The sequence below is a fragment of the Pongo pygmaeus genome, chromosome 14 (genome assembly GCF_028885625.2).
Source record: "Pongo pygmaeus isolate AG05252 chromosome 14, NHGRI_mPonPyg2-v2.0_pri, whole genome shotgun sequence".
Classification (NCBI taxonomy): Eukaryota; Metazoa; Chordata; class Mammalia; order Primates; family Hominidae; genus Pongo; species Pongo pygmaeus.
In genome coordinates this window covers 33,536,643-33,604,051 of record NC_072387.2, presented here as the reverse complement: position 1 = coordinate 33,604,051, position 67,409 = coordinate 33,536,643, and the positions used below count along the sequence as shown (strand labels likewise).

General features: G+C 45.0%; 1 protein-coding gene and 2 long non-coding RNA genes across 4 annotated transcripts; 2 read left to right on the top strand and 1 right to left on the bottom strand.

Moving 5' to 3' along the window:
• Positions 1–37,182: 37,182 nt before the first annotated feature.
• On the bottom strand, positions 37,183–46,563 carry LOC129011963 (uncharacterized). The gene is made up of 3 exons (XR_008493480.2): positions 46,362–46,563; positions 41,170–41,345; positions 37,183–38,616 (listed from the first exon to the last, which is right to left on the bottom strand). It is a non-coding gene; the product is annotated as an uncharacterized LOC129011963 (long non-coding RNA).
• Positions 46,564–47,883: 1,320 nt separating this feature from the next.
• LOC129011785 (uncharacterized) lies at positions 47,884–55,087 on the top strand. Its single transcript, XR_008493438.2, has 4 exons — positions 47,884–48,108; positions 51,063–51,236; positions 53,824–53,996; positions 54,589–55,087. It is a non-coding gene; the product is annotated as an uncharacterized LOC129011785 (long non-coding RNA).
• Positions 55,088–55,653: 566 nt separating this feature from the next.
• On the top strand, positions 55,654–66,246 carry AMER2 (APC membrane recruitment protein 2). 2 transcript variants are annotated; one of them, XM_054446854.2, is made up of 2 exons: positions 55,654–55,910; positions 56,194–66,246. In XM_054446854.2, exon 2 carries the CDS (start codon positions 56,294–56,296, stop codon positions 58,322–58,324), a length of 2,031 nt encoding a protein of 676 aa, XP_054302829.1. In that variant the 5' UTR covers positions 55,654–55,910; positions 56,194–56,293; the 3' UTR covers positions 58,325–66,246. The 2 variants fall into 2 exon arrangements, with proteins under 2 accessions (XP_054302829.1, XP_063506778.1); XM_063650708.1 differs by having other exon boundaries at positions 55,654–57,068; positions 57,447–66,246.
• Positions 66,247–67,409: the final 1,163 nt, after the last annotated feature.

The window sequence follows — 67,409 nt, the reverse complement described above, 5'->3', positions numbered from 1 at the left end:
AGACTTTTAAACAGCAAACGTCAAGCGTATGCTTCACAAGGACAGGGACCTTCATGTGTGGGATGTAACTCAACACCCGAGGGCATAGTGGATGCTCAATGAAGAGCTGTTGAACAAATGAAGGGATACAGAAAGTCAAGAAGGGAAAGGTTTGGAAAATGGCAGATGTGTCGTGCAAAATACAACACGTGGTGAAAGACAATAAGCACCCAAAGAACCTTGGACTTTGTTCTTATTTATTTATCTGTTTTTATCATCTCCTATTTATTTATGGTCAAAGGCTGACCTATAGAATGTTCAGTTGTTCTCCACAGTGTTTTACTAGTGTGCTTGGAAAATAGGAATGAGCTATTTAGAGGATTCTCTTACAGTCCTATTCCAGAGTTTACCTGCAGCCAGTGAAAACATCCTCGCTTGGTGGTGTAGCGTCACATCTACAATCAAATCAGTATTTCACTCTTAGAATAGGGACTGCTTGTGTCTATATCTTCACAGGTGTAAGATTTATGTTTAACATTGGCATGAAAATAAGTGAAAGTCAGGTAGTCAAATATCCTTTTGTAAATAGGAATAGGGTAAAACCCTTTAATATAGGATTGTAATACTTGGCATTCAATTTATAATTTTTGTAGCATTCAATATATGGACTCAATTTATAATTTAATGCATAATTTAGTTTTATAATTTTATAAGATTATATACTTATAATTAAATTTACAATTTATAATTTTGCTTGCATCTTTGTAAGTTCCATTTACAACTCCTTGCCTGCCACAGAGACTTAACGTTGTAGGGAACACGTGTGGAGAATCTCTTACTCTTTTAAAATCGAAAGTCATGGCTCATGCCTGTAATCCCAGCACTTTGAGCCAAGGCGGGCAGATTGCTTGAGCTCAGGAGTTTGAGACCAGCCTGGGCAACACAGTGAAACCCCGTTTCTACAAAAATACAAAAATTAGTCAGGTGTGGTGGTGTGTGCCTGTAATCCCAGCTACTCAGGAGGCTGAAGCACAAGAATTGCTTGAGAACGGGAGGTGGAGGTTGTAGTGAGCCAAGATCACGCCACTGCACTCCAGCCTGGGTGACAGAGTGAGACTCCATCTCAAAAAAATAAAAATAAATAAAAAAATAAAAATAAAAATAAAGTGAAAGTCAGTAATTAGAAAGCCCAAAGATTAGGCTGGAAGTGTTGTCTGGGGTGTAAGCCTGAAAGGGAAGCCTCTTAAGTTCTGTGGGATTCACTTTTTGAGGTAAACTGCAGTTGTTTTGACAGGGGAAGTCTGCATTTAGCCATTTCAAATATTTATATACTTCTTCCAATTCACTCATAGACTAGGAGCACATTCAAAGATAAGCATTTAAACCACAGCGGAAAATAGAGGCCTCTGACGGAGCACATTTAAAACGTGTCCTCATCTGGGGAAGGAGACATATTATTCAGTCAAAGCAGAAGTGAGTGCAAGAAATAACCTCCACTAGATTTTTGCAATTACAGGGATCTATTAAAGTGGCGAAAAAAAACATTTATTGAAGATCTACATCAGTGAAATCCAAACATTTTAAGTCCAATTTTCCTCATGAAAGAAAGACCACATAGAGGAGGGCTTAGGACTTTGAGGAGCACAAGGTTCCTGCCGGGCCACCAGCCACTCAGCCCTTGTTGCCCTCTCAGGGTCTCCAGGAGCAATCCTGTAATTCCCTCCACAGACTCTGGGGACCTGGTACATCTTTCCAGCTGCCTGGAGGTTCTACCCCTAGCATTGGCTCTAGAGTACAGTTGATCTGGCTTTTACTCTTGCGTCCTCTGAAACAAATACTCATGTTATGGGGACTTGCTGCTACAGAAATTTTTCAATGTTTGGAAATTTGCGTATGTTCAAGAAATCTCAAAAAAGTGCCAAACTTAGTACTGATCCCCTTCTGTGGATGCCCACACACCTTCTCTCCTCCAGCCTCCAACATCTCCTCGCGCCGCTTCCTTCCCTGTTCACAGAGAACACAGACACCATCAGAAAGAGTGGCCCCTGATTCCACTCCCCATGGTCTCCACAGCCAATGGCCAGTTTTCATTGCTCCCTTTCTCTGGTTCATTTAAGACATTTGATGTGTTTGGTCATCCCTCTTTCATGGAACATTTTATGCTGTTAACTTCCAGATGCCACAGGCTCCTCCATCATAGTACGTGGCTGTGGCCCTGGCTACCTGCATCCCAGGAGGGCTCTGCACAGCCACCAGCTCTTCCTGTCCTTGGATTCTAATTTAGGGTCTAGGACCCATGTCTTAGCACAAAAGGAGCTGGGAAAGTATCGGGGCTATTCATTTAAAATACGGTAGGTAGGTTCTGCTTTATATGGTGGGGAGTTCCTCAAACTTAAGAGGGTTAAAAAAGATGACAGCTGCCCACGCGGGACCTTGACCCAGTGAAATTTGGGTCATTGGTGCAAGGCCATTAGTGCCCAAACTGGCAATGTCTGGTGAAACTAAGGTTTTGCTACCTATCAGATTTATAGGATATATTGAAATCAACAAATGTGTGTGTGTGTGTGTGTGTGTTTTCTTTTTTTAGACAGAGTCTCACTCTGTCACCTAGGCTGGAGTGCAGTGGCACGATCTCGGCTCACTGCAACCTCCAATTCCTGGGTTCAAACAGTTCTCCTGCCTCAGCTTCCTGAATAGCTGGGATTACAGGCATGCGCCACGATGCCCAGCTAATTTTTTGTGTGTGGAGACGAGGTTTCACCATGTTGGCCAGGCTGGTCTCGAACTCCTGACCCGCCTCGGCCTCCCAAAGTGCTGGGATTACAGGTGCCACACTCGGCCTGTTTTTGTTTTTAAAGAAAGCAACAAATAGATGAACTAAGCTTAAGAAGCAGAAATGAGTAAAAACAACAAAAAGAAGAAAAAAAGCAAAGATAAAACGCTGTTAATGAATTATTAAAAACAGAACATCAAAAAAGTCAAGAAACCTGAGAGCAGTTTCTTAAACAAAAAGTAATCAAGTAGGCAGACTTTCAGAATATCTTAAGGCTGAAAAAGACAAACGAAACAAAAGAGAAAAATAATGTGGCAACACCTTCAACTCTCTCCTGGGCATCCACAGAACCCCCAACTAGTCTCCCAGCTGCTAACTACTCTTCTTCCCAGCCTGAATGTTGCTGTTCCCCCAAATTCATATCTTGGAAACTAATACCTGTTATGGTAGTATCAAGAGATGAGGCCTTTGGGAAGTAATTAAGTCATGAGGGCTCTACCCAAATGCGTGGGATTAGGGTACTTATAAAAGAGGCTTGTTTAGGGAAAAAGTTCTCTGACCTCATTTTTCCTCTACTCTCCCATCACCACAACAGTCAACACAGAAGACTTCTGTAACCAAATGCGTAGGTTTTTTTCCCCAGACACCAAAGAGCAAACACCAGCTTGGTGTCCTCCAATTCAATTCCAACGCTACCCGGAAACAGTGTCAGATCCCGCAGGTTGGGGGCTCAGTCCCCAAGATTCCCCTCATATCCCCTGACACCAGCTGCAAGTCTGGACCTCCAGAAGTTCTGACCGGACATCTTCAAGTTAGGGTTCCTACAACCCCCTGTTTGGGTTTGATTAATTTGCTGCAGCAGCTCACACAACTCAGGGAAACACTTACTTGTTGGTTTATTATAAAGGATAGTACACAGGATACAGATGAAGAGATGCATAGGGTGAGGTATGGGGGAAGGGGTGCTCAGCTTCCATGAACCTCCACATTTTCAGTCATCTGGAAGCACCTGAGCCCAGACCTACTGGGTTTTTATGAAAGCATTCCTTTCCCTGAGGACATGAGATGTGACCCATTCAGGGGAAGGTCTTCAAACCCACAATCAGAAAGGCAGGAAAAGACTGGTGTTCCCTCTTGGGTCAGGTGACAGGAGGGCATAAGACCAGAGGCTGTCCTGAGGCCCAACACGCCCAGTATTATAACAAAAGACTGTAACAAGGTGATAATCATTTGGCTGTGTCCCCACTCAAATCTCACCTTCAATTGTAATAATCCCCACGTGTCGAGGGTGGGGCCAGGTGGAGATAATTGAATCACGGGAGCGGGTGTCTTTCCCCTGCTGATCTCGTGATAGTGAATAGGTCTTACGGATCTGATGGTTTTATAAATGGGAGTTCTCCTGCACACGTTCTCTTGCCTGCCGCCACGTAAGATGTGACTTTGCTCCTCATTTGCCTTTCTCCATGATTGTGAGGCCTCCCCATCCATGTAGAACTGTGAATCCATTAAACCTCTTTCCTTTATAAATTATGCACTCTCAGGTATGTCTTCATTAGCAGCAGGAGAACAGACTAATACACAAGGGCTCTGGGAGTTAGGAGTGAGGAACCATGGAGGAACGCCTACACATATACCTTACGCATATACATCTCATAACACCACGGGGCTCAGGGGAGCTCCCTTGCCCCTTCCCATGTGAGGACCAGAAGGCACCATCTAGAAGGAATGAGCCCTCACCAGACCCTGAATCTTCTGGTGCCTTGATTTTGATTTCTCAGCCTCCAGAACTGTAAACAATAAATTTCTATTGTTTACCAATGACCCAATCTAAGGTACTTTTTAGCAGTGAAAATAAAACCGACTAAGACACTGCCCCAACTCCATGTAACAGCCCAACTGACCATATAGCATACACTGGATCATGTCACTGTCCACATAAAGTCCTCCAGTGTATGGCCATTGCCCTTAGAGTACATGTAACCTCCTGATGATGGCCTGGAGGCCTCTGATTTCACCTGTGCCTACCTCTCTGGCATCCTTTATCATTGCCTGCCCACCTTTTCTTTCTGCCCTTGTTTCTGTTCCCTACCAAGCTTGTTCTGGCTTCAGAGCCTTGTACTTGCTACTCTCCCAGCCAAGGCTTGCTGGCCCCTGGCCTTGGAAAGCCTCTCTCCCTTGAAATCGCAGCTCCTCCTCTTCCTGGAGACCCTGTCTCTGACCAGCTCATCCCAGGCAGCCACACCTGCCCACCTCCACTGTCTATAATCCATTTGTTGACTTTGTCTGTGGTTTCCAGGATTTTTCCAGTCGTGTTCACAACTGTGTTACTAGCAGCAAAATCAGTGCCAGTCACAGTGATTAAATCCTTAAAATGTGATGTGGCAGACACCTTACTATGAATTAAATCTATAAAGTCAAATGCGAGTAATCAATATTTGTTGAATGAAGGAAGGGCTCAATAAGTATGCAGTTTTAAAAGATTATATCTCACAGTAAATGCTTTTAAATGCTTATAAATAGAAAAATCTTTATTAACTGGACAAAACAGGAACTTGAATAGACCCATAAAAAATAAACTTAAAAATTTCAATAAAGATTTATTTCGACAAAATTCCAAAACAGAAAACTGTAGACCAGAGTCACCTTGTAACATAGATGCGAAGTCTTACATAAAACAGTAGCAAATTACCACAGGCATGTGCCACCATGCCCAGCTAATTAATTGTTTAAAGTTTCCTGTAGAGATGGGGTCTTGCTATGTTGCCCAGGCTGGTCTCGAATTCTTGGGCTCGAAGGTCTGATCTTCCCACCTTGGCTTCCCAAAGTGTTGAGATTACAGGCATGAGCCACCATACTTGGCTGAATTATTGTTTACATATTATAAAATTCACTTATTTTAAGTGTACAGTTCAGTGTTTTTTAGCAAATCCACAAGCTGTGCAACCATCACCAAAATCTACCCCCAGAGCCTTTCCATCCATCACCCCAGAGAGATCCCTCATGCTCTTTTGCAGTCATTCCTTCCTACCAGCCCCAGCTCCAGGTAATCACCAATCTGTTTTCTCTATATATAAATTTTTATTTTCTAGACATTTCATATAAGGAGGGTAATGCGATGTGTGTCCTTTTGCATCTGGCTTATTCAGCATATTTTTGAGATTCCTCCTTGTTGTACATCTATCAGTAGTTCATTTCTTTCCACTGCTGAATAATATTCCATTGTCTGAATGGACCACATTTTAGCCATTCACCAGGGCAAGTGCATTTGGATCATTTCTAGTTTTGGGTTATGAATAATGCTGCTGTGAACATTCACATACAAGTATTTATGTGGATATATGGTTTATTTCTCTTGGGTAGATAGAAAATAATTTATTGATCAAACTGAATTTTTGTCTCAAGAACCAAATGTTGTTTTGCAGATACCTTTGTAATTTTCTTTTTATGTGGTGTTGTATTCAAACCTTGAGTTATATAGCTAAAGATTAACGTATTGATGAATATGTGAATATGAGCTGTGCAGCTACAAGGCTGTTAAAATTTACTTGGCATCTGGTATAATTTACTGTCATTCACTAGTAACTACCTCTATGCTTTCTGTCTGGAATAAAAATGACATATACGTTATAATTACTATTCTGCTAATACCACCAAAAGTCCTGGCAATTGTCATTTCAAACTGTCTGCTGTGAGGTGATAAAGCCATCTAATTCTTTAAAACTTGTTCCTTGTGGCCAGGTGTGGTGGCTCACACCTGCAATCCCAGCACCTTGGGAGGCCGAGATGGGAGGATCGCTTAAAGCTGGAATTTGAGACCAGCCCAGACAACATAGTGAGACCCCATCTCTACAAAGAAAAAAAACAAGCCAGGCATGGTGGCTCACACTTGTGGTTTTAGCTACTCGGGAGGCAGTGGCAGGAGGATCCAGGACTTGAGGCTACAGTGAGCTATGATCATGCCACTGCACTCCAGCCTGAGTAACAGAGTGAGATCCTATCTCAAATAAATTAAAATAAAATAAAAAACTATTCCTTGAATATATCATTTTATACTATCCCTTTTTGCCCTTTTATGTTTGAAAGACATTTCACATTTGAAAACTGGGATTGAGGCTTAAAGGGACCAAGAAAAAGAAGTCATTTACTTTAAAACCTTTTCAAATCCAGAACAACATGTAGAATAGTTCATTAATTTCACAGAGATGCTGAAAGATTAGGAAATTTCCCTTGCCTTGATTTGCTCTGTTTTCTGGCTTCCTGTACTGCAGAGAAATCTAGAGTGTAATTCTACATTTAGACATTTTTGACAGTATAGGTAGGAAAGTGTGTGATGATGAGGAATGATGAGGATGCACTTTTGGGATAAAATATGTGACTTTATGAAACGATAGCTAAAGTAATAAATGTGAAACTCAGAAACATTTCCTATAAAATTGAAAAGAAAACCCAAGAATGTCTGCCATCACTATTAGTACTTATCATTTCCGGGATTTTCTGAGCAATGCAATTAGATATCAAACGGAAATAAGAGGTCTAATTATTTAAAAGTAGAAAAAAGTCACATATTGTTGTCTACCTAAAAAGCACCAGATAATCTACTGGGAAAGCATTTTGTTTGATACAGTATCAGCAAAGTGGCTGAATGCAAGTTTTTTTTTTGGGGGGGGGTGGGGGGACGGAATTTCACTCTTGTTGCCCATGCTGGAGTGCAGCGATGCAATCTTGTCACACTGCAACCTCTGCCTCCCGGGTTCAAGAGATTCTCCTGCCTCCGCCTCCGGAGTAGCTGGGATTATAGGCGTACCACCACATTTGACTAATTTTTAGTAGAGACGGGGTTTCACCATGTTGGTCAGGCTGGTCTTTAACTTCTGACCTCAGGTGATTCACCTGCCTTGGCTTCCCAAAGTGCTGAGGTTACAGGCGTGAGCCACTGTGTCCGGCCTGAATGCAAGATAAATACCTAAAAATTGTTAGCTTGCTTCTGTCCCAGCAACCTGCTGCATTCTTTCCTTGGTCTAAAACAGTCTGTCATAATTCAGAAGTGTAATCACAGCCTCCTTCATTAAGAAAAAATTGTGGTTTTGTCTTCTTCCTTCCTCTGGAAGTTTTCTCACACAATACACAGAAAAGTTGGGAGGGCTGAGGAAGCAACTCCACTTAAAATTCATCTTAAAGGTAAAAGAGTCACTTAGATAAGGTAGGGGTGTGTGTGTGTGTGTGTGTGTAGAGGGATAACAAACATACAACACAGAGTCTTTGTGCTGTTTAAAGGGTGACTTGAGAAAAGAATTACCTACAGAGTCAATATCAATTGGTACAAGTTGAATAATTTAAGACCTTTAAGTGTTCCTTTTAGAAAAAGAAATCAACAATTTATTGATTACTGGAAGGAAATGCATACATGAGGCAGTGGAATTGGAATGGAAGAAGAAAGTGGAGTGAGGTGGCGCCCTCTCTCTGAGCAGAGTTATCAGGGAGACTGAGTTTAATAGTCCTTACCTTTACAGTAGTGGACCTTGCATATCAGAGGCCTCCGCTTCCCAGGAAAGAGCAACACGCACATAGGATGCAAGATTCTGTTGCTTCACTCACACTTTCCACTCCTCCCAGTTAAAAAGAGATGGCTTCTGTCAGTGGGGTCAGCTTCTGGCCCAGTAGCTTTAGACAACAGATAGCCTGAGGGCTGCTACTGGCTTCAGGCCATGATACACCTTTTCCAGTCTTGGCAAAATGAGTGAAGGGTTGACAGTATAGTGAGTAGGTGTGTGTGGGGACCAGGTTGCTAACTATCTTCTCTTGGGGCAGATGACTCCTGTTTCTGGGGGCACATCATCTCTACATTTTTTTTCTATTATACTATCCTTTCTTTGTTTTTGTTTGTTGATTGCTTAATGAATTCATTTGGCGTAGTGGAATGCTACTGCCTAACTCTACCTCCCCTTTTGCTCTGGCCAACACATCTTATTTGTTTGTTTGTTTTTTGTTTTTTTGTGAGACAGGGTCTTGTTCTGTTGCCTGGGCTGGAGTGCAGTGGCACGATTATAGCTCACTACAGCCTTGACTTCCCGGACCCAACTGATCCTCCTGCCTCAGCTTCCTGGGTAGCTAGGACTATAGGTGTACGCCATCAAGTCTGGCTAATTTTTTGATTTGCTTGTAGAGACGAGGTCTCACTGTGTTGCTCAGGCTGGTCTCCTGGGCTCAAGTGATCCTCCTGCCTCTGCCTCTGAAAGTGCTGGGATTACAGATATGAGCCACTGTGCCCAGCCTATTTTATTTTTTATTTTAATTTCTTTGCTTAAGTGTATTCATTTATTCTTTTGTTCAACATATAGTAACCATCTACAGTGGAATTTAGTGAAGCTTATGCCAAAGCAAAGAAAGCAACTTTGTCCCCCTAAAACATGCTTTGAGCTTCATCAGTTCCTTAAATCTCAATATGGGTAAGTTGTAGATTCTTTCCTGAGAGGATGGAATGAGGAGAGAGAATGAAAGATTTTAGAATTCTAAGGAGAGTGGGAAGGGTGTGGAAAGATGAACGTGAGGCCCCCAAATTCAACCTTGTCAATGTCCCAGCTTTTCAGGCATCTGAATGGATGGCTGTTGACCTTAGTAATTTCATTAATGTCAACAGAAAAAGTTGTTCTTAAATCACATGCACACTTTACAGATGATTGAAGGAGGTGTCAAACATAAAGAGCTGCTGGGTCTCAGTCCCAGAGACAATCTGGGAATCATTCTTTCAGATGTTTAAACTTGGCATGAGTTGGGCAAACTTACAAAAGCCTGATGAAACCACAGCTGGTCTTTCCTAGGCCAGTTCCCCTTTACTGCCTCTCTCTAGCCCTGGGCTGTACGTGACTTAAGGGCAGGGGCCAAGTCTTGCTTACTATGAATCCTGGTACCCAGCGCAGTGCCTGGCACATTGCTAGTGGTGAAGAAATATTCATTAGTGTATGAATTTAAAAATGCTACCTGATGGCCTAGGGTTCCAGGAGCTCCTTTTCAAATTAAAACCTGATTCCATCTTATTGTGGGATCCCCTGAAAACAGCTGCTTGTAGGGGAAATCCTTTCAAGAGACCGAAACTTCAGGGAGTTGTTTCTTTCGATCCCAATTTTCTACCATGTCATTAAAATGAATGAGGGCCATGGCAGAGCCACTAAACTTGCCCCCAGTTCCAGGCAGATCTCTTAAATTCCCCAGCACACACTTTCCTTGAATGGTTGCACCTTCCAATGCCTTCTCAGTGCACTTGGAATAAAATCGAACCCCCTCACCACATATGTAACCTTCTGTCTGCCGGCCTCCCTCTCAAGCACTTCACTAGAATGTGATGAAGGGAGCCTTTGTCCTCGGCGTGAGTCCTTTCTTAGGAAGACAAAATCAAATGCACTCTCAAAACCATGCTATTACCACTTCTCGTGTATGAATGCTGGCTCATTGAAAAAGACAGCGATGGGAACTGACACAGTGAGATGCAGGAAATAAGGGGCATTTTCACAGCACCCTTAGCCTGGGAAAAGAGCTACATTTATTACGGAGTCAGCCTTGAAGAGCGGGGCCTCATTGTGCTCATCTGGGTTTCCCACTGAGCTGCCACTCAAACGGCAGCTTGATTGGAAGCTGACAGACCGTTGCCACGGCCAAGTGAGTGTCCAAGTAGCATCTCCACTGAGAAACAGCTGTGGGAAAATGCTGCTGCTGCCCTGGTGTCACTGGCATCCGTACCAGCACTTTCGGAGTTAACACTCTAAAACTTTAAATCCCTGCGGGCTCCCCTCACCTAGGAGAAGTTGCTTCTGGTGGTTGGTTAAGTGTCATCAGTCAGCTAGGATGCACAGAGATGACTGCATTGCTTCATCACCCTTTCATGAACATAGTCATCACGCAGGAGGAGGACATTCTGACTCAAACGTCTTTGCTGTCATTGCAAATGCAATTTATAGTTCAGAGATGTATCCAATTGGGATGACGCAGAAGAAAGGAGAGCAAAATTTGAAATTCCAAATTTAAATTGAATCACAGTCTAGTTTATCTTTAATAATTAATGACTCCATCTACCATCACTGATAATTTCAAAATTCTAAATCCCAAATCTGAGGTAATTACAATTCAGTAAAGTCATTATCTCTTTTGATTCCATTTGTGTCATTTTAACTGCTGTTTTAAGTAAGGCTCCAGGTGTTGTGAGGCTTAGACCTTTTTCCCCAGGTTTTCTATTCCTTAGTCTCATATTAATGACTTAAGATTGTTTTGACTTAGACTTATCTGACTTTTTAGATGAGCTCTTTAGTTTTAGAATAGTCTTAGATTTACAAAAGAGTTGCAAAGGTAGCTCAGAGAATTCCATATATAGTCACCCCTCAGTATCCACACGGGACTGGTTCCAGGACACCCAACCAATACGAAATCTGTGGATGCTCAAGTCTCTGATACAAAATGGTGTAGAACTTGCATATGACCTACACACATCCTTCTGTGTACTTTATTTTATTTTATTATTATTATTATTTTGAGACAGAGGTTTTTTTGCTCTGTTGCCCAGGCTGGAGTCCAGTGGCGTCATTTCGGCTCACTGCAACCTCTGCTTCCTGGGTTCAAGCACTTCTCCTGCCTCAGCTTCCCGAGTAGCTGGGATTACAGGTGCGTGCCACCACGCCCAGCTAATTTTTGTATTTTTGGTAGAAAAGAGGTTTCACCATGTTGGTCAGGCTTGTCTCAAACTCTTGACCTCAGGTGATCCAGTCGCCTTGGCCTCCCAAAGGGCTAGGATTACAGGCATGAGCCATCCTTCCATATACTTTAAATCGTCTCTGGATTACTTATAAAATCTTATACAATGTAAGTGTATAACAATAGTTGTTTTACTGTATTTTTAAAATTTTGTACTATTTTATATTGTTATATCATTACTTTTTGATTTTTTCAGAGTGTTTTGATTGGCAGCTGGTTAAACTCGTGGATGCAGAACCCACGGATATAGAGGGCTGACTGTACTCCACACCGTTTTCCCTGCTGTTACTATGGCACATTTGTCACAACTAAAGAACTGATATTCGTCCATTCTTTTTTTTTTTTTTGTGACGGAGTCTCGCTCTGTCACCCAGGCTGGAGTGCAGTGGCACGATCTCTGCTCACTGCAAGCTCCACCTCCCAGGTTCACGCTATTCTCCTACCTCAGCCTCCTGAGTAGCTGGGACTACAGGCGCCTGCCACCACACCCAGCTAATTTTTTGTATTTGTAGTAGAGATGGGGTTTCACCATGTTGACCAGGATGGTCTCAATCTCCCGACCTCGTGATCCGCCCGCCTCGGCCTCCCAAAGTGCTGGGATTACAGGTGTGAGCCACCGTGCCCAGCCTGATATTCATCCATTCTTATTGACTAAACTGTATGCTTTATTCAGATTTCATCAGTTTTTCCTTACCATTTTTTTCTGTTCCAGGATCCCATCCAGGCATCATGTTTCCTTAACTTCCTTCGGTCTGTGACAATTTCTCAGGTTTTCCTTGCTTTTCATCACCTTGACGGTTTTGGGGAGTCTTGGTCAGGTATTTTGTAGACCATCCCTCTATTGGGATGTGTCTAATGGTTTTCCCACGATTGGACCGGGGCTATGTGTTCTCGGCAGGAAGACCACAGAGGTTAAGTGCCGTTCTCATCACATCATATCAAGGTCACATAGTATCAAAATGACATATCACTGTTGTTGTTAACCTTGATCACCTGGCTGAATAGTGTTTGACAGGTTTTTCTATTGTTGAGTTACTTATTCCCTCCTTCCATCCTCTAGTCTTTGGAAGCAAAAGTAAGTGCAGCCCACATTTAAGGGGGTGGGGAGTTAAAGTCTACTTTCTTGATGGGGGAGTATCCGTATACATTATTTGGAATTCTTTTATATGGGATAGTTGTCTCATCTCCTCCACTTATTCGTTCATTCATTTTATCTGTCAGTGTTACCAGATGGAAGGTCTTGACTGTGAGTCATCCAGGTTCTTGGCGTGTTGAACAAAGAATTGAACAAAAAGCACAAACAAAGCAACAAAAGAACGGAGTAGTGAAAGCACAGATTTATTGAAGGGAAAGTTTACTCCATAGAGTGGGAGTGAGCTTGAGAAAGCAGCTCAAGAGCTCCCCCACCAATTGCAATGTTTAGGGTTTTCATTAGGCTAAAAGAATTTGGTAACACTCCTCGGTGCCCTTTAGAGGCCTCCAATCAGTTACACCCTATGGAGGATTGGCCCGCAACCAATCAGAGGCTGAAGTGGAAACGACCCACGGTCAATCAGAAGCTGAAGTGGAAATTTCTGTCTTGTTATCCCAGGAGTGAGAATGTGGCCTGGATGCTGACCAATCTTGCCTAGAACTGGCTGTGCCTGCTGTTCTTTTGCTTTTGAATTCCCTATTCTCCTGCCTCATAAGAACTCATGGATTTTTATTTTATAGTTTGGACTATAAATGAATATGATGTTATTTACTTTGTTGCTCAAATTGTTTGAGCTTTGACCACTGGAACTATTTCAGGTTGGAAACTCATCTACTATTAAAAATATAAAGTGACTGTGAAGTTTGGAATGTCAGAGAGAAGCCAGTGGCCCCAGGGTTATTTCCTCGGGTTATCTTGTTTAAATTTTATTTTAATTTTATTTTAATTTTTATTTATTTATTTATTTTGAGAAGGAGTCTCACTCTGTCACCCAGGCTGGAGTGCAGTGGTATGATCTTAGCTCACTGCAACCTCCACCTCTTGGGTTCAAGCGATTCTCTTGTCTCAACCTCCCGAGTAGCTGGGACTACAGGTGCATGCCACCACGCCTGGCTAATTTTTGTATTTTTAGTAGAGTTGGGGTTTCACCATATTGGCCAGGCTGGTGTTGAACTCCTGAACTCACCCGCCTTGGCCTCCCAAAGTGCTGGGATTACAGGTGTGAGCCACCGTGACCAGCTGGGTGTCCTGTTTTGAGAGCAGCGAAACCCGGAGCAGGTGACAGTAGAAGGGTAGCTTGTCTCTAAGATGCCACCATCAATTCCTCCCCTCCCTGGACATGCAAGCCACCTCCCCTTTGGGAGTGGAATCTGTTCCTCCCTCCCCCTGACTCTGAGCCATCCTCAGAGACTTGGTTGCCTACTAGCATGTGGCAGAAATGACATGTGGGATTTCCAGCTCTGCAGCTTCTCCAGGCCCTGCTAGGACACTCACTCAGGAATGTCAGCTGCCACCCCATGCAAGATGTCTCAGGAATGCCTGCACTCACCATGCTGGAGAGGCCACAGTGTGAAGCCCTGGAGGATGAGCTGCCAGGAAGAGGAGCGGCCAGGAAGGCCCGAGGTGCCAGACATGGGAGTGAAGATGCCATTGTGGAAGTGGCTGCTCAGCCCCAGCTCCCAGCTGACTCCTCATGGGTCCCAGACAGACTTCTCCCATGCCCCTCCCACACCGTGAGCAAAACCAAATGGTGGTTTCTAGCAACTAAGTTTTGGGGTAGTATTGGAACTGTTAAAGAGGAATTATTCTGAACTTGTTAAAAATGGCAAGGAAGATTTTATTCAAGACTATTGGAACAGGGGTGTCTTAGTCTGTTTTGTGTTGCTATAAAGCAGGGGTGCCCAATCTTTTGGCTTTCCCTCGGCCACACTGGAAGAAGAAAAATTGTCTTGGGTCACACATAAAATTTACTAACACTAACGATAGCTGATGAGTTAAAAAAAAAAAATCTGTGCATAAATCTCATTATGTTTTAAGAAAGTTGACAAATTTGTGTTGGGTCACATTCAAAGCTGCCCTGGGCCTCATGCAGCCTGCAGGCTGCAGGCTGGACAAACTTGCTATAAAGGAATACCTGAGACTGAGTAATTTATTTTTAAAAAAAAAAGGTGGTTTTTTTTTTGGCCCATGGTCCTGCTGGCTGGAAGACTGGGCATCTGTTGAGTGCCTTCGGTGGCTTCCACTCATGGTGGAAGATGAAGGGCACAGGTGTGTACAGAGATCACATGGCAAGGGAGGGGGTGAGGGAGGGAGGTGCCAGGCTTTTTTTAAACAACAGCTCTCGTGGGAGCTAATAGAAGGAGAACTCGCTCATCACCTTGAGGACGGCACCAAGACGTTCATGAGGGATCTGTCCCCATGATCCCGACTCCTCTCATTAGGCCCCACCTCCAACATTGGGAATCAAATTGCGACATGAAGTTTGGGGGACAAACATCCAAACTATAGCAAGGAGTCAAGACTACTGCAATAGAGGAGGGAGATTGAACTCGGCTCCAAACACAACAGGGACAAGTGGGGATTTATAGCCAACAGCGGGGTAGATGGAAAATTACTAAGAGGAACATGGTAGGATTCTTTGCTAAAACTAGGCTCAGAGGCCAAGGACGGGGACCCAGGGTGAGGGCTAGATGAAAGAGGGCTCAGAGGAGCTGATTGAAGTTTGGTCAAGGAAGGAGTCCTTGTCATTATGCAGCAATAGATGACCAGAGGCTAGGAGGGAGGTGGCCAGCAAGTGTGGCAGAGGAGGCATGAGCTTTCCTTGACTGCTGCTGTCCCTGATGCAGGAATTGCTGCAGGAGCTGGCCCCTGGCTCTCTGACCCTGTGAGGACTTGAGTGAAGGTTACGAGTCTTCACGCTGCCTGCTGAGAGTACTAGGAGCGGGGATCTGAGATCTTCACTTTAGTGTGTCCTTTTGACAGTAAATCCATTGCTCACCTCCATGAGTGAAAGGAGTCAGGGCCAGGGCTACCCCACACCCGTTGCTTGTCTCCCTGTGGCACTGCCATAGATGCTACCTGTTCTAATGTCAGCCTCCCCACGGTGGTTGCTGAGAAACAGATGCATTTTCTTCGAAGGCATCTTTGTAGTTACCCATAGTCCCAATGTGATCCCTTATGGTGTGGTGTGAGGCCACTGCATGGTAGCTTCTTTGCCAGGGCTGGTCCCTCGGTGGTGGTGTGCAGGGAACCTAGCATGCACTCATAACCTAGGGAGAACCCACGGATGGTGGAAACCTAGTTCGGGGACATAACAAGGCCTCCGTGGAGGGTGCTGGCACGTTCTCTCCCTTCCCAAATCCAGACAGGCCCCATCGTTCCTCAGCAAATCTGGGATTGGCCCCAATCAATCAGCCACTCTGCAGTCACCACCAGGGGCTCTCCGGAAGACACCAGGAGAGATGAGTCCCCCAACTCCACAGGCTGTCATCAGCCACCATCAACCTCTGTCTCGGAGAAGAGCAGGAAGAGGGGAGAAGTTTCCGAAAGACCCAGCATTTTACCTTACAAGACTGAGCGTATGCTAGAGGTGACACCGACATGATTCTGTCAGGCTGAATTCACTGAGTCCAGGTAAATTTTGCCTTCACCTCTCTCCCTGCAGTATGAACCATTCTTGAGAAGCAGCAGCTCAGGTGTGGCGAAAGCGGAGGCCTGTCTCTCTGCTTATTTGGGGAAAGGGGTAAGTGTGGGACCCACCCTGCTACAACACCGTCCATTCTCCAAATATAGTTTTTACTCCATGCCACAGCTACTGGGGGAGTCTAAACACCGCTTTCTAAGTCTGCACACACCCAGCATTTCTTCACATGTCAGCAGCGTAGATGGGCTTTTAAACTTCCTAGTTATAAATGTCTCTTTAATCATCACTCCCACAAAGGGACTCACTGCTGGTTTCAGGATAATCACAGAGTCATGTGATAAATGAAGCCCAGAGCTTGAGACCTACTTGATGTGGCACGAGGTCCGCAGCCTGCCTAATGAGCTCGATGAGATATTTATGACCCTCATGTTTCAATTTCAACCAAAAGCCTGGAATATTTCCTAAATATTATTTTTAATCGAGATTTGCAGAATCTGTATTCCAGAAATATTTTATCAGTCATACATTTTCTTTCTAAAATTGCTCTCAGGAAGTCAGAGCTCTGTGACTGTGATCACACGGTGCCCGTGCGTTCGGAAAGCCTACGAGCGGCCCTGGGTGGGCTCTATTGGGAGCGGCTGTGGTCAGGAACACTGGCTTCCACTCTGCATTCATCAGCATCAGTGCTGTGCATGGAAGAGAGGGAGTCTGAAATGTAATTTAAAAATGACATGAGGCTGGGCGCTGTGGCTCAGGCCTGTAATCCCAGCATGTTGGGAGACTAAGGCAGGAGGATTGCTTGAGCCCAGGAGTTCAAGGCTACAGTGAGCTATAATCATGCCATTGCACTCCAGCTTGAAAGACAGGGTCAGATCCTGTCTCAAAAAAAAAAAAAAAAAAGAAAAGAAAGGAAATGACATGAAACCTTTGGATAGGTCTAATTTTCCCTCCTGCCCTAGGGTCACACAGTAAGGCAACGACAGTGTCATACGGGGGAGAAAACAGATGTTGCCTCTAAAGAGGGAGTAATAACATCTCACCTTTGGGTAGAGTTTTGCAGTTTACAGAGCTCCTCGCAATCCTTCTCATTTAACCCTTGCAATACCCCAGGGAGGGGGCATGCTTGCTGTCCAGTTACAAAGGGGGAAGGAGAGTCTGAGAGGTTCCAAGGACTTGGACCAAGGTCCTGGGGCCACTACACAAGAGCCAGGGCTGCCTGTGCTTCTGTTACCACAGAGAGACTGCTGGACCAAAACCCCCAAAGCCCAAAGACTTAATGTGTGGAATCCTTCAAAATGTATAAGGAATGGGATCATTTATCATCCCATTCTATTTTCACCATAAGCCTTTAGATTATGTGTAGCAGGATGTGTTTTTCTCATTTCACAGTTAAGGAATCTGAAGATGAAAAAGATGACGGGATATTCCCAAAGTCGCACAGCCCTTGAGCCAGTGCAAAAATGTGGACCCCGCTGCCTTGTCTGGTGCCCATTTCTGGAGAGAGAAAAGCACCACTGGGTCTTGGGGGAGACTGGCCGGTGGCAGCTTCTGGCATCTCACCTGTCTCTGCATGGGTTAAGGTAATCCTGGTGCAGGGACACACAGCTGTGGCTGTCTTCTCTTCTTCCAGACCCAGTCCTTCTCTTCTCCTTCCAGACCCAGACCTGAGGGACAGCATGGGCTGGAAGGACAGGCCCATGGGTGAAAATCCTGCCTTTGTCCCAGGACCTGACATTGTCAGGGTGACTTCCCACAGTTGTCTTTTAGCATTGCTCCCCTAAACCTCAGTCTCATTCTCTGCACAATGAGAATCGTACAGCAGCAAATAAACAAGTGCATGCGACACTCACACCTGCATATCCATTGTCCATTTCTTGTGAGGATGCACTTGGATGGTTTGTTGAACAATGACAGTCAACTTGTATCAAAGGCTTTTTTTTCTTTTCTTTTCTTTTTTTTTTTTCTGGGACAGAGTCTCGCGCTGTCACCCAGGCTGGAGTGCAGTGGTGTGATCGTGGCTCACTACAACCTCTGCCTCCCGGGTTCAAGGGATTCTCCTGCCTCAGCTTCCCCAGTAGCTGGGATTATAGGCACCCGCCACCACACACAGCTAATTTTTTGTATTTTTTTTTTTTTTTTTTTTTAACTAGAGACAGGGTTTCACCCTGTTGGCCAGGCTGGTCTCGAACTCCTGACCTCAAGTGATCCGCCCGCCTCAGCCTCCCAGAGTGCTGGGATTACAGGTGTGAATCTCCGCACCCGGCCTTCAGAGGCTTTTTCATGGGCCACTCAGCATGCATCCTGACCCTTGATCCTTGTCACTGCCCGAGGTGGGTAGTATCGTAGTCCTCACTTTACAGAGGAAAGGAAGTCCCCACCTGAGGCCACCTGTTGGACAGCAGAACGTGGATCAAACCAGAGTTTCACCCAGTCATGCCCTGCTTCTCCCAGTGCTGGCACAGGGCGAGGGCTCCTTGAGTACTAAGCACTGGTGTTAGACCTTACCTTCTCCGGGAAACCAGGAGTTTTGGAAAATGCCCCTTACCAGTCCATGTGAGGGGTGGCCTCTTAATGAAACCTAGAAAAACCCAGTGACAACTGGCCTGATTTTTAGTTTCTGTCAGAAAGCCTACATCATTATGCTCAGAATGAGGGAATCGGTGATTTTATAGAAATGGCTTATTTAAGAGGCTTAACACAGTGCTATCTGGGCCAGGGCATTTTTCCCGTGGGAAGCTTTTGAGAGCATTTATCTTTAATGAAACAGACTAATATTAAAATGTAGTTAATACCGTAAAACCAATATAATTTCACGAGAAAAGTTCCTAAAATGACTGTTTCCTTGCAGAGCATGGGATGTAATGAAATGAATCGTCTGTTGGAGGCTATTCATTAATTCCTCCCTGCCTCTCCCTGTGATACCTGTAAGTCCATGGTTAGGAAGAACGGGCCTTCTTAGAGTAAGGAGCGTCTCCCCCTGTCTTCGCCTCCCATCCCTTCTCCTCTTCCCTCCTTCCTTGCCCCGCCACCCCGCCACCTTCTTCCTTCCCTTCCTTCCAATATTCATTGCTTATCTGCGCTGTGACAGGAAATGTTACTGGGGGCCAATTAATGAAAAAAAGTAAAGCTTTTAAAGAATTAAAGTTAGTGTTATTCAAAGATCTTAGGCTGAGGCCAGGCGTGGTGGCTCAAGCCAGTAATCCCAACACTTTGGGAGGCCAAAGCAGGTGGATCCTTTGAGGCCAGGAGATTGAAATCATCCTGGGTAATGTGGTGAAAACTCAACTCTACAAAAAATACAAAAATTGGGCATGGTGGTGCACGCCTGTAGTCCCAGCTACTCAGGAGGCCGAGGTGGGAGGATTGCTTGAGCCCAGGAGTTCAAGGGTGCAGTGAGCTGTGATTGTGCCACTGTACTCCAGCCTGGGTGACAGAGTGAAACCCTATCTCAAAACCATCCCCTCAAAATCCCAAAACCAAAAAACAAAGGTCTTAAGCCAAGCATGGTGGCTTACATCTGTAATCCCAGCACTTTGGGAGGCTGAGGCAGGAGGATCACTTGAGCCCAGGAGTTCAAGACTAGCCTGGGCAACATAGCAAGACCCCACCTCTACAAAATATTTAAAAAAATAAAACATACACAAAAAATCTTACTGACTGGAGCCTAGAGCCCAGAAGCAGCCCTTTAGAGAGGTTCTGTCAGACTGCTCCACCACAATATTTCAGCCTACAGCTTATATACAGGTCCCAGCTCACTTTTTGCATGTGCAAAAATCACATCAAACTTGCACAGATGTTACACTGACACAGAATCACATCAAGGTTTGGGTGTAAGAGCGCATCTGGTTATAGATTACAGAGGAATAATCCCTAACCCCATCAGACATTTTGTGTAGGAAAAGGCAAGGACTCTAGGGTCATTTATCTTTTAAGGAATATAGTGACTCTGGCAAGAGACATAGGGAGCCACGTGCTCTATCCTGTTTTGTCTTCAAAGCATCTTTTTGGAGAGCTGCTGTATGTCGTCACAGAGTCAGGGGCTTTGTGAAATTCTGCTGGAATGAGCAAGCTTGGCTTGGCTTTTGCTACTTTGCCTCTCATAGGGATGATGATGAGCAAGATGGATGAGGTTCTGCCTCATGGAGCTCATGGTCTGAAGGGAGAGGTTTACATCAGTGAGCATCTGTTTCCAATGGAGAGAATGCTGTGAAGGACAGATGAGGTGGGAGCAGAGCTGGAGTAGGCTGAGCCTGAGGCAGCAAGCGAGCGGGTGGCACTTGGGAGCCAGGTGGCCAGAGCCCAGTGGATGAAGGGGACAGTGGTGGGAGGTGGGTTAGGACAGAGTGAAAAGAGCCACGTTGCCGGGGGTAGGTAGACCGGGTTAAGGAGTTCAGACTTGATCACCGTAAGAAAAAGGAGAAATTCCTGGAAGGTTTTAAGCAGGAGAGTGACTTCGTTTATTCTAAAAGTGGAAATAGAAGAGAAGATGCTGATGTGGTCTCTGTGGAGCTCCTGCTATCCACACCAGCTCTGGAAGCTTGGCCCATCCTGTAGGACCTCCATGCTCCCTGCGGTTCTGGCCCCAGGTGCTGAGACATCTATCCTGCACGGGTCCTGCACAAGGGGTCTCACTTAGAGGGCAGTGCAGGTAAGTGAGCTGGGACAACCATGTGCAGAAGGACAGAGGCCATGCAGTGTGAATTGCTCACTCAATAAATACTTACTGAGTCCCTCCTGGGGGCCAAGCACTGTGCCAGGCGTAGCAGGTGGTGATGTAGCCACAGCTTCAACCAGGCAAATGTAAGAGCTGATTTATTAATTGATTGATTGATTCATTAATTGAGATGGAGTCTCACTCTGTCACCTAGGCTGGAGTGCAGTGGCGCCATCTTGGCTCACTGCAACCTCTGATTCCCTGGTTCAAGTGATTCTCCTGCCTCAGCCTCCTGAGTAGCTGGGATTACAGGCATGCGCCACCACACCAGGCTAATCTTGTATTTTTAGTAAAGACGGGGTTTCACCATGTTAGTGAGGCTGGTCTCAAACTCCTGACCTCAGGTGATCCACCCGCCTTGACCTCCCAAAGTGCGTGAGCCACCGCAGCCGGCCTGTAAGAGATTTTTTTTAAATTTTTTAAAAATTTTTATTAAAAAAAAATTTTTTTTCTGGTGTAAGGATATATATATATATATATATAGTTAGCCAGCAGGACTCAGTTGAGATGATCCAAATTTTGTTGACCATCCAAAGCATGGTCCTCAGGAGCCGGTGGAACATATGTCTTCTTCTCTCCATCGGGCCGAATCAGGGTGTTGACCTTGGCCACATCAATGTCATAGAACTTCTTCACAGCCTGTTTGATCTGGTGCTTGTTGGCTTTAACATCCACAATGAACACCAGTGTATTGTTGTCTTCTGTCTTCATGGTGGACCCAGTGATCAGCAGAAACTTGGTGATGGCATAGTAGTCAAGCTTGTTTCTCCTGGGGACGCTCTTCCAAGGATATTTTGGCTGCCTCCAGAGTTGCAGTGTCTTGGACCAGTGTGTGGTTCTTCTTCTCCTTCTCCTTCTTCTGGCTGTGGATGCCTTTCTGCACTGCCTTCTTGGCCTTCAGAGCCTTTGCTTTGGCTTTAGGAGGGGCCGGAGCTTCCTTCTTCACCCTCAGCACCATCTTGTGAAAAGGGTCCAAAGAGCTTTTCTAAAAGCAGCAGTTGGAAGATCTGTTTTGTGGGTGATGGGTGGTTTTTTTTCTCCATTTGCTATCCAGATAATTGGACAACCCCCGAGTGAGACGTGCCTCCGGCTGGAGACTGTGGAGTACTCATGGGCATCAGGTAGCATGGCCAGGGAGGAGAAGGGGGCTCTTGTTCCTGCAGATCAATGACTCTTTCCATCTGACAGAAAGAAGTGTCCTCGGTGTCAATACATAACATACATGAGCAAACAGGACTGGGCCAATCTCCTAGTCACTCCTCGAGACACTGAGCCTCACAGGTGTTGTGCGCTCCTGGAAGAAGTGAAGCAAAGCTATGCAGTCTCGGATCAGGTGAACTCAGCCAGAGGAGTGAGAATTGTGTTAGTATGAAGAGTCAAAAAAAATCCACAGTCTTTATCCAAAAACTTTACTTTTTTGCTTTATTATATTTTATTCAGATTATTAGGTTAATTTCTTTGAAGGCCCATGGCTTGTTAGTTGAAAGTCAAGGCTCTCTTTCTTACCAGGTGCTTCCCCTCCTGAGCCCGTGTTTATTCATGTGTGGGTTCAAGCCGGCAGTGATGGTTCTCACTTGTACTAAGTAAGAGCAGGGTCGTTGAGGGTGATGTGGAATGAAGCATCTCCCAAACTACTCAGTGGCTGCCACTGTCTTTGAGCAGTTCCCATGCGGTGTGTGAGTCTAGGCAGTGATGACATGAAAACAGTCAAGGTGAGCATAAAATCATTATTCGAGTGTGAAGTCAAACTACTGCAGTAAGAAAAATCATTCTTGACTCCTTTTTAAAAGTGCTCTTAGCACACATTTCTCACAGCAGGTTGGAAGGATTCTGAGAGAGTGCACGAATTTCCACGTGATGCCACTTTTTAAAAAGAAAACCATGCAAGTGAAGTGCAAAGGCATCCAGCCTTTGATTTTGGCCTTGAATCAGGCAGCCAATGAGCTGCTGTACCATCCCCTCTGCCCAACTCCTCTGTTGTTCTAAATGTAAGCCGCAGGTGCTTCCGTGCTCTCTCATCTAGAACAGACCTGGTGTCTGACACAGAAGTCTCATTCTTTTCCTTTCCTTGGATGACCTCTGAAACTCTGGCATGCAAAAGCACACATGTCTAGATGGCTCTTTCAGATACATCATTTACAGCGCTGTTAATAGTCACACTTGGACACATACACCTTTATTGTTTCTCAATTTTTTCTTTTTTTTTTTTTTTTGTGAAGACAGAGTTTCACTTTTGTTGTCCAGGCTGGAGTGCAGTGGTGCAATCTCAGCTCACTGCAACCTCCACCTCCTAGGTTCAAGAGATTCTCCTTCCTTATCCTCCTGAGGATTACAGCTGCCTGCCACCACATCCAGCTAATTTTTGTATTTTTAGTAGAGACAGGGTCTCACCATGTTGGCCAGGCTGATCTCGAACTCCTGACCACCTGCCTCAGTCTCCCAAAGTGCTGGAATTATAGGTGTGAGCCATCGCGCCTGGCCTATCTTTTCAATCTTAAAAGCCACGCATCTAGCTGCTGTTGCCCAGCATGCAGGCAGCATCCCCGATGCTGGTGCCGCACTTGCGGCTACTGCCTTAGACCCCCAGGTGGACAGAGACTCGGATGATGGAAGCACCAGGGTGGAGGGGGCTCTGCATCAGGGGTGCTGGCAGGAGACTTTTCACGTTGCCTCCGAGGACAGCCACCACCATGGAGAGGACCAAGTGGCACTGAGGGACATGTGCTGTGCACATATGGATGGACCTTCATTGCTTTCCTGTCCCCCCCAGAGACGGATGGGCTTGTGGTCGTTTCTCTTTTCTTCTTCCTTAAGCCAGTGAACGTCTTTTAAATCTTTCTCCCTCCATAGTTCCTTTGTCTTTGGTTTCAGTTTTTCTACACTCTTTTCTGAGGTGTAAAATATTCTAGATAGAATCATAACGCTTTAATACCATCTTCTTCACCTCCGGAGCCTCATCACCTGGCACCTGGTGTGCATGTTAAAAACATGCGTGGTGAGTGAATAAACGACTGAATTTGTTTTTTGTCCACACACACACACTATCCATGCATACCAAAGCCGCAGCAATTACGACATTCATGAGTAGAAAGCTGGAATATATTTCACCATGGGAAAAATGTTCTTATTGATTCAGGATCAAAATGGAGAAGCAAGTACAGGATAATGATCTTAATGAGCTCTTTTAGAGCCAAAGAAAGGTACTTATCTGGTTACTTTAAGTAAGGAGGGTTTATTAAAGGGACATGTGAGGAAATAAAGAAATGAGGAATGTGTCACCTGGCAGGGGTCAGGAGGATAGAGGGGAAGCTTCCTCATTCTGAGTGCACGGCAGCTCTAGGGACGGGGCTGTGTTGTTCCTGGGGCAGCAGGAGCACTGACGTCCCTTCTGTGTCTCAACGCTGCTCCCCTCCCTGGTGCTGGCACTCCCTCTCCACCCGGGCATGACATTTCTCCAGGGATCCTGTGGCTGCAGCTTCTTTGCCTCAATGCTTTCCCAACCTGCGGGGCCTCCAGGGCTCTGCTCCTGCCTTCCCTTCCACTTTACTGCTCCTATTTTCTAACTCTCTGTATTTCACATTCAAACTCCCCAAGAGGAGGATCTGATTCATGTATGACAGTGGTGAAAGTTAAATTCACCCCCGAGCCCAGAGCACGGATATTCAAACTAATGAAAACAAGCCACACTATAACCTGCTTCAGTGATCGTCAGAAACTAACTAGTTTAGAGACGCTCCTTCGTTGGGGCTCTCCCACCACAGGCCTCTTAACGTGGACATCAGCTCCCCCTAACTAACTTCCTTTCAGGAGAAAACAAAGAGAAGTCCAGCCTCTAAGACTGAACCTGCAAACCCAGAGGCAAGGACCCTTTTCCCCTCCCCATTCTGCCGTCCCTCGCCACCCTCTCTACCTCCACTCACCATTTTCTCTCCCTTCCTTCTGGATTCAACTCTCATCTCGTTGCCCTCTAAGTCTGCTCCTCAGGGCGTCCTGGCAGCCGCATCTGCAGGTGCTGTAGACTCCTACACCCCTTGCTCGCACTGTTCTGGCGGATTTTCACCTTACCTCCCCACTGCTCCCTGTACGTACGCTAAAGGCTGTTTGTGTTTTGTTGTTGTGTCACAGCCACGTTTGTCCTTAGCTGAGTGCCACAACCCCCTACGCTTTCCCCTGCCCCGACTCCATCCATTCCCGCTTCCCTGGCTCAGCAGACCCAGGCTTCCATCTGGGGAAGCTGAGGCACAAGCAAAGCCAGGCTAGCAGTGTTGCCCAGTGAGGAGGGGCACTGCTGGAGCCCTGCCCTGCAGCCCCAGAGCTCATGTCCTGGAGTAGCACCGGGCCTGTTTCCCACTCTTCATTCAGCTTGTTCAGCACGTCAGGGCACAGGAGGCACAAGAACAAACCTCCTCACATTGGAGAACTCAGCTTCGTTCCTGTCACCTCAATCATGTGCGTGACTGATTTCAACTCAGGACTGGTGAAGGCAGTCTTAGAACTTGCCTTGGGCAGGGCTACGAGGTGGAAGTAGGTGGTGTTTGTCTCTGGTGCCTGTGGTGACAGTGTGGTGGCTCACCAACAGCCAGTCCCCCCCTTTCCCTTCCTAACAAATTCCCGATTTTGTTCTGGAATAGGTTGACTGAGGGAAGATGGAAGCAGTTCCACAGGAAAAATCATAATGAGTCTAAACCCACCATGAGAATCCCAGTCCCCTTAGAGAGGAATTGGGTTGGAGCAGTGGGGAGTGGGGATATGGGGCCCCATTCTGGCCAATGAGATGTAAAGTCTGTTGGAGAATTTGGCAAAACGTTTTCCATTCTGTTGAAAATAGAGTTCCATGAAGAGGATTTACCCTTTCCTTCCTGCCTTGGCATATTGTCATGTGAGGATGTGATGCTTGGAACTGTGGCAGCCACCTTGTGACCAAGAGGGAAAAATACAGAGACAGCAGAGAAGCTGACACAAAGCCTCGATACCATCAAATCACTGGATCAATATGGAACTGTCTTCTTCTATACTTAGTATATGTAATAACAACCCCCCTTGCTTTAGCCACTCTTAGTCACATGTTCTGTTACTTGCTGCTAAAAGCTCCCTGACTGATGTAGCAGACACCAACACACCTCTGGACCTCCTGGGACAGGCCCACAGTGGTGGATTTAGCCTGGGGAAGCCTGCTGCACACAAGACTGAGAGGAAGGGTGGATAAGAGGGTGGATGGATTCCTCTACTGACAACCTTAGCCAAGAAATGGCACCAGTCCCCAGAAGGTGACAGAATCTGCTGTTGTCCCCACTTATGACCCCAGATGCCACCCCAGCCAAGTGTCCCTATTTGTATCTCTCAGGAGATGATCTGGAAAGGAAACAAATGAGGAGACTCAGAAGTCAATCCCGTTGCTGAGCCATTGGGCTAGGATGAGGTGTGGTCCCCATGGAAGAGGGAACCCACCCAAAGCCATCGTAAATGGCCGTCATCTGAGAAGGCCAGGCTGGAAATCCAAATGCATGGGGCTGTGGGGTGGGGAGGGGGAGATAACCAGCGGCCAGCCAGAGGAGCTGATGCCCATGCTAAGAGACCTGTGGGCGGGAGAGCCCCAACAAAGGAGAGTCTCCACAAAATAAAGTAAAATCCACCCAACCCTGAAGGAAAAGGAGCTATGACCTCTCCCAGGCCCAGAAAACACCAACCTTTGATCACAAAGGCACCTGTTGGGTGAGGAAGTTCCTGTCCTTATTTTTCCTTTGGAACACTGGGCAAGGAAGAGATGGAAAACTTACGGAGAAACGGGAACCCCTCTTTTCCCTCTACACCTTCCAGCCCAAAGAAGAAGCAAGCTGGGAGAAGCTTTAACATTATAAAAAGTTTTTAAAATTATTATGAAAATTTTCACATATATACAAAAAGACTACAGGAATGAACCCCCATTCACTCATCCCCTGCTCTCAACGATTATCAGTATTCCGCCTTTTATGTTTTATCTATTCTGCCCTGACACTGTTTTTCCTAGAGCATTTTAAAGCAAATCCCAGACATTGCATCACTTTACTGGTATGTACTTCAGTATATGTCTCTAACATATAAGGATATTTAAAAAATACAAAAAAACCCACAATAACATTATCACACCCAACCGAACTAATACTATTCCTGTAATATCTAATATCTAATAGGCAGTCCATGTTCAATTTCCCCGCTTGACTCAAATGAATTTTTCAGCAGGTTTCTTCAAATCAGGGTCTAAACAGGACCCTTGCCTTTCATTCATGGGATAGGCCTGTTAGCACATCGCTTTTCTCCTGATGGATTTTAGCAGCCACTAATGATTGCCGTGAAGCTCCGCTATTTCTTTCGGGGGTTGCAAAATTGTGATTTTCTAACAATGTAATTACTTTGCTATCAATTAGGTGGGTTCTTCTATTAAGCAGAATTTTCCCCTATTGACTGTTTGGTTACTGTGAAATGCAGTCTGTATATGAAAAACAGAATAGGGCCAGGCGTGGTGGTTCATACATGGAATCCCAGCACTTTGGGAGGCTGAGGCAGGCAGATCACTTGAGGTCAGGAGTTCCAGACCAGCCTGGCCAATATGTTGAAACCCCATCTTTACTAAAAATACAAAAATCAGCCAGGTGTGGTGTCAGGCGCCTGTAGTTCCAGCTGCTCGGGAGCCTGAGGCAGGAGAATCACTTGAACCCGGGAGGTAGAGGTTGCAGTGAGCCGAGATGGTGCCACTGCACTCCAGCCTGGGCAACAGAGCGAGACTGTCTCAAAAACAAACAAACAAACAAACAAAACAGCAGAATAATGCTGGATTCTTCTCTGTTATAGACCCATTTTCAGAGTAATGTGTAGGTGTCCTAGCAGCCTCCAAAGGGAGCTGATAAGTTTGGTATTTTTGTTTGTTTGAGTGATTTAGTGTTACCATAAGCCCATGAGTTTTTCCTATATTTGATTGCCATCATCTTTCTTTTTATGATGGTCAGATTTTCCTCTTTGGTGAGCTGGTGCACCTTCAGGTTGGGTCCTGTGTTGTTTTGAAGATGTGGTCTGATTATGTCCTTGCCTTCAGGATCAAGAAATCTTAGGCTCATCTTGTACATTTTCTGCTCCAACTCTGACACCAATCATTTCTCCAAGGAGCCGTGGTTCCTTTTAGTGGAAATTGGTACTTACAGACCAAATCTGTCTGGAGAAACATTTCCCTTTAAATTAAGTTGGAGATTCAACTATTACATGAAATTGGACATTTTTAATTACAGAAATGAGACTGTACTAAAGTGGATGGAAAGACTCCTATTTTCTGAGGCTGATGAGAGTCTTGGGACCTGCCCTAACTCACGTCTAGCTCTGGGCAAGTGAATTACCATTTCTAGCCTCAGGTTTTCTCATTCATAAATGGGAATAGCAACACCTACCTCAGTGGACTATGATGAGAACGAAGTAAGAGAGTCATGTGTAAGGATCTTCGTCTAATACATATTCACCCAGCGGTGGTAGTCGTGATAGTTGTCATCTCTGAAGCCCAGAGCAGAGACCCACCCTGCCAGAACACCAGGGAATGCCTGGGTACCAGAAATTACCCAGAGGATGGAGGGTTCAAAAAGGATGGCCAGATGGGGACTGGCACAAGCCATCTCACAGCTGAACAAGGGTTCACTGTGCAAATGTGCGGATGTGTAGATACACATGCATGGGCACAAACACCGCTCTGAAGCAGCATACCCCACACTGCAGGCTGGGGGTCATACTGAGAGCACGTCAGGCATTCTGATGATGTGTGGGCTATTATTAATAGTAATTGCAGTAATCACATATGAACCCAGCATAGGAACTGCTACTATTGCCCTGAAAATGTGTGAGTTAGCAGCCAACTCTTTGGAATACTGAACACATGATTGCACCCGGCAATGAAAGAAAAGGGAGAAACGGCACGTGTCTGGCCTCACTCAGAGGTTTGGTGGTGATTTTACCCACTTCTTCATGTGGTGCTGCTGAACATAGCTAGTCAAGTGACCTAGAACTGAGGAGATGCAGGGCTTCAGATGACAACATGAAGCCAAATTCCCAGCCTTTCCTAGGAGAGCACATCAGGTATGCAAAGTAGTTATGAGCGCCAGGAATATTTCCAGGTAGAGAATGAAATAGAAAGGAGCATGGCCATGAGGGAAGGCGTGTGTCTGTGAGGGAGAACTGTTTTTGGTTCCCGCCTACTGAGATTTGGGGTTGTTGGTTATGAATCACTACTGCAGCAGAAGCTCACTGATACATGGTAGTCTTTCAGAACGCCTGGCACTTCCTGGTGAATAAATATTATTAATAAAAAAAAGAGCCTAGATGCCAAACAAACTGTGCTCTCTCTACTCACACAATTTTTCTCTGCTGAACAGATCCTCTGAGCACACTGGATGGGAGGCAGAGGGTGCATGTTCAGGGCAGGAGCCCTGGGATGCTGAAGTCTCAGCAGGGTCCAGGCCCTCTGTCCCTCCAGCTCCCTCAGCCCCTCACTCAGGATGTGCATTGGACCTTTCTCTACATCGGTGCTGTTTCTTGCCAGGTCTGTTTTTACTCCTGCCTCTGGTGGAGCTTAGGGAGGACCACTTGGGGCCATGTCTCCAACTTCATCTCCATGAGCCTCCTGCCCACCCAGTTCTCCCACCTGGAGGGCACTGCAAGGCCCGCATTAATTAGGGTTCTCCAGAGAAACAGAGCCACACATATCTGAAACACCCTACACTGACAGGATGGGTGTAAATAGAGAGAGGGATATATTTTAAGAAATTGGGCTGGGTGCAGTGGCTCATGCTTGTAATTCTAGCATTTCAAGAGGCTGAGGCAGGTGGATTGCTTGAGCACAGGAGTTTGAGACCAGCCTGGGAAACATGACGAAACCCTGTCTGTTTGAAAAAAATACAAAAATTCCCTGGGTGTGGTGGCACATGTCTGTAGTCCCAGCTACTCGGGAGGCTGAGGAGGGAGGATTGCTTGAACCTGGGAGGTTGAGGCTGCGGTGAGCTGTGATTGTACCACTGCACTCCAGCTGAGATCATGCCACTGCATTCCAGCTTGGGAGACAGAGCAAGACCCTTTTCCACAACCCCCATCCCCACCCACACAAAAAGAAACTGGCTCATGTGATTGTGGGGGTTGGGAAGTCCAAATTTCGTGGGGCAGGAGACCCAGGCAAGAGTTGATGTAGCTCAAGTACAGGGGCAGTCTGGAGGCAGCATTCCCTCTTCTTCAGGTGGCCTCCATTTTTTGCTCCTTTAACAGATTGAATGAGGCCCAACCCCACTAGGGAGGGGCATCTGCTTTACTCAAGTCTACTGATTAACTGTAAATCACATCTAAAAATGTCTTCATAGCAACATCAAGACTGGTGTTTGACTAAATATCTGGTGGCTTGGCCACGTTGACGCATAAAATGCACCATCCCAAGGCCTTCCTCAGCATGAGAGGAGGCAGCCACCGGAGTTGATCTCCATCACACAGGTCTACTGAAGCAGCTGGAACACAGGTGACAAACACCACGGCAGTGCTTCTCTGACTCAAAGGCATTCTGAGCTGGAAACAAACCTGGTGCCTAAGTCAGGTGGAATTGCCAGTCACCTGAAGAAGCAGTGGAGGCAGGAAGAAGTCAAGGTGTTTGTTCTCTGCTGACTAACATGCTTCTGTGTTGGGCTCTGCAAAGGTCTGTTCGGTGAACTTCACTCAGGGCTCCTGAAAGCTGCCCCCAGCCTGAATGCAAGCACATGAGGAGACACGAGGAACATCTGGTGAAGAAGCGCATGACACCAGAAAGGCGATTGTTTGTTTACTCTTCGCCCTGGGTGAGTGAGTTTGAGGGCAGAACTGTGGCACACTGTGGTGGATAAAGATTCTTTGCCATTTCTGTCACTGAGAGGTACAGGCGACTTCCCCTCCCCTTGAATCTGCACTGGCCTTGTGACTCGCTTGGCTGATAGAATGCAGAATCGCTGTGCCAGTTCTTGGGAAAGCCTGGAAGCTTCGTGCTTGTGGAACCCAGCCACCATGGTGTAAGGAAGCCCAAACTGTTCTCCTGGAGACAGCAGTGACATGGGGGACCCTGGAGGATGAGACACTACACGGGGACAGAGGGACCTGGGGTGGTGAGCGAACCCATGATCTTCAGTGTACAGCCAGCACCCAGCCCTCAGATGTGTGAGACACCTTCATGGTCCTTCTGGCCAGCCCAGCCCCAAGACAGACACACTGGTGTGAGCAATCCATGGGGACACCCATGAAGAGCCACCTGTGCAGGTCACAGAACCATGGGAAATCATGAAGTGTTATTTTGAGTCACTCTGTGTCACGGTGATTTGTTATTCAGCAATAGGTCATTGAAACACGTACACATAGAATGGCAAGATGAAAGCAATTTATCCAGGAAAACATCCTGCTCTCAGGAGACAAAGGAGAATCAAGATTTGATACAAAGAAGTGACCCACTCATGACTTACTTTGATGGGAACTGTGCAAAGAATGCAAAAGAATCTAATGATTAGAGAAACAGAACAATTTGGTGGCACAAAAGTTTCTGGGTGCTGGAGAGAATCCTGTCTTTGTCATAGCTGGCTGCAGACTTTGGGCCATAAGTTTTCCGACTTGGGGCTTGGAAGGCACCCCTGAAGTTGTGGCTCTCAGAGCTCTGATGGAGGACAGTTTGCCATGCGGGGGGCATGCAGAAGGAATGGCGTTGGTGGAAACCTGGAGGAATGGCATTGGTAGAAACCTGGAAGAACATCTGAAATGAGAGCCCAGCCCTTCGATCCTCGTGGGCCTCCGAGTAGTGGCAGCGGGAAGTTTTCATGAACTAGGAAAGGATGAAAACAAAGGTGTTCTGATTGAACTTCATGCTCCTCGTGTGATGACTTTAGCAACCTGGAGCCCAGGTATAAAGAACTCAGGGCAAGGCGTGGTGGCTCACGCCTGTAATCCCAGCACTTGGGAGGCCGAGGTGGATCACCTGCGGTCAGGAGTTCAAGACCAGCCGGGCCAACATGGCAAAACCCCGTCTCTACTAAAAATACAAAAATTAGCTGGGTGTGGTGGTGCACGCCTGTAATCCCAGCTACTCGGGAGGCTGAGTTAGGAGAATCACTTGAACCTGGGAGGCGGAGGTTGCAGTGATCTGCAGAGATCACACCACTGCTCTCTAGCCTGGGAGAGAGAGATTCCATCTTAAAAACAAACAAACAAACAACAACAACAACAACAACAACAAAAAAACAGGAGGAAAGTAAACCCAGGCCTGGTTATTCTCAGAGCCACATGAAACCACAGCCAGTGACGTGTCCTCCTTACAGGCAGCCTGGGCTTCCTGACCGGCTACTTTCTTCCCATCAGTAAGAGGTTAAACTCAGAGTGATGAAGGCAGATGGGAAACAAGTGAAGTTATTAGCTGCCTACAGTGAAAAGCAATACCTGCCCTGAATCAAAAACAAAAAATGCCCAGAAAGCTCATTAATGCCATAACCAAAGGAACCACTTTGTAACAGGCCCTTCCAGCCAGGACAGGAAAACCAATGGATGCTCGGGCTACCATAGGGGAGAGGTGCTCTTCCTTCAGGATCCAGAGGACAACATGAATGAGATCTGAATCCTGCTGTTTCTTAGCAGCCCTCTCTATAGGGACATGAAGACCAGTTGATGTTGATGGTTTGGGGAAAAGTTGTTTGTGTTGAAGCACATGTTGTGGGATTGGGGAGATTACATTTGGAACAGTGAAAATAAATGTTATAATATTATAATTTCAACATATTATCTTTTAATGTGTTTCCATTTTTAAATGTTTAAAATGTAAATGTATTTTAAAGTGTTATACTTTTCATTTCATTTATGGTAATATTTACTGAATAGAAATTATTAATTTTTATATAATCAGACTTATTAATCTTTTCCTTTCCTCACTATACATTTTTAGTAGACTATTTTTTTAGAGTAGCTTTAGGGTCACAGCAAAATTGAGTTGAAGGTACAGAGACTTCCCATATACCTCCTGCTGACCAACCCCCACCAAACCTCCCCTTACTGTCAACATCCCACAAGAAAATGGTACATTTGTTACCACTGATGAGCCTACAAGGACACATCATTATCCCCTAGAGTCCATAGTTGACATTAGTTCACCCTTGGTATTGAACATTCTATGGGGCTGGACAAATGTACAGTGACATGTATCCACCATTGTAGTACCATACAAAGTAGTTTCACTGTCCTACCAATCCTGGGCTCTACCTATTCATTCCTTCCTCCTCCCATTTTTTTATTTTTTCATAGTTGTGACTGTTCCAGAGTATCATATAGTTGGAAATCACACATTATGCAGCTTTTTCAGATTGGCTTCTTTCACTTAGTAATATGCATTTAAGGTTCCTCCATGTTTTTTCATGGCTTGATAGTTTAGTTCATTTCTTTTTAATCCTGAAAAATATTCCACTGTCTGGAGGGACCACAATTTATTTGTCCATTCACTTCCTGAAGGACACCTTGGTTGCTTCCAAATTTTAGCAGTTATGAATAGAGCTGCCATAAACATTTGTGTGCAAGTTTTTGTATGGACATAAATATATTGCTTTTAATTCATTGGGTAAATACTAAGAACTACAATTGCTGGATTGTATGGTAAGAACATGTTTAGTCTTGTAAGAAACTGTCCAATTGTCTCCCAACCTGGCTGTACCATTTTGCATTCACACGGCAATGAATGAGAGTTCCTGTTGCTCCACATCCTTGTCAGCATTTAGTGTTGTCAGTGTTCTGGATTTTAGCCATTCTAATAAATATGTAGTGGCATCTCACCATTGTTTTAATTTGCATTTCCTTGATGACATATGATGTGGAGTATCTTTTCATATGCCTCTGGAGTAGCTGGGACTACAGGCGTGCATCATCATGCCTGGCCAATTTTTGTATGTTTTTTGTAGAGATGGGGTTTGCCATGTTTCCCAGGCTAGTCTTGAAATCCTGAGCTCAAGCGCTCTGCCCATCTTGGCCTCCCAAAGTCCTGGGATTACAGGTGTGAGCCAACTCACTTGGCCATAAATATTTGTTGACCGAATAAATAAATGAATGTGGTTATCTGTTTGTCAATTAATTCACTCTGTTTTGTATGGATTTTTTAAAGATTACATTTGTTTTCTTTATGAGATTGCACAATTTAAAGGCAGAGATCATGCCTCATATGAACTATGTCCATTCATATATTCATACATTGAACAAGTATTTATTGAGTGGCTACTATATGCTAGTTGGGCACTGTGCAAGTCATAAAGGATACAGACAGATTTGATCCCTATTCCTGTGAAATTTGCAGCTCAGTCAGGAATGTAGACAACTAAATAAGGAATAAAATTAAATAGAGTGCTTATTTTACTAGGAGATCCCTATGTTAATTCTCTAAGATTAACATAGTGCCTGACATACAATTGTTTTTGAGTCAAATAGTTCTTCAATATGAGCTGTACTGATATTGATGTCATATGACTACTGAGAGATTATAAAGAAATTAATTTCATGCTTGTTTTCACAATTGTTCCCAGTTCAACCTCAAAATTAAAACGGAAGTAAAAATGTTATTCTAGTGACACACTTAAACCAAGGTAATATAAATCTTAAATCAGCTTAAGTAGTAATAAGAGTCAAGCATCTGTTGTCTCCAGAAGACATTGTTATGTGTTAACTGCCCAAGAACAAGCACTTGTTCTCAGCTCAGCAAATGACTCTGCCCACGGTGAAGTACTATGTCTCTCTTTGAATTCCAACCCAGTTCATCTCTCCAAGCTCAACTGCGTTCTCCTCTTCTCTGCCTAGAATCTCCCTTGTTGTGGATTTCAGACCTTGAGTGTACAGCTCCCCATCTGGACTCTCGTGAAGGTCGTGGTAAACAACACACAGAGCATCTCTTTGTCATGGGCTCAGCTGACACGTCTCCCTCCCTCACTACTTCCCCGCCAGCCTCTAGCAGCACATCTGCGGTGGACAATGAGTCTCATTTCACATTTTGGCTCTGCGGTAGGCATCATCATGGGGACAGAATACACACCACAGGATAATAAACAAGGGACTGTTCAAGAACAAATATCAAAATAAAGACAAAAGGAAAGAGGAGCTGTTTGTCTCTCTGTTATTCCAGTTTCCCAGCATTTCTTCACAGGTCATGAAAACCTCCAGTTCCATCCACCGTAATGTTTTCCACCTTCAAAGGTTTCTCTGAAGAGAGACTGTAGTGTTTGTCTTGGGATAAAATTTGCTTTCTCCGGCATGTCTGTCCTGTTGCGCTTTACCCAATGGCCCGGGCAAGAGACAGCAGCGTATAGGGAGGACATTGCTGCTGGGGTCACCAGCAGGAGGAGCCCAGAGTGGCAGGGGAGGCTGGAGTGGGGTCCAAGCAGAGCCGTGGCCCCTGCTGCCTGCTGTTGGGGGAGTCAAGTGTTGTGGGGTGACACTTGGGAGTCAAGTGTTACGGGAGGGTGGTGGGGAGTCCAGCAAGAGAGAGAAGGGAGAAGAGTCAAAGGGTGCTCCCGGGGGGTCCTCCCAAAGCCCTGCCTCTCATGTGCGGCTCTCTTCTCCTCCCCACCCACAGGGCTTCGGGAAGGTCTCCTGCACAGCCTACCTTTCCCTGAGTTGGTCCTTATTCACCTTATTCACCTAAGTCTTAGGGACTCAGAGCTCAAGGTATGCATCTTGAGCATGTTACTGAACCATGTAACTCATTCTGCCTCCGTGTTCATGGGGTACACACAGAAAGGTCCACAAAAGCCATGTGTTTGCTCAGACAGAGGCCCCACAAACAGGGCTCTGTGTGCTGTATTTTCTTTCTTCCTTTGTTTAGAGACAGAGTCTCACTCAAGTGACCCTCCTGCCTCAGCCTCCCAAAGCACCGATATTACAGGTGTGAGCCACCATGCCTGGGTCTGTGTACTGTATCTTCTTTTCCACATACACAGTAATACTATTTACTTTTTAATTAGTGGAATAACCAACTCCTCCCGGTTTGCCAAGAACTTTCCTGATTTTGAAGCTGAAAGTCCCATATCTTGGGAAATCCCTCTGTTTCAGCAAATTGAGATGGTTGGTCATGTCTTATCAAGGAAATTTGTAAATTACAAATTTCCTATCAAGAAAATTTGTAAAATGTCCATATGTCCTCTTTAAGTAGGGTCTGTATTTTGCTGATTTTTGTGTCCCCTGGCTGGAGCAGCCAGCCTTGGGCATGATAAATTGGTGTTCACCATTCACTTGAGAAGTTACTCCTCTCCGCTGGTAGAGGTGGAGTGTGCTGACTGTCCATGCACTCTCGGTGGTCGCTCTGAAATGAAAACCTTGCATTTAGTACTTAGCTGAGCTAGAGGTAAAGTGGGAGGCTGTAGGACAGAGATTTCTCCTGCATAAAAGAATCTGAGGGCCGGGTGCGGTGGCTCACGCCTGTAATCCCAGCACTTTGAGAGGCCAAAGCCAGCGAATCACCTGAGGTCAGGAGTTCAAGACCAGCCTGGCCAACATGGTGCAACCCCATCTCTACTAAAATCACAAAAAACTGCCGGGTATGGTGGTGCATGCCTGTAACCCAGCTACTCGGGAGGGTGAGGCATGAGAATTGTTTGAACCTGGGGGGCAGAGGTTGCAGTGAGCAGAGATTGAGCACAACCTCCAGGCTGGGCGACAGAGTGAGACTCCGTCAAAAAAAAAAAAAAAAAAAAAAAGTAGCCTAATAGTTGGATTAATACGTAAAAGATTTGGTAAATAAATCAATAAACTCCAAAGGGGGTAAGAGTGACTTCATTTCAGTTATTTGAAAAGGAGGTAGAAATATTTAATAAGGAACACTCTTGATGGGAAGAAAAATGGAAGGATTAAACAGAATGACCCTTTAGCTTCTGGATTTTACAGGCTTTTCCAACATTATGAAGATGTATGTGTCTCAGGGAAATAACATGATATAGTTTGAAGGCTAACCAGTGAATTTTCCTCATTTGTAGAATGCGAGGCTAAAGGAGGGAGACAAGACTCGCTCTGCACTTCCCCAGCCTCACCCTCTTTAGGCGACATCTGTGTGGTAGCATTTATTATTCATGAGTGTTCTTTAAAGCAAGAAAAATTTGAGGATCAAATAGGATCTTTCAAGGGTAGGAACTATTGGGCATGACTTGTTTATGGCAGTCAGTAAAGGACAGTGAAATAGAAGTGTGATTGATTGTAAAAGCACTACAATTTCGCTTCATTTTAAACATTGCATTTGGCTAAGGAAAATCAGTTCCTTTCCCAAGCTTTTAAAAAAGGATATAAAGATGTCGCCTGGCTTACATATCACCAAAAAAAAAAAAAAAAAGAAAAAAAGAAAAACAAAAAGCAACCAGAACACATTATTTTTTCTGAGCACACATATGCCACAAAGTCACAATTATCTATTTATTCTGGGATTAGACATAGGGCTGCACCAAGAACAGATTAAAATGCTCTGACTTCATTAGTTTAATTAGGGAGTTCCAAATTAGATTTCTGCAGCTAAATTCTTTGGCCATGCAGGGTGAGCAGCTGTTGCCCAGACACTGGCCTCAAAGGTAGAGCTCCCAACACCACGGTCTGCAGAGCGCTTGCTCCTCCCAGGCTGGCCTCAGTTAGCCACCATCGGGGAAGCCCATGGGGCCACATCCTGCAGTCCCAGCTTGCAGGACCTAGAGAGCCACTTCAAACATTATTTCCAAGAGAGACCCCATTGACCTCTTCTGTTATTGTTCAGACATATGTTAAGCTCTGCAGCAGGACTGGCTAGATCATACACAGTGCCCAGTGAAAATAAAAATTCAGGGCTCCTTGTTCAAAAAGTATTAAGAATTTCAAAACTCACCAGCAGGGCATTAGCCCAGCATGGGCCTGGTGCAACTGATGCCACATGCCATGAAGCTGCCCTGCTTTGCAGTCTGAATCATGCATATGAGCTGAGCTGGGGTTCTTTCTCTCCGTCCCTCTCTCCTCTCAGGTTCTACCATACTCTTCTACACAGGAAGCCAGGCTGAGGTCAAGAGTCATTGTGTTCTGTACACAATGCATACATGGTGGATTATTTACCAGGTGAGGGCCTCTTTATTTGTACATCATGATATAATCCCTAAAAGCTGCTATTCATGAAAGGAAATGTGCTATTCCTGACTAAAGAATACCAAAATGTCCTCCAGCCTAAGATTCAAATATTGTTGAATGTCTTTGAGATCCTCAGCCAGGAAGACAAATGCTATTTATAGAGATCTGAAAGATTCACAATGCAGAACTATGGTCTGATTTAAAAAAAAAAAAAAAAAAACCTAAAATGAACAAGCTCTAATTGTACAACAGAGATTTTGTAAAAGATCTTTCTCAGCAACAGTATTCTGTTACTTGGGCATCATAATGTCCAGAAAAATACAGACAAGCAAGCTGGAGGTCATTTGGAACATTAGCAAGCCAGCTACGATGTCAGGGTGGCAAACAAGTTCCAAACAAATTAAAGGTCTACAGAGCAGAGCTAACAACCCACCTGTTGGTCACTCCCCTGCTTAACCTTCTCCTTCTTGACCCTTAGCTGTGGGTTTTCTACAAGATGATTCCTTTACCCCCTTTCCTTTCCTCCTCTCTGGTTCTTCATTATTTTTTCTCATCAACTGCATGCACTCCCATTGCTTTGACTGCTGCCTCTAAGGAGAAAGCTCAGAGAATTATTCCAGTCTGGTTTTCCCCAGTGTTAGCTATGCATCTGCATGTGCATGCTGGCCACCTTGACCTTCCTGTGCCAGATGTACCTGAAATTCAATTGGAGAGAAATGAACAGCAACTCCCAACTCCCCTAGTCATTAAACTTCAGCATCCTTTAGTTCTCTTTTCTCTCCTCTGTTCACCCTTCACGTTCAGCTAGGTAATTACAATGTGGCTGTATGCCCACAATGTTTCTAGAATCTACTCTTTCTTCCTGTCTAGCAGCAGATGGGCGACTGAACTCCATGCTCATGTCCTGGTTTGCCACCTGTAATCTGCCTGCCTACAGACAATGATAAACTCCCTCCTGTCCCAAAACTTCAATATTTCCCTCTGCCCACAGAATAAACCCTTTAATTTAGCATTTACAGCCTTCCTTAAACTAATCTTAATCTACCTTCAAGCTTCCCCTCCCAAAAACTACTCCTTTGTGAATCGTACCCTCCAGCTCGAATCAGCATTCACACCTTTTGAGGACACTGCACGCTTCCCTATCCCCAGCCATTCCTGTCCTGCCCCATAGGCCTCTGCTATGTTAGGAAGGCCTCCTTTCCACATTTTCTCACCCACACCAGGGAAGCACCCCTGGTTACCCCTGTCAGGAGTCATTGTCCTCGTTTAGAGGGTCTGAATCCCACTGAATTGTGCCTTTCGAATGGCACTTGTTCCACCTAGTCATAGGCAAAATTTCTGTCTTAGATTCTGTAAGCTACTTGAGAGGATAGGGCTTGTATCTTATTTTGCTTTCCTGAGCTCAGTAAATAACTTTGAATATGATCGACTAGATGCAGATGTAGTTATCACAGCTGTCACATCCAACTATATAAGTGGCTCTATCAACATCGTGTTTAATGTTGACATCATGTTTAATGTCACTGACAATGAGGTCTGAGAATGTGGTCTGTTAACACACGTCACCACCACCACCTCTTGCTGTCTCTGTTGCTACCACCTTAGCCCAGACCACCAGGAACCTTCCTAATTGGCCTCCCCATGCCACCTTGCCCCTAGATCCAATCTCCATATGGCAGCCAGGTGAGATTCTTAAAACGTAAGCCAGTTCTCACCAGCCCATGTTTAGAACCTTCTAGAATTTCTGTAGAGAAAAGGCTCAGAGTCCTAACCTCATAAGAAAAGATAACTAGAAGAATTGTTTCAATGCTGTATTTGTACACCAAATGCACAATGTCATTATACATTTAGAGGGTATAAAATCATGGCTGCTTTGGGATGCTGGTGGAGAAGCTCAAGTATTTCCCAAACCACCTAAGCTGCTGGTACCTGGGTTCCAGCTGGAGCGTGTTCATGTGGGAAGAATCAGAAAGGAGATGGGGATCCCTGCATGTCTGGGTCCTGCTTTGGTTTGGAATCTACTAGACAGCCAGTTCTTTCTCTCACGCCCTCTTCTACCCTAGCCACTAATCCCTTCCACACTCTCCGGTCCTGCCTTCTCCCCACTTCCCCGCAGGGCAGGCTGCAGGTCTAAATGGAGCCATGGCCCTTTCCTTCCAGGAGAACTTTCCTGTCTCTGTAAGGACAGATAATTCTTGCCTGGTTTCCTCGGGCTTCGTTCCTGCCTGAGAGCAGAGAGTGGGAGACACGGAAACATGCACTGGGGTGTCTGTTGTCTCCAGCCATCTGTGTACGAAGTGAGAGGACCAGAGGCTTGTACTCAATGTGAATACAATGCTTCACAAGGGCATGAGAAAAATTCTGTTTAGTTAGAATGACAAACATCATTTTCACAGGTGTGAGAAGAAATTGTCAGTATACAGGTCAGGCGCCATGGCTCACACCTGTAATCCCAGCACTTTGGGAGGCCGAGGCAGGCCAATCACCTGAGGTCAAGAGTTTGAGACCAGCATGGCCAACATGGCAAAACCCCGTCTCTACTAAAAATACAAAAAGTAACTGGGTGTGGTGGCAGGCGCCTGTAATCCCAGCTACTCGGGAGGCTGAGGCAGGAGAACTGCTTGAACTCGGGAGGTGGAGGTTGCAGTGAGACGAGATCGCACCATTGCACTCCAGTCTGAGCAACAGAGAAAGACCCAGTAAAAAAAAAAAAAAAAAAGAAAAAAAGAAAGAGAGAGACAGAAAGAAAAGAGGGGGCCGGGTGCGGTGGCTCACACCTGTAATCCCAGCACTTTGGGAGTCCGAGGCGGGCGGATCATGAGGTCAGGAGATTGAGACCATCCTGGCTAACACAATGAAACCCCATCTCTACTAAAAATACAAAAAAATAAAAAATTAGTCGGGCGTGATGGTGGGCACCTGTAGTCCCAGCTACTCGGGAGGCTGAGGCAGGAGAATGGTGTGAACCCGGGAGGTGTAGCTTGCAGTGAGCCAAGATTGTGTCACTGCACTCCAGCCTGGGCGACAGATCAAGACTCTGTCCAAAAAAAAAAAGAAAGAAAGAAAGGGAGGGAGGGAGGGAGGAAGGGAGGAAGGAAGGAAGGAAGGAAGGAATTGCAATGAAAGAATAGTGTCGCGTGGACCACCTACAAGAAACTTCTTGCACATTACTAACAGGGAGTTATTCTGTTGCTTCATGTTGTTGGAGGGAGGAAGGGAAGAAAGACGCTTATTCAAGTACAACCCACCTGCAAGCCCCTTGTCTGTTCTCAGAAGAGCTGTGAATAGCTGTTGTGCTTCTGAGACCTTGGAAAGATGTGTGCGTGACCGCATGTCTATGAAATTTCAGAGATACTGCTTCAGATGGAAATATTAGGAGCCCTTCCCGGTCCTCATGAATTCACATGTGTCAGCTGCAGAAGGGCTGCAGTGGGGTGATGGTTTCGGATTGATTAGTCAGAAGCTAAATGTTTAACGGAGGTAGCAAGATGAGCACTTTCTGTGGGTAGCCCCCCGAGTTTTGCTAGTCTGCCAAAAGGGGAACCATCTGTATTGGAAAGTGTGGTTCACGGCGCAGGTCGTTGCTGAAGGTGAGTTAGGAATCTTTAGGGCGGCCCGAAACCAGCATGTGCACCCGGTGCACACTCGCAGGCCACAGGGTCCTCACCCACCCTCCTGGTGCCTTCTGTGCCCTTATAGAAATCCTGCCGGCATGTCACGGAGGCAGTCTACCAACAGGACGAGGAGAAGTCAGAACACCGAGATCTGCCTTTTACAAACGTTTGAGCTGTCCAGCTTCCACTTTGAGGTGGTAGTTACCAGCGCAGGGTAGGGAGGCAGGAGCACCCACTGGCAGGTGCGCCGCCTGTGCCTGGAGGGAAAAAGAAACCACAGCTGTCTTTCCCACACTGGCTGCTCCCTGCTTTTTGATTTTTTTAAATTTTTCCGAACAGTAAAATTTCCATTTTCCCAGGCACCTGGGCTCCAAATATGCGTTATCTTTGCGTTATCTCTGAAGACTTGGTAAAGACAGTGAATTCATATAGAAGAATACAAATCACCCAGCGTCCTAATCCAGAGCTGGCCACTGCTAATGTTGATTAAATTTCCCTTGATGCATATTGTTTTACATGGTTGACACTATCCTGGGTGTAGTTTCAAGATTGTGTGTTGCTTAGCTCCGAAGGGAGTGGGGAGAAATGTTATCATAAGCATTTTCCCATGTCATGAAAAAATTCTTCATACAATAATGCGAGGGGAAATGTATATTATTAGCAACTGATATGAGAATTCCTTTTAGGGGAAAACTTGCCTTTTTAAAGAAAAAAAGCTCTGAGGAGGAGCGTGGGGAATCATTTGTCAGTTGCTCCAGGGAGTGAAGGAAGCAAGAGTGAGTGAGAGACAGAGCCGGACTGCGCAATCCCAGCCCTGTCCAGGAGTCGCACAACCATGGTCAATCACCCAAATCATGAAATACTCGAGGGAAATAGGAGCTGAATTAAAGCAGCCCTGGGCAAGGCACAGCCAGAAAAAAGCACTTGAAAAGAAGCTCTTGGTAATCTACAAAGTTAATGGGAAAGATCTGCATTTCATAAATTATGGAAGGGAGAATCAGGGCATATTAATCAGACATCTGAGAGACTACAGGGAGGGCCCCTCTGGTCCCTCAGCTGGCATCAGGTTGATGTTCACAAAGTCTTGGTGGTTGCTCTGTGTTCCATTAAACAGCAGTATAATTTAACTAACACTTTGAATAAGTTTATGTTCAGATTATTTACTTGAACTTTGAAATCACAAGGTTGAAAGGCACAAGCATTTTAAATTAATACCTGGTCATTTTGAAGAATGTCTATGAATTTCCAGATCTACAGGCAGTGGTATGAGAGCCATTTCTCTGCATCCTCGCCATCACCTACCTGCTATTTAGAATCTACTCCATACGCCACTGCCTCCATGAAGCCTTTTGTGACCTGCCCAAGTGTAAATAATGTGTCTTATAAATCCTATAATGTCTCATGTTCCCTGCACCCAGGCAGTGAGTGATTCTATTTTGTTTCATATTCTGACTATTAGCATGTATACCTCCTCCTTGAGCTATGCTGTAAGCAGCTTGAAGGTAGACTCTTGAGGCTTTCTTTTGCTTATTGTAAAATAAATAGTGAAGGGGAGCAGAAGCCCATGTTTCTTAAAGAGTGGGCAGCCCTTGCTGCTCTGATTTCATGTCTCCTTACCCAGCTTCATAAAAGGATCAGGTTCTAAGATCCTGCTGTTGTAACTGATTTGGTGCCTGCATCACTGAGGTTATCTCTGGAGAACTCTGGAGAACAGAAAGCTGCAAATGGGTGAACAGTGTTGAGGCAGAAAGGGCATGAGGTGGGGTGAGATTCCAGCATGGAGTGTTAAAGAAATTATTTGAGAAGGGAAGTTGTGATTGCCAGGAGTCAGCAGGGCCTCGGTAAGAACATCCCGGCCAGACACAGTGGCTCACGTCTGTAATCCCAACATTTTGGGAGGCTGAGGCAGGAGGATGACTTGAGCCCAGGAGTTTGAGGTCAGCCTGGGCAACATAGCAATACTCTGTCTGTACAAAAACACAAATTAAAAAATTAGCTAGGCATCGTATTGCATGCCTATAGTCCCTGCTACCCAGGAAGCTGAGGCAGGAGGATCACTTGAGTTCAGGAGTTGAAGGCTGCAGTGAACTATGATCTTGCCATTGCACTTCAGCCTGGGTGACAGAGTGAGATCCTGTCTCTAAAACAAACCAAGACACATCCAGACTGACCTAATTTCTTTTGCTGCCAAGATCATGGGTGAGCACAGTGCTGGTGATGGTTCTTTTGGCTCCTGAGTCAAGAAGTAAAAATGTGTGCCCAGAAAAGTTGGTGGATCCAGAATTGTCTGAACAACTCTGCCTTACCAGTTTGCATAGGTTGCAGATCAGTGTCTGGATTTTAATACGGAGAGAGGTTTTCCATGATGTTCCTCAGAGCCCCTTCTTGTATCTGAACAGGCCAATAGTTTTATCGAAGACTTCGAAGAAGTTGTGGAAGGAGGAGGTAAGTCATGAGTCAAATGCAGGTTTGACTGAAAGCTGAGTGGACCATGACTGTAGTGGAAGACAAAATCAATGAGTAAGACTGCTAGGCCAAATTTCATAAAATATAATTTAACTTTGGTCTTTCAAAGCAATTGCACAATTACAGGGTGGGGGGGCATCAGAGTTTCAAGTAACAGAATTTCTATATGTTGGTCAAGAATTCCTGTTGATTCAGTCTCCATATTTAAAGACAGGAGATGATGGGCCTTCTGTTCTCACCAGGCCAGACATACCTTGGAGTATGACATTTTGTTCTGCAACACATCAGAAGAGAGGGACAGTACCATTCCACATTTTATAAGAAACACTTGAAGAAAGAAGAAGCTTGAAGAGCAGGAGACTTGGAGATACTTGATAGCTAGTTTCAAATACCTAGAGAGATGTCATTTTGTGTATGCATGAATTAGTTTTCCAGAGGGGCAGTATGGTGTTGAATTTTCTGGTTCTTGGAGTTTCTGCACATGGATGCAATAATATATGCCATCTGACATGCTCTTTTTTGTTCTCCAATAAAGAGGCAGAACTTAAACTTAATTACCCTCTGCTTGAATCTGGTCTGGCTCTGGGACTTATTTTGACTGACAGAATAAATATGTGAATGTAATGTGTATAACGTCTGAGGCTAGGTCTGAACAGATATGCAGTATTCACCTTTTCTGATTAAAATGCTTGCTTTTGGGGTCCAACTGTCAAGAAAAGAAGCCCAAGCTAGTTCTTTGGTGTGAGCCACATGGAACCTCCCAACTGTCCTTGCCAGATGTGTGAGTGACACCATCTTGGACATCCTGGTCCTAGTGGCCATCATACTGCAATCCATGTAAGACCTCAGTTGATGCCGTGTGGAGCAGAAGATTCACCCAGCTTAGCCCTGCCAAAATATCTTACCCACAGAATTGTGAGCAAATAAAATGATTACCATTTAAACCCATTAAGTTTTGGATAGTATGTTACTCAGTAGTAGACAATCAAAACAGTGATTAAGAAGATATATTATGAGGCTGGGTGCAATGGCTCACACCTGTAACCTCAGCACTTTGGGAGGCTGAGGAGTGCAGATCACTTGAGGCCAGGAGTTCAAGACCAGCTTGGCCAATATGGTGAAACCCCATCTCTATTAAAAATTAAAAAATTAGCCAGGTGTGGTGACATGCATCTGTAATCCCAGCTATTCAGGAGGCTGAGGCATGAGAATCACTTGAACCTGGGAGGCAGAGGCTACAGTGAGCTGAGATCACACCACTGCACTCCAGCCGGGGCGACAGAGTGAGACACCATCTCAAAAAAAAGAGAAAAGAAAAGATATTTATGGAGGCAGATACCTCCATACTTACGGAGGCAGAGTGCTTTGCCACTCACTAGTTACTGATCTTGAGAAAATCATTTAATTTCTTTGTGCCGGTTGCCTGATCTGTAAAATGGGAGATCCCACCTCATGTGACGACTGTAGGGTTAAATGACTGAATGCATGAAAATCACCTGAAACTGCATCTGGCCCATAAGAGTTGCTCAATACAAGAGTATAACTAGAGCTAAGGGAAGAAGCTGTGAAGATTTAAAAAAAATCAGCTCTAAAAAGAAATCTCTAGTGGGATTGTCAGGACATGGAGTAAACTGCCTCTGTATGCAGTGAAGTGCTTTCCCTGGAAGCATTCCAATCATGAATGGCTGGCTGCTTATACAATTTTGGGACTGAGGACCCTGCTGACCTTGAGATTCTATGTTTCCGTGGTGCTGGGGATGAGGTAGGAGCTCTATGTGCTCAATAGGCTTTTCTCCAATTGACTTAAGTTAGATATATAAGAAAGAAGTATTCACCCAGCTAAATCATGACAATTTCAAGATTACCCGACATATTTTATTTGGCATAATGTTTTCTCATCAACCATTAATGTTCCTGAACACATCCTTTATCTGTAAGATAAAGGACTTGAAGCAGAACTAAGTGGCTTATTAATTATTGAATGGACTGCTTATAGTACCTTCCTGCCTGCGAATTCAAGGCTGGAACATGAGGCAAAGTCACTCAGCCTCCCTGCCCAGAGAGGGATTGTCCCAACCTCCCCAATGCAGGGCGAAAATGCACAAAGACACAGATCTCACTTCACTCCTGCAGCTTCTGAGAACACTTAACAGAAAACAGCCCCAATGCAGCCCCTGAAATGCAGAGGTTCAAGAAAGGAGAGGTACCAATTTCTTCAATAGTTAACAAAGGAATAGGGAGGTCTGAAATGGAAACCTTTCTGTCTGTGACAGTCTCATAAACTGTCCCCAGACTGTTCCCAAGGGCCCTGGGCAATAACAACCCAAAAATCACTTGTAATTCAGCTGAATATTTCTTACCAGGTCAGTCTAGGGCAGGGCTCCAGATAGGGACAGAGACTTAGGAGAGCAGTGCTTCTGGGCCAGACAGGGGTGGGGCCCCAGCTTTGCTTCCTGTGCTATTCAGTTTCTCCACACTCGGACATCAAAGACAGTGATCTTCAGACTCTAAATGAGGGCAGACTGACTCAAGAAACAGGGACAGGTGGTTACTTTGCTACTCACTCCGAAACCCCACATGGGGTATTTTAATAGTGTTCTCCATCTGTCCAACCTCAGGGGTTAATCCCTTCCTAATCTGAGCTGTAATAATTGGGTAATCAGACAAGACACTCCAAAAAGCCCAGGCCATAGTTTTGCTGTTCTTTTTGGCTAGACTTTTATTAGAGTGAAGTATAGCTGACCTAGAAATTTCCTGTTTCAGCTTCAGTCTTCCACTAAACAAAAGCAGACACTGCTAAGAAGGATGCATGTTTAGAAAACACAGCCCTCCTTCTTGGGGGGAATTTCAGTCACTGCTCACTGAACATACAGGAAGGAGAGCTGCTATGTACAAATCACATGATCCCACTTTTTGCTGCAAACTGAAAAAAAAAAAAAAGGAAAGAAAAGAAAAAGCCCCCAAAGGCCCATAGTTAGCCTGGGCTAATGAGCTCACTGGTGTGAGTCCAGGAAACATCCCAGAATGAATACATCTGCTGAGATTTCTGTCTTTTGAAAAAAGTAACCTTGCTGTGGTGGATAGCAAATGAAACATCAATGAAAGCTGCATGAAACCGGATCAGGGACTTAACCTAAAACCCACGAAGAAAACCTGGTAGGTGGTTAGGATCTGGGACAGAAGTAAGCCTGACTATTTGAGGATTAACCATCGTGGAGGAAAACATAGACTTTTTTTTCGAAGAAGAAGAAAAAAAATCTAACACCCAAGCTGCTGAGGCCCGATCACGCTGACCTACAACCCGGGATGGAACAATGGTACTGTCGGCCTGATGAACTGGAGAGTTCACACCGAACCAAGTCTCACACTGTCGAGCCTCCTGGTCACCGTGCAGGGCAGGCATTATGATTTATTCATGGTAGCACCCAGCACATGGGAGAGACTCTATATATGCTCATGGAATGGAATGGACACCATGGAGGTCCTTCCTAAGCTACTCTGGAGGTGGGAATAACCACAATCAGGTTTTTAATCTAGTGTATTTCAAACATTTACTGGACATGTCTGCTTTAACCAAAAAATACATTCCCCTAAGGGAAGGCTGAAGGGTAGGAAGAGAGCTGGGAGCATGCGATAGAGATTGGTACAGGGAGGTCTTGAGAGGGAATGCACTGTCTTGTGGGAGGGGGAAGCGTGGAGGAAAGTGAACCCACTAGGGAGACGGAATGCTGCCTTTCCCCAGCACAGCTACTGAGTAGGTTGATTTGTAGCACATTCTGCCAGCTGCCTGCTCTAATCTGTTCTCTCCTTCTGTAGTAATAGGAATGTGGCCAGGCACGTGGTTAGACCATATTTCCCACTCTCTAGTAGCCAGATGTGGCCATGTGACTAGATGTCACCAACAGAAGTGAGAGGAAGTGACTTGTTCCATGTTGGAGTCAAGCTTCTTAGAAATGGATGTGCTTCTTCCAGGATCTCTTTCTCCTTCCACCAGCTAAATGCAGATAGCAACAACCCCACAGTGGGGACACAGAGAAGTGAAGCCTGGGACCCTGAATGATCACATGGAAGAGACTCACCCTTCTGGTTTCAATATTTGACTTATAGGTGAGTGCTATGATCTGAATATTTGTGCTCTCCCCAAATTCATATGTTGAAATCCTAACCTCCCAGGTGATGGTGTCAGGAGGTGAGGTTTTTGGGGAGAGGATTAAGTCACAAGGGTGATGCCTTCATGAATGGGATTAGTGCTTTTACGAAATAGGGCCAAGGGAGCTCATTCCCCCTTCTACTATGTGAAGACACAGGTAGAAGGCACCATCGGTGAACCATAAAGCAAGCCCTCACCAGATAGCCAACCTGCTGGTGCCCTTGACCGTGGACTTTTCAGCCTCCAGAACAGTGAGAAATAAATTTCTATTGTTTATAAGCCATTCAATCTATGGTATTTTGTTATGGATGCCCAAATGGACTAAAACAGTGAGTAAGAACAGACCTCTATTGAGTTGACCTGTTTTATTTTGGAATCTATTTGCTACACAAACTAGCACAATCTTAAGTCACATATTTGACTACCAAGGGAAGTAACCCACCCTGCCGTGTGACTCAAAGGGGGAGAGGAGGTCATGGCCCAAGAAAAGGAGTCATCTGCCTCTGATTGAGATGATTGAGCCACTCAAGTGCAGCTCTGCTGGTTGGCTGATGTGCCTGTCACAGAGGAGAAGAACTATACTTCTCACTCTCATCACAACCCTCTTTTGGTAAAAGTCAGAGCCAACTTACGGGAAGTCAGCCCTGGGGCACCATGATGATTGACACTGTATAGAAACTGGCCTGAGCATTTTTGTGATGTATCATGGGAATAGGCTGGGCCTCTGACAGAAACAGAGGATCTGGGGTCCCAGCCATTACATGAGAAATGCATAGGAATTATTAGCTGCACAGATGGGGTAACAGCATCTCAGATGATAGCTGCAATGTTTAGAAAAGCAAGAGGACAATAACATATTCAGGAAATATGCTCAAAATTGTTGGAGCATAGACTGTGAGAGCAAGTATGTTTGTGTATTGTTTGTAGGAGGTTAGGGATGGGGCAAGGCTGGGCAATTAAACTGGAATAGGTAGGCAAAGATACAGAAAAAATGGTAAGACTCAGCTTTCAGAGTTCAGAATATGCTTTTGAAGTCCATTGTATCTTTGGGGAAAAAAAGGTTTTTTTTGTTTGCCAAAGCTATGGTCATTTGAACTTCAGGAGCCGAGATCTTGACCTAAGTGATAAGTTTAAACAAATATGTAATTGCTCTGAATGTGGTTTTGTCTGCTATCTAGATGAGTTAAGATCCCAAGACTTTAGGAAATGGAAGAAAAGAAGTTGCAGAGGAGGAAAGTGCAGGACAAGTCCCCAGACGGCCTTGGATAACCAGTTCTTCCCCCATTACTTGCCTGTAGTTCTCAGAATAACTGTAGAATGTGCTGGGAATGCAACATCCTGAGAAAAGGAGGAACTGGCTGGGATAGCCTGGGCTCTGTTCCCATCACCCCTAGAACAGGATGTCCTGCAATACTTTATCCCAGTGATCCATGGGTCCTCTGGCCATAAAACCTAAGGCAGAGTGTGCTTTCATGGTCCCTCAGCTGTGGCGCAACATACGGCACATGCAAATGGGACTCCATGGGGCCTGGGCAGAACTACTGAGCCTTGGAGGATTGCTTCACTTAACTTGCTGTGTGAATTCTCTGTCTCACTGCACTTGTGCAAGTGGATTGTTACTGGTGCATTGTTACTGGTGGATTGTTACTGGTGAAGTGTTTAGAGTCCTCCCCTGGGATTGATATCTGTGCACTGTGAAACTGCTCCACAGAAAGAATGCAAGAGCCTGCTGAGGGTCTTTAGAAAGGGGCTCTGCTCCCTGCACCCTCCATCCAGATTAGCTCGTAAGGAGTGGGGATAAGACACCCCTCCCCTCATGAGCTTAGGGACCTGAGAGTAGAGAGGACCCTGCTACTGTCTGAAACACTCGTGTATGTCCTCAGTGCTGCAATGGCAGGGCCAGTGGAGGGGATCTTAAGACAAGGGGCAGGGGCAGACCTGGAGTGGCATGAGAAAGCAAGAGAACGTTCCCATGTCTTTTTGATAGAAGTGGAAGTAGCTGGGAAAAGGGGCCATGATTCAGAAGGTTGTGAAGATTCGCACGGTTGTGATGTGGGGATGCCATGGCAGAAAGCAGCTTGCTCATATGGCTGGAGATTGGAGGCAATGAGAAACCAGGGCAGAAGGCCTACCTTAGCTACACAGGGTGGTTCATGCTGTGTGTACATGCTGGGTGGGCTGGACCAAGGCCTGAGTGTGAGGCCAGCTTTGTGTCAAGAAGCAGATGCAGAGTAGAGTTTCTTTAAGATGAGCAAAAGTACACCCAAGGGGCAGGGGCTTGGGCTTCCTATCGGTGTCCCACTGTGGTGCAGATCATTTTTGCAGCCCCCCTGCAGCTTCCCAGTCTCGAATCTCTGGGCCTGGCCTCCTCATTAACAACAGAGGGCCCTCATCTTGGGCTCTGGTTCTGGTTTGCATCCCTGCTGGGGTTAGATGATTCCCACTGTTTATTTGGCTGCTCTCTAACAGGGCATCTATCCATGCCCAAAGCCCTGGCATCCCGTCCATGCACCCTCTGCTATCTGACCTCATTCTGCCCTGTTTTTGGCTGCACTGCACCCACCTTGGTGCCAACAGCTGAAGAAATCCCACCCCCTGTGCAATCTGAGATACAATGTTTTCTAAGAGTAGCTCTAGCTAAATGGCAGAGCCAGAGAAAAGGGAATTATTGGGAGGAGCAGTTATGGTGTGACATGTTTCTCAGGCCATTCTGGCTTCCATGCAGGGACTAGAGAACAGGAAGAGCAACAGTAGTCCTCTTGTTCTACCCTATCCACTACATGGGAACTTTGATACCCATCTTAGGTTCCTCCTAGAAAATCCTGAGAGACCCCAAGGTGTCACGTGTGTACGCCAAGATCTACCCTTCTTGGTCAACACTGTTTTCCTTCTTGCTTCCTCTGGCTTGCAGTGGTACTGTCCCATGCTGCTGGCAACCCCAGAAGTGCCATCAGTGACCCCGAACTCTGCTGAAGGCCTACACCTGCTGAAGAAGCTCATGCCTAGTTTGAACCCACTCATGACTGAGCCCAAGGACAGTCTTGTCTGTGCCAAGGGTCCTGGCGGCTGCATTGAAGGACTGAAGGTAAGGCAGATGCTGTCACCATTGCTGGTGATGTCATTTGTTGTGGGTTGAATTGTGTCTTCCAAAAGATCTGCTGGAGTCTTAACCCCGGGTCCCTGTGAATGTGACCTTATTTGGATGAGGTCTTTGCAAATGTAACCAAGGTTTCAGTTAAGATGAGGTAGTACTGGAGTAGCGTGGGCCTTTAATCAGTGTGACTAGTGTCACTCTAAGAAGAGGAGAAGAGACACAGACAGGCACGCAGAGGGAATATAACATCTTTGCCTCAGACCGAGGCAGAGATTGGAAAAATGTGTCTCGAAGCTAATGGACTCCAAAGATTAAACAACCGGAAGCCTGGGAGGAGACGTGGAAACTGCCCAAATACCCGTGCTGTCAGCTGCCGCATGGCCTGTGTCCCCTTGGTGCCTACCAGCATTACAGGGAAAAGCTCATTTTGCCTTTTTTGGTCTTCTGTGGCACTCCCCTTGCCTAGAATCCAGGTATAAATCCATGGGAGGTGGGCCAAGGTAATGTCCTATGAACCCGGAACACCTCCCCTCTGAGTTGCTCCTTTACTCTGCAGGCTACATGGGGTTGTAGCTCCTGCTGGGATGGGCTCTTTCTTCTAGCAGCCTTGACTGTGCACCAGGATTAATGTGGAAAATCATGAGCTGCAGTGGGCTTTTCGATCGCATATTACTAATTAGAAATAAATTTATCCTCTTAATAAGCATATATTCAGAACAGCTATTAACTCATAGTGAAAGCTGATGTTTGGGGAAATCAGGAATCAAAATATGCTAAAGAAAACACAAGAACTTCAGTTTAGCTCAGGGCCTAGCATTCTCAGACCTGTAGCCCTCATGCTGCTCATCCTAGCCTCCAGCCTCAGCTTCCCAGGCAAGGGGGTCACAGGAACATGCCGGTGGCATTGTATCTGCGGCCAGGCTTTCTGCAAGTAGCGCCCACACATTTCTTTCCTGGCACCTGTGCACTTCACATTGCCCACGGAGGGGCAGGACAGGCCTCAGACACAGGAAGAGAGTGGACAGCAGGGGACTTTAAGACCAGTGGCTCTGAGCTTTTTTCTGTTCATCTCATAAAGAGGAACTTGGGTTGGACATTTGGGGGTTCTCACTGGCAGCACAGCTTCTCAAGTCCGCCTTGGAGGATAATCCCAGGTGGGAATGGACATGAGCAGGGAGGCAGACATTTCAGCCTGGGGTGAGGTCAGGAGCTGGCCAAGTGGTCTGCAGATGGGAGGTGGTAGTCTCAATTCAGGTATTATTTCCAAACCGTATTGATGAACCATTATCCCTTTAAAGACCCACAGCAAGTTTAAGGTAAAGTTAGCAGCCTCCTTAAGCAGAAATGCTGTGACACATGAGAAGTCCCTTAGCAGCAGCCACACAGCGGCTCAAAGGGAAGCTCCTCGGTGGCTCACCTAGAATAGAAAATTCAACCCAGTGCTGGGTGCAGTGGCTTACGCTTGTAATCCCAGCACTTCGGGAGGCTGAGATGGGCAGATCACTTAAGGTCAGGAATTTGAGACCAGCCTGGCAAACATGGTGAAACCCTGTCTCTACTTAAAAAAAAAAAATTAGCTGGGTTTGTTGCCTACACCTGTGATCCCAGTTACAGGTGAGGCAGAAGCAGGAGAATTGCTTAAGCCTGGCAGGCAGAGGAAATGAGTGCAGTGAGCCCTGAGATCATGCCACTGCACTCCAGTCTGGGTGACATAGCAAGACTCTGGGAAAAAAAAAAAAAAAGAAAGAAAGAAAAAGAAGGAAGGAAGGAAGCGAGGGAGGGAGGGTGGGAGTGAGGGAGGGAGGGAGGGAGGGAGAAGGGAAGGGAAGGAAGGAAAGGAAAGGAGAAAGGAAAGGAGAGGAGAGGAGAGAGAGAAAGAAAGAGAGAGAGAAAAGAAAGGAAAGAAAGAAAAGGAAAGAAAGAAAGAAAAAGGAAAGAGAAGGAAAGAAAAAAGAAAAGAAAGAAAGGAAAGAAAGAAAGAAAAAGAAGGAAGGAAGGAAGGAAAGAAGGAAAGAAAAGAAAGAAAGAAAGAAAGAAGAAAGAAAGAAAAAGAAAGAAAGAAAGAAATTCCACCCAGTAGGCTTTGGGCAAAGGGCTGGACTGCTTTGAAGGCACCCTAAAAAAGGAAATGATGATGTGATGATGATGATGATGATGATGATGATGATGATGATGATGATGATGATGATGACGTTAAGTTCTCAAATGGTTCTTCTTGTGCTTCTCTTCTGTTTTTTTTCTCCTTGTTTTGAGTACCATCCTCCAGAGAAGCTCACTACCTAGAGAAAAAAAGCCTCAACAAAACGACAAATACTTCCTGGTGCCAACAAAGAAAAGCCCACACATGTCTTCCAGCAAAATCCGCTTGCTGTTTGCATTTGTGACATGTCTTATGTTTTGGAATGGCTTTTCCCTGAAATGTTTCCCCTCGGTCCTGTTCTCCATTCCTTTCTACTCTAATTTTCTGTTCACTCCCAAGCTGGGGCAGGATGGGGGAAAAAAATGAAAGAAGAAACTATAAACAAAAATGGGAGTGCTTATGGTAAAATTATCTTCACTGTCATGTTCTGTCTTTCAGGGAAAAAAAAATTACCATTTTGCTTTCTCCGCTCTTGACTGTGAAGTTTAATATAAGGTATGGCTCATCTTTGTGATGGTTCATAACCTGGCTCTAACCATCAAACCACTGGACCATCCTGCGCCTCATCTCTCTCCCCTACAGACTCTCTCCTTACGTGTCTGGCTTTTGGGGTAAATTCCTTTCAGCTGGCCTCACCCTCCTTTTTCCCACTGTTTCTGTAACAAGGATGCTGAGCAGGATGCTGGAGGGTCCTCACTCACACCGCAGCCTCTACAGCTCCCACGCCCAGTGCCTTCAGATGGTTCCAGGGGTCCCTGCTTTCTTGTATCTCAGGGCCAGTAACTCACGGTGAGGACACCTTCCTCAGGCTGAAGACAGCTTTGTCTCTTTCTCTTTATTTGAGTGTTGATGTCCCAAAAGAATGATATCCATCCCAAAGTCCTCTATCAGATTTCTCCCAGGAGGCCCAAAGATTGTCATGTAAATTAGAGTCACATTTGACCTGTCCTGATGGGTGAATAAGCAGACCACTTTCTCCCAATGGAGAAAGGGAGATTTTTTAATAGGCAACTTACTTTTCCTTGATCCCAGTCACAAACTCTTCCAAACTGACAGAGCCACACAGTAACCCACAAATCTAAGCAACTGTATGGGTGTGTGTGGGTGTGTGTGTGTGTGTGTGTGTATGTGTGTAAAATTGAGAGACTTTCTATTGTTCTTCAAAAGGTTGTAAAGACGTAACAAATGGGTTTCTCTTTACAGTTCCTTACACCTGGTATCCCCAGAAAGCACTGAGGACTCTGATTCATCATGTCAAGCGGTCAGTTAGAATCCAGGAGAGCCTCTCTCCGGCCTCACCTTACTTCCTGTACCAGGAGAGATAATCATTAATAGTGAGAGAGAGTTGATGGGATTAGAGTCCAGAAGTGACAACCTCTCCTGAACCCGAACTCATTGATTTCTTCGTTTTACAAAACAGTGTTCTTGAGAAAAATAAACAAAAAAAGGAAATAATACAACTAATAACTCCAAGGTCTAAACGTAAACCAGCTGTGTCTCATAACAACAGAAGCTGCAATGGCCAACATACGTCATTTATAAAACGTCAACTTATGTGGATGTGGATTGGGATTTCTTCGCATAATGCAAAGAGCACATAAAAAATGAGTAGGGAAAAGACTGCTATTTGTGTATATATGTAATTATTACATATATTCTTAAATGATATTTAATAAATAATCAAATGATTAAATAATATATACTACATATACATGTTATATTAATATATGTATATGCTTCTCCAAATTTCTTCTTTTTCCTAAAAAGCACTCAGCTGGGATTATGATATCAGATGTCAAGATTAGAATATTAGCAGTCACTTTTTAAATTAGAACACAGAAGAGATTCCTAGACTGAGCTGTTCCCAGAAAAAAGGTTTTCCCTCTCCCCAGACCAGGCAGGTAGGAATGTCTGCAGAGACCCCTGGACACACAGGGACCCCTGCCAAGCTTTTCCTGCTCTGTATATTGGGGAAGGGGGCTACAAGTCAGCCCTGGTGGTATGGGGGAGGGGAGTGGTACAGCAGTGACAGGAATAATGCCACTGTCCTGCTGAGTGGGAAAGGAGAGGGCAGAACCCGGACTCGAAGGCCCACCTGTGGAGTGGGTCTGAGATTCCCAGCCTGTGTTCTCGGTCAGCTTGTCTATTGTTATCAAATGTGGGCTGGGCCGCGGCATCTGTGACTTCATCCCGTGGTGGCTGGAGTCTGGGATAAAAGTCATGGTTGTCCCAAAGGTGCAGGCAGACTCCACCCCGGGGAGCTGTTGTGCTTGCATTGCTGGGCTGCTGATAGACTGATTGAGTGGCGGCGTGTACTTTTGTCACAAGAACCACAACCACAATGACAACCACACAGCATGGACCTAGCGTGTGCTCAGCTCTGGACAAGACATGGATGTAGGCAGACATGCTTCCTGCCTGCTGGGCTTAGTGCACTAATGCTAAGGACAGACATGAAGGGCTTGGGAAAGGCATGAAGATGCATGGAGTCTAGGAGAGAGGATAAGAAAAACAAGCATTTTGTGGTGGGTTGAATTGCGTTGTCGTTTTTAGAGGCATTTCGTGATCCATGGTTGCGCTCCCGTGAAGAGCGAGTCTAGAGAAGGAATCGGAAGGTGGGTGAGAGTTGAGGGAATTTGAATTCCATAATTACGACTCGAATTTCTGCCATCAGCTCGCGGCTGTGTTGTCTGCTCCTGCCACAAAAACGCCATGCAGCGCCAAGCCAAGTCGGATGGAAGTGGGTTAGGGTATTATATAAGCCCTTGCGGGAGGGAAGATGGTCTTTTATGTGTGTTTCTTTTGCAGCGGCGGCGGCGAGCGCGGCTCAGGTTGATTTAGAATACGGGTGACAGTGGCCTGGCCCGAGCCCACTGCTGACGAAAGCGGCTTATCCCGCGCGGTTTCCATGGAGACGAGCCGGAGCCGCGGCGGCGGCGGGGCTGTCAGCGAGCGCGGCGGAGCTGGCGCGTCCGTGGGGGTCTGCAGGAGGAAGGCGGAGGCCGGGGCCGGGACCCTCGCGGCAGACATGGACTTGCATTGTGACTGTGCCGCCGAAACGCCGGCCGCCGAGCCGCCCTCGGGGAAGATTAATAAAGCTGCCTTCAAATTATTCAAGAAGAGGAAATCGGGTGGCACCATGCCCAGCATTTTTGGGGTCAAAAACAAAGGGGACGGGAAAAGCTCGGGTCCGACGGGGATGGTGAGGAGCAGGACCCACGACGGACTTGCCGAGGTGCTGGTGCTGGAGAGCGGCAGGAAGGAGGAGCCGCGCGGCGGGGGCGACAGCGGCGGGGGCGGCGGGGGGCGGCCGAACCCGGGCCCCCCCAGAGCCGCAGGGCCCGGCGGGGGCTCCCTCGCCAGCAGCTCGGTGGCCAAGTCGCACAGCTTCTTCTCGCTGCTGAAGAAGAACGGGCGCTCGGAAAACGGCAAGGGAGAGCCTGCGGACCCGAGCAAGGCCGGCGGCAAACAAAAGCGGGGGCTGCGGGGGCTGTTCAGCGGCATGCGCTGGCACAGGAAAGACAAGCGGGCCAAGGCGGAGGCCGCGGAGGGGCGCGCGCCCGGGGGCGGCCTGATCCTGCCCGGCTCGCTCACCGCCAGCCTGGAGTGCGTCAAGGAGGAGACGCCCAGAGCCGCGCGCGAGCCGGAGGAGCCCAGCCAGGACGCCCCGCGAGACCCAGCAGGTGAGCCCGCAGGGGGAGAGGAGGTGCCCGCCCCCGCCGACCGCGCCCCAGCGCGGAGCTGCCGAGAGGCCGAGGGCCCCGCGCACCCCGGCGACACCGGCGCCCGGGGAGAGGACGCCGCGGGGCATCGGCGCGCCGAGAAGCCCCGGGCACCCCCCGAGCCGGGGCCCGGGGAGGTCCGCACGGCAGAGGACGCTTCCAGGACGGGGGCCGTTCCCGTAAAGACGGTCCCCCTTGTCGACTCCGAAGGCGGCAGCGGCCGGGCGCCCGGCGCCCCGGACCCTGCCTCTGTCGATCCACCCTCAGACCCGTCGGCAGATCGTATTTGTTTGATGTTTTCTGACGTGACTTCACTGAAAAGCTTTGACTCTCTTACAGGCTGTGGAGATATTATTGCAGACCAAGAGGAAGAGGCAGGTCCCAGCTGTGACAAGCATGTCCCCGGGCCAGGCAAGCCGGCTCTCTCTAAAAAGAACCCCGGCGTGGTGGCCTACCAAGGAGGCGGGGAAGAGATGGCCAGCCCGGACGAGGTGGACGACACCTATCTACAGGAGTTCTGGGACATGCTCTCCCAGACCGAGGAGCAGGGACCCGAGCCCCAGGAGGGCGCGGCTAAGGTGGCAGCTGCGCTGGAAACCAAGGTGGTGCCCGAGACCCCCAAAGACACCAGGTGTGTGGAAGCGGCCAAGGACGCGTCCTCAGTCAAGCGCAGGAGGCTCAACCGAATTCCCATCGAGCCCCATCCGAAGGAGGAGCCCAAGCACCCGGAGAAGGAGCAGCAGGAAGGCGTCCCCAACAGCGACGAGGGCTACTGGGACTCCACCACGCCAGGCCCAGAGGAAGACAGCTCGAGCAGCGGGAAGAAGGCGGGCATCCCCCGGGATAGCTACAGCGGGGACGCGCTCTATGATCTTTATGCTGACCCGGATGGAAGTCCAGCAACCCTTCCTGGAGGGAAGGACAACGAGGAGACGTCCTGCCTGTCCCGGTTAAAGCCCGTATCTCCAGGCACCATCACCTGTCCACTGCGAACACCAGGCAGCTTGCTGAAGGACTCTAAGATCCCTATTAGCATCAAGCACCTGACCAACCTTCCATCTAGCCATCCCGTGGTGCACCAGCAACCCTCCAGGAGTGAGATGCCCAGAACAAAAATCCCGGTTTCCAAAGTGCTGGTCCGCAGAGTCAGCAACCGGGGCTTGGCTGGGACCACCATCAGGGCAACGGCCTGCCACGACAGTGCCAAAAAGTTGTGAGGTCTTCCAGGCCAAGGTGGATGGGCCACATGTCAAGGAATACAACTTTTCCCTGGAAACCACTAAAGTAAGTTTTGCTTTTCCTCAAGAAAGTCTTTTAGGACACCACCCGTCCCCCGCCCTGCTCCAGAGCGTGGACCGGGGAGGTCTTTGTGCCCTGAGCAGGGACAGGATAACACCAGAAAGAGGGATGCTACACTGGGGATTCTCTTCTCAAGATAAGTCCCTGAGAATTATTTTCAAGCACTTTTTTCTTTTTTACCTTTAAGTTTTTCTTCCTTTTTCTTTAATATACTGAACACTTGGAAGTCACCTTTACTTGCCTTTGCAGAAAACAGAACTTAGCCAAACCTAAGTAAGAGTCATGCCTGGATATTGGGATGAGCCAGTGTCTAGAGGCCTGAAGGAACCGCTGAAGAACCAGAGGAGATCTCCTCTTCCAAGACACATTTCCTTCCTTCCCTTCTTTCCTTTTTCCTTTCCAGTTAAAAAAAAAAAAAAAAAAAAAGACCCTTTGCTGTATCACTGTGTGGAAAATACCTCCAAAGCTGAAAGAGCCAGGTATTTACCTGATGAGCAGAGGGGACCACTGATTGGCAGAAAACTTCCCCACGTTCAGTTGTTAGATATGCAAATTGATAAGAATCTAACACTAGGAAAATAAAGGCGAGTTTTGGTTTGGTTGGTTTCAGTCATTTGTTTGGGGAGATATAAAAGGCTCAGGAGAGCAGGCTTTTGCTTTTGCTTTTGTTTGTTTCTTCCACCACCCAGTGCAGAAATCAGGATCAGGGAAAGATTTTACTAAATGCCAATAGATACAGTATTTAAGCATTTATAAGCTGAAACCTTCTCATGCAAAGATAATGCATATTTTACGGTTTATCCAGCTGTTAAAATTTTGTAAACAGTCAATTCAACAGAATTATTCTAGATAATTCTATATCTAGAATATAAAATCTGGTCTTATAGCTAGACATGATGATGGTCCCCAAACCGTTGATGTGCTGTTATGTACTGTAATGGGAAGCGATTCTGATTTTGTTTTACATTGGTTCTCTGGTTCTCAAAAAAAAAAAAAAAAAATCTATTGTGCTGGTGTCCCAGACGAATGGCTCTGCCTTGTTTTGGGTAAGAGTCTGTTTCTCACCCCAAACCCTGTTTTCAGAATTTTTTTTACCTTGATTATGAAATTTTGGATCCAACCATTCCTCAATATAGTGAGTGCAAAATGAGGAACACATAAAGAAAAACAATAGAAAGATATAGTTTTTCACATCATTTGCCTTTTGCTTTATAGACTTATGACGAAGACAAGTGTGTTCAGAATATGACACTGGCAAGCTTATGTATTGTAAACACTTTATGCCAAGTTTTTTTTGAAAAGTGGTTTGCTTCTATGTATGTTTTCTAATATTTCAGATAAAACATTTATTTCACAAAGGGTTATTATATGCCTAGATAGTTTGAATGATAAACTGAAGCAGTTCCTAGAATGCTATTAGTGTCTAATGATGAAATTAATATCCTTTTTGAAATACACTTCAGTGTATTTAATCAAAAGACCAGAGCTTCTACTAGGAGGTGATTCATCATACCAGGAAGATTATGCATATTCAAATGAAACTACACATATGTAAATGACATGAACACTTCTGTATAAGTCTCATTTCCAGAGAGATTGCATTAGTAATGAACTGTTATTACATGCTTTTAAAGTTTGTTTTCTGTTTCATAAATGAAAGAATAAGGCAAGTTAAATATATGAAAACCTATTTTAATAATATGAAGAAAGTAACAAAATAAATGGGCATCAAAGGAAAGCAAATTGAGCCAGTAGCAGAAAGTAGGCCATTCCCCATTTTAAATTTGCAGTGATTCAATTAGGAGAGGTTTGCTGAATTTCTTCATTAGTCATATGACTGGCTTTTATTGCATTGTCTCAGATCCATAATGTTATTTCAAAGTAATCTTTTAATATTTAATTTCTTTATGTGTGTAAATGAGGCCCTGTATGCAGTCATAGCCTTAAGCATTCTGAACACACTACCAAGAATTCATATAAGCATCTCACACTCACGTGCTCATGCACTCAACTGTGTACAGACTAACAGACAAAAGACATCTACTCTAGATTTGGAAATTATTTTTGAAATTATTTCTGTATTAAACAAGGGAATTACATTTGATTTCACGCCTATAGTAGTATTTAGGCTCAAAATACATTCATCTTCCCCTAGTGAATGGAGAAAATATAAATTTTATTCCTAGCTGTAAAACAAAGGATCTTGATTTCCTTGTTGTACATTTTCCTGCAAGGGTTATATTCTCCTTTGCATGAATCCATGGCAAAGTTATGTTGGTTCATTTGTTCAATTGTACAGGAAAGTTAAGAATACCTGAAAAACTTATGAGAATATTGTAATAGTAAAGGCAATCTATTTCTTAAGCAGTAGAAGAAAAGTTTTTGCTTTCATAATTTTAGGACTTATTCCTCCATTTACACCGTTATGCTGTGTCTCCTCTTTATAAGAAAAGGAACACGTGAGCAAAGTTTATCTTAATTTCCACTGACCTGTCAATTAACCAGGTATAAAAGATATAAAATATTTTCCTTTTAAATTTATATTTTCCACTTTTTTTTACCTTATATTTTTAAGAATTGCACCCACACCAATCAAATAAAAGATTTGGGCAATGAATTAAACAGCCTCAATCACTTGATGGGAAATCCCTGGAGTGGCAGGAAGAGTAGAGTCTCAACTTTTTCCAGCCATAGAAAAGGGATCATAGTTGCTTTCTTGTGCCAAGGGCTACTTTCTCTCATTTGTGTTCATGGAGATTGTTTTTTCAAGAATTTTCCTAGATTTACATTCCAATTGTTATTAATACATTATATCTAATGACCTTGTGAAGATTATTCAGGCCCATATTTGCTGACTTTTTAAGGGAAGGGTTAGATAGAGGCTAATTATATCTTTCCCATGTATGTATATTCTAAGATACTTGGTTGATTGACTTCCTTTAGTTGAAAAGCTGCCCAAATTAGACAGGAAAAAGTCAAATCAATTGTTGGGCGAAAATTTATGGGTTGGTTTAATAGCTCTGCACAAAGACAGCCTGACTTTAATGTCTATATTACACATACACTGTTATTTGAAACACTCTGCTTTAGTACAGATGGTGGTTGATGCGTTTATCCTGCCGTTAGCACCAATTGGGAGAAATTTTACTACAGCGTTTTAAATAATCACAAGAGGAAATAGATTTTTATTATTTTATCTAATAACAACAATAGAATATAGAATACAAAGGACTTCCTCTAGATACATTTTATTTTATCTAATAACAACAATGGAATATAGAATACAAAGGACTTCCTTTAGATACATTTTCCACAAATTATCTGCTTATTTAAATACAAAGGGTTTAATATCTATGAAGGTAATAACTCACTGTGTTTAAAGGATTTATTTCTTCATCTCAGAGGTAGTCTTCAAGTATTTGCAGTTAAACAGTATGCAAATAGCCCTTTGCTTACACAATTATCCGGGTAAAAAGACTATGTCAGGTGTTGAGATTTCTTTGAATTTTCTAAGAGTTTTCATTATTTATGCCTTTGTCAGATTAATTTTAAAGGCGACTCTTGACTGTTAGCTTGGTGTGAAGAGATCCACTCAGGCAGCTCATGTCTCCTAAATGCCCTCAGACAGCAGTGACGGGACACTTCACATGACACTAGCATGTTGGCTCCGTCCACATGGCGGAATGCATTCCCTGCTGTTAGTTATCTGAATTTTTCTCCTGAATTACAAATATATGGATTTGGCTCCCCTGATGCTGGGCTTCTACTGAGACCTGTTCCAGTACATTCACATATGCTTTGCTCCCCTTCATTGTTAAGAAATTAATTCAAGAAGTTTTTTGCTGTTAAACATAAGGAAAAAGCATCACAATTGCCTCGTCTCATCACTGAGGAAAGCTAGTTTAAAGTATCTGAGTGAAATAAGAGGAAAACCCCAAATACTTCACCTAACTCAGTTTCCCTTTCCCCTCCTCCAGGCAGAGCAAGGAAAATAACAGTTCTAATTTGTGTAAACTCAGCCTTAGAAAATTTCAATTCATTACACACAAAAATATTTATGAAACAGTTTGGGACCAAAGGGGTAGTATGGTAGAAGAGTGTCTTATAGAGCCCGTGTGGGGAAGCAAAAGGCAAGGATGTAGTTCACAGGCAGAAGCGAGCTGTGACATTGTCAGTGCAGCGTGTAAGTGTGGCTCCTCACAGGCGGCCATTGATTGTGAGACCTCATCTTGCTCTGAAGATTTCCTGGTGGCTGTCAGGCATTGCTTCTCAAAAGCCTTGCACTGTGATAAGGTTTAAGGAGACAGATTGTTGCAACAATAGCCACTTCTAAGGAATGTTATTATGTCACTGCAGATGATGTTTTTAAGAGGTGATTCAGAATGATAGTTTCATGATTATGGAAAGTAGTTCCCTCTCAAACTGCAAAAGGAAAGATGAAAATAGTCATGAGGCCTCCAGAACTGAAATTGGGCATCTTTTATGATGGATATTTACTTTAATTCAATGCAACACATATTTATGGGGCATAGACTGTATGTAATACTTAATAAAACCCATTCAGTTTGGAGCTCACACCTAAGGTGCGCTGTAATTGGATTTTCTTAATATTCATTAAAAACACAAAACAATATTATTTTACTTTTTTTGGTATTTGCATTTGTTGCTTATAGTTTGTGGGGTGAAGCAAAGTGGTGTGAAGTTGAGGAAGGGCACTATGAATTAAGCCACACAAATGCCTCTAAAAAAATAGTAAATATAACAACGGTTAACATTCGTTGAATACTTTCTATGTGTCAGGCACTGCTAGGAGATTTAGAAATAATTACTTAGTCCTCTTAACAGCCATATGGGATAGATAATATTATCTCCCCAGTATGACAGCTTTAATTCATCCTTTTTGTTTCTATCCCTTTCCATCTCTGTCTGTCTGTCTCTCTCTTTTCCCCTAGTCTCTAGGACAGGGATATAAACTCTTTAGTGATTTTCAGTAATAGAAGAGCTAAGTACTGCTTAGTGTCATTGTCAGCTCAGTTCTAATAGAAAGAGCTAACCCATGTCCATGCAGCTGAAAATTAGTTTTGTGTCTGAGATGATGGTGCTCATAGTCATATACAGGGAACTCTGCCTCTGTGCTATGCTGAGTAGGCAAACATTGGCCTTCCCTTGGAGGGATCCTCTTCTCTTAGGATTAACGTGGGAAGTACAGACAGAAATCTCTTCTGTTGTCATGGTGATACTTCTTCCCTGATAGGGTATCATTCATTCAAAGCATGTTTGTTTCATTTGTTTTTATTCCTACCTTAAGCCGTCTTGGTGGGTTCTGGGTGGTCTATGCATATGTGTGTGTGTTTTAATTGCAGTAAGAATATTGAATATGAGATTTACCCTCTTTAATTTTTTTTTTTTTTTTTTGAGACGGAGTCTTACTCTGTCGCCCAGGCTGGAGTGCAGTGGCATGATCTCGGCTCACTATAACCTCCACCTCCCAGGTTCAAGCGATTCTCCTGCCTCAGCCTCCCAAGTAGCTGAGACTACAGGTGTGTACCACCATGCCCCTTAGTTTTTGTTATTTTTAGTAGAGACAGGGTTTCACCATGTTGGCCAGGCTGGTCTCAAACTCCTGACCTCAAGTGATCTGCCCACCTCCACCTCCAAAGTGTTGGGATTACAGGCATGAGCCACCATGCTGGGGTTACCTTCTTTAATTTTTAAGTACACAATACAGTATTGTTAACTATAGCCACGGTGTTGTACAGCAACTCTCTCTAACCTATGCATCCTGCATAACTGAAACTCTGTGCCCGTTGAACAGCAGCTCCTCATTTCCTCCCCCATCAGCCCCTGGCAGCCATCATTCTACTCTCTGTTTCTGTGAGTCTGGCTATTTTAGATCCCTTATAGAAGTGGAAACGCGCAGTATTTGTCCTTCTGTGACTGGCTTATTTCATTGAGCATAACGTACCCCAAGTTTAGCCATGTTGTTGCTTATGGCAGGATTTCCTTCTTTTTTCAGGCTGAATAATATTTCCTTATATGTATATGCTGCATTTTTAAAAACCCTTTCATCTACTGACAGACGTTTAGATTATTTCCACATCTTGGCTATTGTGAGTAATGCTACAACGAACAAGGGAGTGAAAATATCTCTTTAAGATCCTGATTTCAGTTTTTTTGAATAAATACCCAGAAGTGGAATGACTGGGTCATTCATATGGTAATTCTAATTAAACATAGAATTATTTTTAATTTTTTGAGAAACTTCTGTACTGCTTTCCACATTGGTTGCATCTGTTTACATACTTAGCAATGGTGCACAAGGGTTCCAATTTCTCCACATCTTTGCCAACTTGTTATCTGTGTTTGTTTAAATGACAGCTGTATGAGTTGTCCCTTGCCTCCATGCAATTCTGAACTTCAGAAATAAGCACTTGGCTCCTTTAATAGCTGTCCGTCCTGTGTTGCGTCTACAGCCACTGAATCCTGTCCTACATTTTCTGGTTCATTAACTCATTCAACTAACAGCTATTGACCTTCAATAAGTCAGTCACCGTGAAGATAAGTATTTTATATTGACTTCTACTAACATATCCGGTATGTTTACTATGGTGCCAGAGAGGATGCTGTGTGCTTTTCTCACACTGTTATCTTTACTGTTCACAAGAACCATGTCAGGTAGGTATTGGTAAAATGGGGTAATTTTGGAAATGCTTCAATAGTCAAGTAGAATAACTTTCTGCTCTATGTGAGAAGATACGTTTTAAATAAGATATGGCTTAGGTTTCTGGTTACTTGAGACATACTATACTTTCTCAGACACTCTCAGACCTGAATCATTTAGCAAACTAAAGCAGAAATACTAAAAATATCTGGTTCAATAGCATAGGGGCATGGAGTAGACATGCAGAAAATGCTTGTTCACTTGCCTTGAAATGGCTCCAGGTGGCCTGAAGGAATCAATGAACCTTCTCAAATATCTACATTACAACCATTGGTCCCCACTACACATTTATTTCTAAATAAAGGAGAAGAAACTCTAGCAAAGTAGTATTTAACATTTTCATTGCTTCCAGGATAAAGCTTACGGAACATGGAGGATCTGATAGTGGTAGGTGTATCAGGAATATCAGGGAAAATGCGTTCGATGTAGGCAAAGTCAATTCCTATCATTAGTACTTGACACCAGCTACCTAGCAGGCTCATTGTGAGTTTCAGGTTTTGCCCACGTTGTTTATATAAAGTATCTCAGTGTAATATAGGGAGTTGCTGGTTATTTCAAAATAGTCACAAAGATAACCCAAACGAGAAACTCCGTTTCTATAATTAGTTTTCCTGAAAGTCAGGCAAGTGTTTGAGGACAGGCTTTTGGCAGTATTATTTTTGTGCACAGGAGGAAAATTGTTAGTAGGTTTATAGATATTATTTTTATAATAGAATGTTAAACCCCTGAAAAACATCAAAAATTGTCTCCTAGAACTAATTCTATGTTTTAAAAACTTGTTTTAAAAAGGGATTCTAAATAGCAATAGGGTCTTTTCTCCTTTCTCCACTCCAATGGTTTAATGGGATAGAGGAATCAATGTTTATATTTTTAAACCTGTAAATATTTTATTTTGGGTATTTTGTATATTTGTTGATATAATTCCATTTTGTGCATATGTACCATTGTGCATGTTGCTGTTTTTGATAGTCACTCTTTTAATGAATGTAAGAAGCTTGGGCTAATAGCACTTTTCTTGTTCCATTCAAACATCTGAAAATGAAACTACAACACTGCCATTTTAACTGTTGTGTTTAATTGAGTCAATAAATTTCGTTTCTCCTTTGCATTTAAAGTGAATTCTGTTGGTTGTTATTTCTCCAGGATCAATTTTATTTCCAGTCTTTTCAACTTTGATAAATTATGCTAATGATGGTGATAATGAGGAGGTGATGTGTGTGTGACTGTCTCGTGGAAAGACCAATGGGAGGCCCATATTTCTCTCCACACTTTGTAAACAAGTGAAAAATTCCTTGTTTGCTTTGGGCAGCTGTCTTTTGAAAAGCTCATTTGTTATTCTGACTCTGATCTGAATTCTGAGCCTTTTACTCAGAAAATCTCCATTCCTTATCATCTCTCATGAGGCCGGCTAATCCGCACTGACTGTCGGGTAGCAGCAACATTAGGGCCACTGGAGTCTTTCTAAAGAGTTGCTTTCTGATTTTTGTTTATTTTGGTTTTGGTGGTATGTTTTCATTTTCTATGTGTAACAGGTAGGGAAGCCTCTCAAAGAAGGGAGGCCGGAAACCATCAGATGTAGCTACTGATCCCTGGAGGCCGACAGCTTTCCATTCCGTGGTCCAAGAATGGGCTGAGAACCACAAGGGGAGGTGGACACATCCACAGTAGGGCGGCAAGGACTGTTTCCTAGACCTTTTTTGGTAGCTGATGGTCAAGCACAGAAAATCAGTCAGGATAAAGAGATTTGAGCAACACCTTTGGCCACATATTATAAACCTGGACCAAACAGTTAGAGAATCCACGTTCTTTTCAAAAGCAAATGAAACATTTGTGAATGTTGATTACATCCTAGACCATGAAGTAAGTCTTGACACATTTCAAAAAATAGTTCTTCACAGAATGTGTTCTCTTACCACAACACGCCTGCGGTAGAAATTAGTATCAAAAAGATAATTAAAATCACTCCATACATTTGGACATTTGAAAAATGCACCTTTCAATAGCTCATGGATCAGAGAATAAATGAGTAAGGATATTAAAAAACAATTAGATGTGCATAATTATGAAAAGGGTCTATATTAAGACATGAAATAGAACCAAATCTGTACTTAGGAGAAATTTTATAGCTTCAAATAGGTTATAAAAGATAAGGAGCTGAGGATTAACAAACTGAGAATTCATTTTAATTAAATGTAAGAAGTTAAGAACAGAAGAAAAGAATAAACACATAGGAATTTTAATTAAGAACTGGCCAGGTGTGGCGGCTCACACCTGTAATCCCA

Excerpts from the sequence above, each read along its gene's own strand:
- AMER2 (XM_054446854.2), top strand. The coding sequence starts at position 56,294 with ATGGAGACGAGCCGGAGCCGCGGCGGCGGCGGGGCTGTCAGCGAGCGC.